At 37.5% G+C, this 69,499-nt stretch overlaps 6 protein-coding genes, 2 long non-coding RNA genes and 1 other non-coding gene across 21 annotated transcripts; 4 read left to right on the plus strand and 5 right to left on the minus strand.

The window, feature by feature from the left end:
• The first annotated feature begins 3,092 nt into the window (after positions 1–3,092).
• Positions 3,093–5,244, plus strand: LOC103433717 (CASP-like protein 4B1). The gene is made up of 3 exons (XM_008371988.4): positions 3,093–3,995; positions 4,105–4,240; positions 4,791–5,244. The coding sequence occupies exons 1-3, from the start codon at positions 3,691–3,693 to the stop codon at positions 4,980–4,982; spliced, it is 633 nt and encodes a 210-aa protein (XP_008370210.1). The 5' UTR covers positions 3,093–3,690; the 3' UTR covers positions 4,983–5,244.
• A 196-nt stretch (positions 5,245–5,440) lies between these two features.
• On the minus strand, positions 5,441–7,871 carry WRKY9 (probable WRKY transcription factor 33). The gene is made up of 5 exons (NM_001294127.1): positions 7,586–7,871; positions 7,322–7,501; positions 6,604–7,196; positions 6,333–6,497; positions 5,441–6,237 (listed from the first exon to the last, which is right to left on the minus strand). Exons 1-5 carry the CDS (start codon positions 7,862–7,864, stop codon positions 5,892–5,894), a joined length of 1,563 nt encoding a protein of 520 aa, NP_001281056.1. The 5' UTR covers positions 7,865–7,871; the 3' UTR covers positions 5,441–5,891.
• Positions 7,872–13,409: 5,538 nt separating this feature from the next.
• On the plus strand, positions 13,410–13,480 carry TRNAQ-UUG (transfer RNA glutamine (anticodon UUG)). Its single transcript has one exon. It is a non-coding gene; the product is annotated as a tRNA-Gln (tRNA).
• Positions 13,481–15,606: 2,126 nt separating this feature from the next.
• On the minus strand, positions 15,607–19,526 carry LOC103433720 (F-box/LRR-repeat protein 3). The gene is made up of 8 exons (XM_008371990.4): positions 18,582–19,526; positions 18,204–18,329; positions 17,802–17,909; positions 17,319–17,712; positions 17,113–17,242; positions 16,525–16,819; positions 16,184–16,435; positions 15,607–15,913 (listed from the first exon to the last, which is right to left on the minus strand). Exons 1-8 carry the CDS (start codon positions 19,266–19,268, stop codon positions 15,860–15,862), a joined length of 2,046 nt encoding a protein of 681 aa, XP_008370212.1. The 5' UTR covers positions 19,269–19,526; the 3' UTR covers positions 15,607–15,859.
• A 9,516-nt stretch (positions 19,527–29,042) lies between these two features.
• LOC103433721 (uncharacterized) lies at positions 29,043–30,432 on the plus strand. The gene is made up of 2 exons (XR_011580163.1): positions 29,043–29,740; positions 29,849–30,432. It is a non-coding gene; the product is annotated as an uncharacterized lncRNA (long non-coding RNA).
• Positions 30,433–40,770: 10,338 nt separating this feature from the next.
• LOC103433722 (uncharacterized) lies at positions 40,771–43,228 on the minus strand. 8 transcript variants are annotated; one of them, XM_008371995.4, is made up of 5 exons: positions 42,971–43,228; positions 42,486–42,810; positions 42,104–42,173; positions 41,911–42,002; positions 40,771–40,960 (listed from the first exon to the last, which is right to left on the minus strand). In XM_008371995.4, the coding sequence occupies exons 2-4, from the start codon at positions 42,684–42,686 to the stop codon at positions 41,953–41,955; spliced, it is 321 nt and encodes a 106-aa protein (XP_008370217.1). In that variant the 5' UTR covers positions 42,687–42,810; positions 42,971–43,228; the 3' UTR covers positions 40,771–40,960; positions 41,911–41,952. The 8 variants fall into 8 exon arrangements, with proteins under 8 accessions (XP_008370217.1, XP_070676810.1, XP_070676808.1 ...); XM_070820709.1 differs by having other exon boundaries at positions 40,771–40,950; positions 42,486–42,830; positions 42,971–43,226; XM_070820707.1 differs by having other exon boundaries at positions 42,486–42,830; positions 42,971–43,226.
• Positions 43,229–45,001: 1,773 nt separating this feature from the next.
• On the minus strand, positions 45,002–47,380 carry LOC103434017 (putative pentatricopeptide repeat-containing protein At3g08820). Its single transcript, XM_070820704.1, has one exon. It carries the CDS (start codon positions 47,150–47,152, stop codon positions 45,083–45,085), a length of 2,070 nt encoding a protein of 689 aa, XP_070676805.1. The 5' UTR covers positions 47,153–47,380; the 3' UTR covers positions 45,002–45,082.
• LOC103433723 (protein SCAR2-like) lies at positions 47,228–55,784 on the minus strand. 6 transcript variants are annotated; one of them, XR_011580164.1, is made up of 12 exons: positions 55,294–55,701; positions 54,515–54,678; positions 54,236–54,359; positions 54,007–54,130; positions 53,408–53,484; positions 51,823–53,294; positions 49,331–51,735; positions 49,135–49,221; positions 48,934–49,056; positions 48,750–48,859; positions 48,517–48,664; positions 47,228–47,727 (listed from the first exon to the last, which is right to left on the minus strand). XR_011580164.1 is itself a non-coding variant. In XM_070820703.1 (11 exons), exons 1-11 carry the CDS (start codon positions 55,446–55,448, stop codon positions 48,806–48,808), a joined length of 4,749 nt encoding a protein of 1,582 aa, XP_070676804.1. In that variant the 5' UTR covers positions 55,449–55,697; the 3' UTR covers positions 48,380–48,805. The 6 variants fall into 6 exon arrangements, 3 of the variants coding, with proteins under 3 accessions (XP_070676804.1, XP_028957152.1, XP_008370218.2); XR_011580165.1 differs by lacking the exon at positions 47,228–47,727 and having other exon boundaries at positions 48,380–48,664; positions 53,408–53,481; positions 55,294–55,704; XR_003772720.2 differs by lacking the exon at positions 47,228–47,727 and having other exon boundaries at positions 48,380–48,664.
• Positions 55,785–65,253: 9,469 nt separating this feature from the next.
• LOC139195190 (uncharacterized) lies at positions 65,254–65,712 on the plus strand. Its single transcript, XR_011579825.1, has 2 exons — positions 65,254–65,394; positions 65,492–65,712. It is a non-coding gene; the product is annotated as an uncharacterized lncRNA (long non-coding RNA).
• Positions 65,713–69,499: the final 3,787 nt, after the last annotated feature.

Consider the following 69,499-nt stretch of genomic DNA (forward strand, 5'->3'; position numbering starts at 1 on the left):
TGATCACGATTAAGCCATGTCAACATTTTATATATATATATTTTTTATAAAGATAATAAGACAAAAATGAATAGTAATATAAAATGTTGACGTGGCTTAATCGTAACCACACAAACATGAGGGCACGGGAGGGCATACAATCCTTGTCCAGCTAGCAATGGCAGATGCAGCAGCTTTGCTACCTACAGACATCTTCGGTCTCTTTCCTTGGGATTTATAACCTCATCAATGACTAATCCAAATCAAGCGAATCAGAAAATATGTTGGGATGAGGGACTTTCAAAGTACTTTTTTAGATGTACCATATGACGGTAACGAACTACTCAAACACTACAAATTAAGATGTAAAGGGACTTTGAATCTGACACGTTTAATGATGTCATTTGAAAGTTCTATCAAATGTAGTGCAATTAGTTATTTAAGTCTCTTTGTCTAAATTTTTGAAGTGCATTTTTGACAAATTTAGCTTAAATTTCGTAAAAATCCCTCATCCAAACATAGGGTAGAAGAAGACAAACTTGGGCTCCAATGGATGTATATACAATTTATACTTCTATGCTTGTCTCTTTCGTTGCTTATTACTCAGTTGCACCAAAAATTTTGCTCTAAAAACCTAAAATGAATCTAGAGTTTCAAAACTCCTTGTGATCCATGACTGGTAGGTCATAAACCAAAATTTTGCATGCTGAAAACTGAAGGTTATAAACTGAAAACTGAAAACAAAATGATTATCAAACAGCCCCTAAAGTCTTACATGAGGTCAATCGCAGGCTCTCATGTTTACACGTTTAACATTCTGCAAGTTGTAATTAACGCATGGATTGACCACGTTAAATTTATATTTTGGAGATGAGTCATTTCAGTTCGTCAAATTGTAACAAAAACATGATAACACATAGAACATGTAATATGCTCACTTGAGTGGCCGGTGATTGATGGCCATTGCTTCTATTCAGATTGCCTTTCACGAATAATCATCAATTGGAATTGCCACTAACTACCGTATAATGTTATTTTTCTTCACTTGTAAGTGAGAGGTATTAGGTTCGAATTTCGTGGACGGTGAATTTGATACCAAATTAGGTTACCCATTGTATGGCTTAGCCGAACTCCCCCTCTCCTTAGTGTAAAAATATATCATTGTACTAAAAAAAAAAAACATCAATTGGAATTGGATTACCTTTCAGCCACCTTCAGGTGCGTGGATGAGATGTCTATGACCCACAAATGAGCTGGTGTCTGGATGCTGGTGGACCTGGGCGTTTCACTTTCAACTAGTAAATAATAAGTGTCGGATTCGTATCAGAAATTTTTGGATGCAGCCACAAGGGCACAACACCCCTTCACAGCATACCGAATAACAGGCAGATGTATGCTATGTCTGGTCGGTTGCGCTCGTAAGTGACTTCTGACTGTTGATGCATGTGATAAGCATGTTGACGCTGGTAAAATTTACGGTTTTTGAAATCTTTTTTGTGTATTTATAAGATCGAATTCATACGATTTTTAGAAATGATTACTAATCCTAAGATTACAAATCCATCGTTTGCCTATTAAGCAAACGACGATTTGCAAGCCTTTTTAGAAATCGTATGGATTCGATGTTATACATACGCGAGGAAGACATCAAAATTATTGTCAGAGGGCGCTGAACGACCTACCCTGGGCTCGCCCTAATTTAACGAATACAGTGGCTCATCGCATTAGTCTAAGACAACAAGATTGGGCCTAGCCTAGTAATGCTATAGTGGGCTTTATACACTGTTATGTATTAACCTAAGTCCCTAACAGGTTCCAGTTTTGGTCAGAAAAGGTGAGGCGGTTCAATCATGTCATTTCACTGCTTTTATTACTATTACTTGGGGCACTATGCCCTACTATAAATTTATTTATTTATTTAAATGATCGTACAGTTGACGTGGTCAAACACACCGATCGAAAATTTCCCCCACGTTAAACACGATTATACAAAATTAAGGAGAAAAGACTATATGCTAGAAGATAATGGCAATGTGAACGTGCCTTTTTCTTCTTTCTTTCTTTATGTGGTATTTCCATTGGTTGGATGGAAGAGCTGAATATGTCAACAGATCATGTGCTTACCAATTCCTTTGGTGCTGCTGCGCTGTAGACATTGACAACCATAATATTAATACTTTGAAGCAAAACTTGTAGTTGGATGCCACATTTTATTTACAACTTGCAAGCCAATTCGTTTGTGTATAAATCAGAGTGTTGTAGACATGTAAATTTCGATAAAATAAATATTTATTAAAATATTATAATTTTGATGCGTTAGGGCTTACATTACATGCATCATGTGTCTCACAAATCGTACACATGACATGTTGCCTCATCAAAATCAGACAAGTCATCAATTGTGACACACATCGACACTTGTTGGAAAGTAATTAAGGAATTATCTCAATTAATTCCATTTTAATTGATTTAAAATGCCAAATCAAGGATGAAATGTGATTGATTTATTGATGAAGTGAAAATCACGAATCAAGTCTCAAATCAAGTCTTGGTTCCTAATCAGAGATTGTAACTCTACATTTACATTAATACAAAATTTATTTTGTACAAGTGTTCTTGTTTGATTGTCATATGAATTTCGTGTTTACAAGTTCATTGAATAAATTAGAGGGTTGAAGTTTGAACTAATCAACTAATGGGCATCTATTAGGAATTGAAATTATGATTTCGCTAATTATAAATTGCACCTTTTAATCATTCGATTACAACTGTTTATCACAAGCATTTTTATACATACACGTTTCTCACCTTTTAAACTGGCTTTTGTGGTCAATCATGTTTTACGTATGCATACAAGAAGAAAAATGAGCAACAATTACCTCATATATTTGGTTACTGTTATTGGGGTAATAATGATATTGTCAATAAAAAAATATGTGATAAAAAGTCAAAAACTAAGTAATAGCTACACCGCAAAACCGACAACTGATGCATTAAAATATACTTTAACGTCATTGTATGTGATAAAAGAAAAAAATTAAATAATAAGTACACCACAACGATGACTAATACATTACAATATACTTTAACGTCATTGTTACCCAGCAAAAACACCCAAATAGCCACTATATGGGGTAGTTGTCGTGTCGCTCACTTTTCTTGCAGTGATGTATAGAGGCATCCTCGAGCCACTCGTCGAAGATGAATGACTAATTTCATCGAAAATAAATTGAACTTTGATTCAAATTAATTTAATATGTTAACGACCGTTGTTCAATGTATAGATTGATCACATGGTAATATTTTGCATGCGTCAATGATGAAGGGACAGACTGTCCGTACCTTGGTTTCTACAAAAACAATCATCATCGATCTTGGAATCATCTGGAACCATTGGCCTGCACCAGCAGCAGCTGTAGTCCTTATACACCCTGTCACCAAGGAAGGAAGTTAGTTAGTTACAATCGCCACGCAGTCCACCAACTAATTATATATGTGTACCTGCCGTCCAATCACTCTGCCACGTCCTCCCATTTGCAAAGTTACCCCGATCACTCACGCATTCTATTGGTTCTGTTGGGTGTGCGTGAGCGCAGTGATTCCCACACGGCACGCCAAAACTAAACGCTGCCCTGTCACTCGGCAAAACTCCCAATTCCTCAAAATCCTGTTGTCTTTCCTCCAATTCCAATTCATTCCCCGGCAGAGTCGATGAAGAATCAAGACGATGCACCACCGAAATTCGATGAACAAGAGGTCGGATCACCGCCCCCGGTTGTCCCAACGCGCCCACCGGCCGCTGACGTGGAGAATCAGACCCCGTCCCAGATCAGAACTGCTGGGACGGGGTTTGGGGTCGCGGGGATCCTGCGACGGTGGAAGAGGGAGGACTTGTTGAGGAGAGGGTCTCTGGCTCTGAGGGGACTTGCTCTGGTTTTTTCATTGCTGGCCTTCATCATCATGGCCAGCAACAAACACGGCTATGGGAAGAATTTCGATGAATATGAAGAATACAGGTGGGTGATAATTCAATTAAATTGATCAAATTCGGTGATTATTTTGTTAATCTGAATATTCATTGCGATTAATAATTTGTTAAATCATTTTTGTGATTTAATTTGATAGGTATGTGTTGGCAATAGCGATTCTGGCGACGTTGTACACCGGGGCGCAAGCATTCCGGCATGCCCACGAGCTTTCCACCGGCACAGAAATGTTTCAGCAACGGACGTCGGCGTTGGCTGACTTTATCGGCGATCAGGTAATTTGTTTTTCATATCCTTCATTTTTCAAAAATGCGTTTAGAATAAGCAATTTGTTTAGAATTTTTTTTTTTTTTTTTTGAGTCGAATTTGTTTAGAATTTTAAAAGAAAAGAAAAGAAGCTTCCAATCATGACGATAAAGTATTTAAGAAAAGAAGTTTCTCGTTATAGTCTGTCTATGAAACGGACGTTCGTAGATATATTTCTGATCACGAAAAAAGACCATGACTTTTTTCATATGTGAGTGCCAACTAGGCAAAAAAGCTAAACCACTACTTAGCAAAAATTAGAGATAAACCACAAGGTGTGCGATTGGCAATATGCCACCTTCCCCGGTGCCTTTCTGGCAGTGTTTCGAAAGCTGAGAGCACTTTATGGTCAGAGACAAGTCGAATCTCGAGTGGAGATTAGTCCCACCCTTCGGATGTGGGTACATTCCGTGGTCTTTACTATTTACAATAAAAAACAAAAAACAAAAAACAAAAAACTAGAAATACAAATGAAATAATTGACAAAAATTTGATTTGTGCGTTGATGGTGTGTTGCAGATTATGGCTTATCTACTGATATCATCGTCATCGTCAGCGATTCCATTGACGAATAGCATGAGAAATTATCAAGACAACCTATTCACAGACGCTGCAGCATCTGCCATTAGCATGGCCTTTCTTGCTTTCGTTGCTCTTGCAATATCAGCTCTAATTTCCGGTCACAAATTATCGACTCAATCTTACATTTGATAAATTATTACGGGCTTAATTTCTTCGATTTCAGGATTTATTGTTTGTGTGCGCCATATAGTTTCATTGATGGTCACAAATGTGTTGTAATTAGGAGGCACATTAATTCATCTTTGATTGGAGTTTAGATCATCAGGTGATTGTCTCAGGCATTTTCATTAGGGTTTGTAGTGTGAATAATATGATGAGATATGTGTCTTGTTTAACACATCAGTAGAAAGATGTATACTTTTCTTCTGTCAAATAAGAAAGTTTTAGAAAAGGGATTCTGCCATTCTTTCTTTTTTTTATAATAATCAAAAGTTCTTTCCATTTAAAAGATTTGGGGCTTCTCTACTTATTGACGATTGATTTTGAGTTGAATGCTTGTGTTTTTTGTGAAAGTGATCGACTAACCATGTAATCAGACTACTCTACTGAACTTCTTTGTTAAAAGTGAGGTTGAAAGAAGTGGTGTATTTTGTATATGTAAAGAGTTCTTGAAAAACCAATTAGGAAAAAAGAGAGTTGGAATTACATATTGAGCAATGGGAAGCCTATTAGCGCAGAAACAATTTCACTTTTCCATTATTTGGGCAGCCCTTTAGGTTTGTTTTTGCTTTTTCTAATGAAAAAAAGTGCTTTTGGAACTTGAACAATTCCTAATTCATATCATTCTACCTGTTATTTTCTCTTCAGTTTAGACTTACTATTACAACATGGTGCAAAAAGAATAAACAAATGCAATACTAATTACTCCTTAGACAACTACTTAGGAACTATACAACAACACACTAAAACCCTAATTAATCTTTCAAGCCTCCTGATTTGATCCCAAATGACAAAAATGCGTCGTCCTTCGGTTCCTTGGACCGGAAGACACATCCTCGCGTAACATTGTAACCGATTTGCAGAGCTATCCATTTGCTTTCAGAACTCAGAAAATCCATAACTTCCTTCACTCTGCAACATTTTGAGTGTAAACGGCGGTTGGCTTTCAGTGGTTGATGGCTGCCTTGTGTTCTGAAGAGAGTTGAGGTACCTCAAATTAGAATGGTTGGGCAATGCCAAGGGCCTCACAGCCATGGACACATTGTTGCTGCTATTATCGGCAGCGGGTCTACTTGCATTGCTGTAATTGCCGCTCCCACGAGCTGCGGGAACATCGTGGTTGTGTTTCCCTTCGTACGTGGTGATCACCGCCTTTGTGTCATGCGATGCTCGCTCCACATGCTTCCTCACCGGACAACCCACGGATGTGCATTTGTAGTAGCTCCTGAAGATTGGGAAAACAATTGAAAATGTTAATTAGCAGCTGATTTCGAAAGGGTTTGCTTGTAATTAAAGTAAACGCATTGATAGGGTTTCTACCTCGGATTCGGATTTCCCTTCACTACTTTCTGTCCATACTTCCTCCACCTATACCCGTCATCCAGAATATCGATTTCGCTTGTTGTTTGCACCACAATTCTTGGTTCTTTTACAATTCTACTACCAGAAGATACGTAGGCTTGATCATTTGCATTTTCTCCCTTCCTGCAAAATATAAAAAAATAAGTCAAATAAAATTGAATTTATAAAGTTTTGGCTATGAACACATACAAAATTGGCAAATCCCAATCAGAAATTTTCATGAACTTACCATCTTTTCGCCTCAGGCTCATTTTCGTCTTCAGCTCCTCCTGAATTACTTATTGGAGAGTTTTGTTCAAACTCATCCTCTCCCATTGAGGTTGAAGAATCCTCCTGCAGTGTGATGGACTCAACTTTCGGATTGGATAACGTTGGAACGGATTGATCGGAGATTACATACGAAGAACCTTGAATTGCGTTCGAGCTTGATCTTCTTGTAGACTGAGGCTTAGGATGGTTGTGACTACCCTTGTACACAATTTGAGTAATCTGTCCATCCAATGATCTCTCAACCTTCTTCTTTGTCGGGCAATTCGGAAACGTGCACTTGTAATAACTCCGCGGATTTTCGCTACCCTTCACTTGTTTCTGCCCATACTTCCTCCAATTGAACCCATCATCCGATTTTTGTTCTCGACCATATTGCGAAGATTGAGTAGAATGCAAGTAATCGGACTTGGGAGCACCATTAAGTCCATTACTCTGAGTATTCGCTTCAATTGGCTCGAATTCCGACTTGACTCCTGTCTTCTCAGCTGAGGAATCAGCTTGCCTTGTTGTACTAAAGTCCCACGCTTGCCTTTCTCTTTTGAATGGTTCTTCCTGTTCAAACAAAAACAATCATCAAGCTTCTGATATCGCCTAATCGCGGTTGAAAAAAAGAACAAAAAAAAAGCTTCAAACTTTACAGTTAAGTTGTAAATTTAAACAAAGTAAAGAATTCTTACCACTGAAACCATGCTAGAAGCAGATTGAAGATTAGTTGCAGGCCGCGATTCCGGTTGGAACGAGAAATCGGAGAACATTTTCGGCTCGCTTTCCCTAATTCCTTGCTGGGTGTCCTTACTATTATTCACCCAATCGAAAATCTGACTCGAAAAAGCTCCAGTTGTTGGAGATTCAAGATTCTGCAGAAACAAAAAACCCATCAATAAACATACAAAAAAAAAACCATTGAAATTTTAAGAGCATATGAATTTTGTAAAGCTTACATTTGAGGAGGAGAGGAACATGGGTGAGCTGAAAAAATCGGTGGGACTAAAAGCTGGCGTGGAAGCCAAGTAAGAAGAAGGGGAGACAGGGGGAGGAGAGAGAGGCAGAGAAGGAGGCTGGAGTGATCTGAACTTGGGGATTTCAGTCCCGTTTCTGTCCGTAAACCGGTTCGGATTAGACGAATAGTCCGAGAATTGTCCCCCCCAATTAGTCCTGTCCTGTCCGATCCCGTTGTTCTCCATGTTGCTTGTGAGGAGGTTCGTGAAGGAAGAAGTCATGTTTTTGGCTTCTGGGTGTGAGAGAGAAACGAGAGGGGTGAGGATGGCAATTTAAAGGGTTGAATGGAAGTCACAACCGTAGGAGAGAGAGAGGAGAGAGGGAGGGTATTTTGGTCACTTTGGGATGTTTCTGAGAAGCTCAGGGAAGTTTGACCGTGGAAATTGGGCAAAAGAATTCCGGTCAAAGCTTGTGGGTTTGACTTGACTGCGGAGAGTGCCCACGTAGACGTAATGGTAGGTGGCGGCTCATGATGCACAACCTCTGCAGTTAGAAGAGGCTGCTGGAGATCTTTTTGCTGTATGCGATAATGTATTTAAAATAAAAAACAAAAAATAAAAAGGTATTTTTCTTTTGTCAAAACTTGAAAAATTGAAAGCATGGCAATTGCTGGCACTCATCATAAGGGTTAATTTCACATTTTGCACCCAAACTTTTGGGATGTTTTCGATTTGATCCTTTCGAAATTGATCCATAATCTTCAGAAGTGTGTTTAATAAGGATGTAAACTGACTTCGTTAGCTGAATAACACACGTGACTCCTTTTTCAAATAAGATTTTTGGTAACCCAACTATTTTGATCAAAATGGCCTCAATTATGAATGATTAGTTCAATTTACATGTATTTTTTTTAGATGTGTTCCAATTTGAGTGATTTTGTTTCGAGTTACATTGGTTTGAAAAAACATTTCATCAATCTAGAACCCTTGTCTCCTCTTCTTCTTTTCTCATTTAATTTGCACCCACCAATGTCACACCCCCTTCTCTGTGTTTTTTTTTTTTTTTTTGAAAAAAAGAGACCAGCCGGTGGTTTCTCCATGGTAGACCACCTTTTCAATGACCGAGAAGACTTATAGAGACATTTCAGTCTCCCTTTGCACACCATCATGTGATTCACTAGCTTCAGAAGTCAAACCTAGAATGTGACGTGTCCCACTCTCTATGTATTTCATCTTTCTTTTGTGGTATGTAAATTTGTAACAATTTGGTGTTGGTCCGAAAAAATTTCATGAGCGACATAGTCAACACCAAGGTCCATTCCAACAAAAATTGGCCGAATTGAACTATATCCACCGCTATTTCTGTTGTAACTGCTGACAGTGTTTATCTCATCTACCATATTTTTAGGGGTGTGCTATCCACACACCCTAAATTACTTCTCACACACCCCTTGTTAATTTCTGTTCGTTGATCTTCTTTAATTCATCCGATCCGACGGCCAAAAATTAGAAGGGTGTGTGAGAAGTAAAATGAGGTGTATGGATATCACACCCCTATTTTTAAAGATTAGGATCCAAAGAAAAGACATGAGGGGCTAACGTGGAACAAGCGTAAAATTCAATGAGAAATTACTAAGGAACTCTTAAATATTTGTTTATGTTCTTTTGTTTAGGGGCTAACGTGGAACAAACGTAAAATTCAATGTGAAATTACTAATGAACTCTTATTAAAATATTTGTTTATGTTCTTTTGTTTTTTTGGATATACTTAAAGATGTTTCGTATGGTAATAAAAGTCCCAAATGCTTGCAAATACTACAACGTAGAGATTTTATATCAATAATGTTATTCTTATCATATTTTTGTACCATAATTGTATACTGACACACCCCGACCTAAATCAAGGCATGTTAGCCGTCACATGAGGGTGACGTAGCCATATGCGCTGTGCAGAAGTGAAGGTGATAAGATAATGTGAGTAAATAAAAACCAAACTAACTAATTTACACTAGACTAGTATAAAAGTACGAGTGGAAGTGTTAGAGTGTAGATACACATAATCAGAGCATAGGTACCCAAGTGCAGTCCAGCAAGCTAAATACTAATTATACAAGATATGAAAGAAAAGCCCTACATTGATGGATGTCTGTCAGAACCGCCGTAGAATCATCATGAACCACCAACACGAACCTCTAACTAGATCCTGGAGGGGCGGAAAACAGAAAATGTGAGTGGGCAAAAATAAAACATTTCAAAACCATTTCACTTTCAAAACATATAACCCCTCACCGTAAAACCTGTATAATTTCCCAGAAAATAACAATATATACGTATATAGAAATCAAGTTTGAGAGCAATGAAAACCACAGTATGTGCCATGTCAAGTATCTCAATAATAACTATGTAAGCCAAGTGATGTAAATCAATATAAAATGATATATCAGTCAAAGTCACCTAACGTGACATGTATGGCTGAACCTATAGCTCATAACCAATTCCCACACACGAGTCAGAACCACCTAATGTGGTATGTACGATAGGCTGGGTGTAAACAAATATGCTCAAGTGCTACTATCACGTGAAGGCTGTGTGAAGTATCGCAAGTCACCTACGAGTCGGACCACCTAATGTGGTTTGTAAGACAGGCTGACACCTGCCTTGGATCCAAGGTGAGTGTGTGGTGCGGGAGGTGAACGATCACGTGAAGGCTGACCCTAGCTCGGGGTAGAGCACTAACACCAGGGTGCAGGATAATGAGCACTATATGCATCTAAACATAACTATACACTCTGCAATCATTATCATCAATATGTACTTACCTAAAGCTTACCTGGGCGTCCGCAACACCATGCAATAATATGCATATCTATACTAATGCATATACTAAAATGTAATGCAAATGACATGGCATTTAAAACATAATTTCATTTAAAACAATTTCTGGAAAAATGTAAATCATATATACGTGTATATATATATAACCAAAAGCCCACTCACTGGTATAGAAAACCAAAAGCCCACTCACTTGTCCTCCAGGAACGTCTCACCTATATGTGAAACCACTGATTTAACATTAATTTAAGCACACAATCAAAATCGTATAATAACTTCTTATACATTGCTCAATTGAGGTGTTTGAATATACCATCGTGGCCTACTCAACACCACGAGCATCCCTATATTTTTAGAATAATTTTCCAACGTCCCACACGCCCTCACTTATCGGCCACGCGCAGGCACGTGCCTGGCACATTGGACGGAAAATTTAACGCAATTAGAGAATATTCCATTAAATAATAGAATATTCCGTTAAATATACCTGACGCCTGTAGTATATTCTGTCAAAGTTGACGGAATATTCTCATTTCTTCTCCGGTGGGTCGCCGGATTCTGGAAAAAATTTAAATTCGCTTTTCTCACTCACTTTTCAACCAAAGTCCATAAATCTTATATGGATTTGAAGCCCTCAACAAGGAGAATAAAACCTTACCTATTTGGAGCCCTAAAACTGAAGAGTAGTTGTCGGAAAATTCTTCAATATTCTGGCTAAGTCTGCAACTTAATAAACCTGAGTGTCCCGACGTCCAAAACGCTTCAAAATGACTCCAAAGTGCTAGGGAAACTAGAAGAGTACCTTCTTAAGCCTCAAAACCAATGAAATCTCCCACGATCACATCAGAGCAACAGAACTCCTCGCCGGAGCTCGAAAATTCTCACGATTCCAGCGTCCTTCCCTCAAACAAAGGGTATGGTTAGGCTCGTGAGTTTGCAACGAACTTGAAGGTGGTCTCCAACAGCTCAATTTGTGCTAGATGAGGATGGTTGGGTGTATGGGTGTACGGACGGTACGGACAAGAGAGATTTTAAGAAGGATGAGAAAGGAAGAAAGGTTACGTGTGGGTGTGTGTGTGATTCAGCTATGGGATTGGCCAAAGGAAAATATCAAGGCTCCCTATTGGGCAGCCATGAGAGAGAAGAAGAAAGGAAAACCCAAATGGCCCAACATCTACTTCAACCAAATCCTAATTAGGCTCCAAGAAAACAGGAATGATCTCAATTGGTCTAAATTTTATTTTCCTATTTGATTCAATTGAATTCTAACATTCTTAACTTTTCCGTTACGAGCTTGATTCGGCCCTAACTCGTGTCAATGCTCTTTGGACGTCGAGTACAATTTAATTACGTCAGTGAGAAAATAATTTAAAATTATCTATGTACATCCACGTCACAAGGCCAATGAGGGCAAACTAGTCATTTCCATGCATTCGAGGATAAAATATATAATTATTCGGGACGGGTCGTCACATATACCATCTTAGGTGACATCTGATATGGACAGCCACATCATCTAAATTAATTAGCATTTAATTTCAAACTAGTAATCAATAATTAATAATAATATTGTTAATTAAATGATGATTATGATATACGCTAGTTCTTCTTCCTTCCCCTATCCATTATGCTTCTTCTTCCTTCCCTTTTCTTTTTCACGCTAGTTTTTTTATTGATTTCTGTTGATTTCCATGATTATGGTCAAGCTTTATATACAATCACCATTGATTTCTATCTCCAGACTCATACCCCGTAGCCCCAATCCGCATTCCCCTTCAAGTATTTCTGTCTCCAATCTTCATTGGTACTCCATGGTTGTTCATCTCGTGATCTTTTTTTGTTTTATTTTCAAAATAATTTTTTAGTGGTTTAAAAGAAGGATTTCATCTGATTATTTCATTTAGTAATGCCTATTAGCTTTCATGCGAATTAGGAGTCAAAATCAAATTTGTCTATCAGATTAAGGTTCATACCCAATTAAGTTACTAACGCCAGAGGGAGATCTTGAAGTATGCAATTTTCCTTATTTAAGTGTTTTAATAAACAAGAAACTTGAAATTAAATAATGTAGTTTGTCCAACTCATCTGTCATCTAAAATGGTAAAGAAATGTGGTATAAAATTATGGTAAGAACATCATTACTCGTTTTATATTGCTTTCTTTGGTTTATTTTTTAAATTTTGCACTTTTCTTTGCTAAGTGACAACATCACCAAGTTAAACTTTGATTATTATTGCCTTCATATAGAGGACAAAATCCCTCAAAAGCTAATTATTGTAGGCAAATCGAAAGAAACATTAATATTATTAAAAAAATGATGAATTCAATTTAATAGTAACTAATGATTGATTAGGTCAAAATATGAAATAATCTAAAGGGCAAATTCAGAAAACTGTTAATCTCTTCCAATTTTGTTTAATTTAGCCATAAATTGTGGTCAAATACAATTATTGCACATGACCCACATCCCATTTGTGCTAGTGCCAGAAAATTGTCATTTGTCATCGTCATTGTGGTCGAAATATTTTTCCGATCGCCGGAAAACTTCAAATCATTATTCAACATTAACTAAAAAAATAATATGTACAATTTTTCATCTTCAAATATGTTTTCATGTGAGTTTATTTTTCCTTTACATATATACACAATAAAATTAGAGAACTTATGAGAAAATTCATTACTCAACATGGTTTTTTAAGATCATTGTTGAACAGTATATTGAGACCGGAAAATTTGATCAACTGGTTGTAGAAAAAAGTTGCCTGGTCGAAAACGTGGTAGGATTGAGCAGCAATCAAGCAATTATTTTGAATTATAGTAGTATTTATATAATTATTTTGATTGACTTTTCCATTAGTACCTAAACAAAAACATGGTATTTAAACTAAAATATCTCAGTCGACAATAAAAACACTAAAAGATCCCATAAATATAAATCTGTTTCACTCGAGAAGGGCGGGCAAATTAAATTAATAGGTGCGTCTTGAACGAAAAAGGTTCCGTAGTGTAGTGGTTAGCACTCTGGACTTTGAATCCAGCGACCTGGGTTCGACTCCCGCGGGTCCTTTTGTTTTTTTATCAAAAATTTTTGACAGCAAAAATGCTTCAACAAATTGGTTTCTTTTCACCATACCTTAATTACATGAGCTAAAAGAAATAAAGAATTATTTGGTCATGAGAAACCTTTATGGGAAACAGTTCGCAGTAAATGAATCGTGTTGGTAATGTGTTATAAAAAATAAAGTGAGAACAAACCTTTGTTAGATATTGAACTACAACGAGAGTAATGAATCATTTTATTTATATTTTTTAACGGTATTAGTCGAGAGAAATGGGAGGTGAGGATAAGTATGAGTATTAATTTTTGGTTTTCATCTATGTATTCATCATATGATGCACGTTGAAGAAGTCTACACTCTCCTTCAATGCATGTTGAGAAATTATGCACCAGAATAGTATAAAAAATCATACTTATACTATTTATGCTGTATATTTTTTTGTTGACATTTCTAGTTTCCCACTCTCCATCTTTAGCCATATGTGGGTCATGCACATTATCACAATAATAATAATAAGGATAGTATTTTGGGTAACGTTATGAAAAATCATTTTGTACAAAGACCATATCTCAATGTCATGTCCAAAGTAAATGTCACAAGATGAAGACATCTCAACCTACAAGAAAAGTGAGAAAGCCGATTGCATGGATCTTTGACTGTATTTTCCAACACTCAGGGTTGATAAACAATCACGAATCATGAGAAATTGAGAGAGAAGGAATCTAGGCACAAGAGATAAAAGATGTTGTGCTTTATTTTTCTTAAATAAACAAATGATTACGGAGAGTATTTTATTTTTAATATGTGAAAGAAGTGTAGATTTAGTCCCTGAACTATTATCTCAGTGAAAATTAAGTCCCTGAATTTATTTTTCGGTAAAATAAGTTCATAAATTCATTAAAAATTACTAATTTCATCCATACTATTATATTCAAAGTTATTTTATCCAATTTTTATTCAACTTAAGTCACTTGACACATTTTAGAGTGTAATATTGTCATTTTCTCGCCTATAAACCCTTCACATTTCATATAGGTTGCGAATCTAAAATCTAATTTACCCTCCAAAGTTAACTCCATACACTATTTCTTTATGAAAAACTACCAATCTACCCTCTAATGTGTATCACATGCAAGCAACGTGAGTTAAATTGATGGAAAATTGAATATAGTAGCTTCGAATATAATATTCGAGATGTAATTGGCAGATTTTTATAATTCAAAGACTAATTTTTCTGAAAAAAATAGTTTAAGGACCTAATTTTCACTGAGATGATAATTTAAAGACTAAATTGACAATCCACCCTAATATGTTTCACTTTAAACCGGTTTTATTGAAACTCGTTATTATACGATATGATCACCGATACTTATTTGAATGTGATGTCTGAGGTGTCAATAAGATCGTTGACGAGCGGCGATTACAACAAACATATGAGCATGTTGCTTCAAGAACAGATGCGCCAACATGGAGCAAGTAGGAGAAGAACTGAACATATACAAAAGTGGGTCAAGGCCACCCACCGTGGAAGGGTGGCTTAACGCCCTCAAGAGTTTCTTCGAGGTGTCAATACAGTCGGGGTTCACAAAATACGACACAAAATCTTTGTGACCGAAAAAGAGCGCGAACATGTGCAAAACACTACAATAATATCCTAAAAACTCGCATTGACCAAATGCAACAATTTCCACCAACACATCACCTCAAGAAACAACTCTTGACCTGTGTCGTTAATTCACATTTATTACCGTAAACATTGGCCACATGACTTTTTAATCCCTTTTTCTAACTTAAACACGTCGTCTTCTTGTCTAATATCACATTGCCCCCCTTTTTCTAATTTAAACAAAAATAAGGAAGAAAGATTTTTCAATGTTCCAGAAATACGGGGTGAAGTGGAGTGACACTTGAAAACTAAAATTTTCCTGCACTTACGTAATAATGACACGTAGTGTACTACTTCATAGCACGGGCACACTAAAAATTTCTCAAATAAGGAAAACGTTTTACTCACCACTTTCATACATGAATCTCATAAATCAAACTGGTCCAAAGTCGTGCTCCGAATATCACAGTAACCAAACTCATTAGTTGATAACGTACGTTAGCTATAAGGAAAATGAACATTTAACATTGCATCCAAACCATCCATCCATTAAACTTTTCAACGGATTTGGTAAGATTGGTGGCAGAGTCAAGAGATTACATAGCAAAGCCCCCGTTTCTGGGCTTCGCAACTTCGAAAAACTTGTAAATGCATCCAGTAAGCTGTGACAACTAAAAGAAAAAACCAGTCCTACACATCGAGCAACCCGAGGACTTTTGCCTTCTTCACAACAGAGTCCAAAGAACCTAAACATCTCAACCGAAATTGTCGTGGGAAAACTCATTGCATGATGTCTTCTAACTGTATTTTCCAACATTGAGGGTCCAATTCTGCCTGTCAATCATACAAACTGAAGTCAATAAGATAGTCAAGTACAATCAACAAACAAATCATATAGTCATATATTATGACTTCTTTTGCGGTGATATTGGATCGAAAGCACGAATCTGAGTGCAAAGAACGTGTAACTTGATTATTGTTTGGTATGAAAACACAAAATATTTGCAGTTACGTCCTACATCTTTAATGACATTAGACTAAACAAATTTGTTGGAAAAGTTAGCATCTTCGTGGATTTGATGATTGATAAGTAAAAACACTTACCCTGAAGAATTTATCTCTCCACTGAAACACACAACCGCGCGCTTCTAAATGTTCGAAAAGAGCATGGGGTAGCAATGACTTGAAGGTTGTTTGGAGCTTTACTTTAGTTAGCCCCCCGCAGGCCAATAAGGCAGCTGCCAGTCCATTAGGGCTCAAGCCCTTCAAGTGCAAGATGGTTAAGCTCTGTAGGCAACTGATACTGGCTAAGGATAACAGCCCCACATCTGTAACTGAGCTATATGACAAATTAATCTGCACAAAAATATGAACCGTCTGGTTAAAAACAAGTGTTCTCTATCAAACTGTAGGCTCACATGAAAGCAAGAAATGAGAAAGCGTACTTGTCTAAGGTTCTGAGAAAAGTGAGCAAGTGGGATCATCCCAGCATCATCAATATTTGAACACTTCTTTACGTCCAGCTTGGTCAGTTGCTTGCATCCCATAGCAATTGCTGCTAGACCCAAAGATGTGATAAGAGGACATCCTCGACTTTCAATGGTGTTCAAACTTGAGCATTTTGACAACGAGATTAACGAACTATCAGTAATGTCTTTGCAGTAGGCTATGTTAATCATCTCAAGTCCAGGACAACCTCTAGCAATAGCTGACATGCTTGAGTCTGAAATTCCTGTGCATCTAAACAAAAGAAACACATTCAGATTAATGCCTTGTTCTGTCAGTCTATGAATAGATGTTTACACAAACAAATATTCGAGCACAAACACAGAAGACCTTGTAGAGAAGTTGGGATTTGTTTCCTATATAAATTAGTTAGACTTTTGAAGACATAGATCAGCATGATTCAAAATCAACGAGACCTTAGACTGAGATTAAGCATTCGGTACGTTTCTGTGCACAAGGGGGAAATGAAAAGGAAAAAAAAAATTACAACAAAGGTTCAAGTTTTGCAAGGATCATGAGTTACAAACCTGTATAGATCGAGCTCTAAGAGTTTCATACAGCGCATGCCAATGTTCACGACTCCTTTGTCAGTTATATTCAGGCAAATTCCTAGTTTTAAGCTGGAGAGTTCGGAACATCTAGAGATGGAATTCAGACCTGCACATAGAAGGTATATAAGTATGCAATTCAAATAGCAGTTCTTAGTAACACTGAGGTTGGACGAGGGAAAAACCTTCGTCGTCGACTTCATTATCTGTTATGTCAATCTCCTCAAGAGTTTGGCATCTCTGTCCAATGAGGACAAATGCTTCTCGAGGAACCAGGGTACATGACTCCATCTTAAGAGAAGTGAGTGCCGTACACGACTCAGAAATCTGGGCAATAGAAGCATAAGTTATCTTTCGGCAGCATGTGATGTCTAGCTTCCGCAAATCCTTGTGCTTTTTCAAAATGGAGGACAGACCCTCATCGGTCACCTCCACACATTTACTTAAGCTCAGCTCCCTTAGTGAAACACACCAGTTTCCGATGGATTTTAGTCCAGCGCAGGTAACCAGGCAACCGTCTAATTTGATTGACTGCAACGTTGGAAGCTTTTCCAAACTGTCAGCAAGAGCAAGAGTTACCTGACCACAAGTGCCACCACAGTGCAATGTGTGAGTTAAGAAATCACAATATTAACTATAAAAAGGACTCGAGGAAAGTCAGTACTTACAGGAGAGCCATATGACAACACGAGTTGCTCTAAACATCCTTCACTACAGCTTGCTAGGGCGGACAACCCAACATGACTAATGTTCTGACAGCTAGATATCTCAAGTTTCTGTCAATGGTAATACAACAGCATATGTCAAAATTTGTCGAAACAGTAATGTAAACTTGACAAGTAACTAGCACGAACTGTCTATTATACCGACAAGCATCAAATTTAAATTTCGGCCCAACCAAATAATCTCGTGTAATAAGAAGAAATATAATCAAAAGTCGAATTGTTAAACATTTTAATCTCCCACAAGACTATCCAAATCCAATCGAAGGATTTCATGTTAAACCTCACTTAACAAAAGATGCTCAAGACAACAAGCAATCTCGAACCAGACAAGCTAAGCATAGGTACCTTAAGCGACTTGCACCCATGTTTGAAGGTAGAAAGGCTGTCATCGTCGATGCCGAAGCATCCTTCTAGAACCAAATCTTCAAGATATTGTAACTCGAAGATCGACGGCAAGCATTTATCTGTGATCTGCAAATCACCAAGAAAAAACAAATCACTATGCAGACACAGAAAATCATTAGCATACCAAAGTTCAAATTAAAAGTGTAAAAACAATATTAAATTTGACAATTACAATGCAAAAGCAGGGTGCTTTCAAAAACAAAACAACATTAAACCAAACAAAAACAACAATTACCATTCATGGTACAAAAGCTAACTACAAAATCACAAATCAAATCAACAAAAACATGAAGTAAATTAGTAAAAACAGGAATTTACCGGCAAGTAAGAGAGATCCAAACTTTGAAGATCTTTACACTTAACAGCAAGCAATCCGACCCCCAAGTCGGTAACACGGAGGCACCATTTCAAATTAATCAATCTCAGCTTTTTGCAACCAACTGCAATACACCCAACACCCATATCCGTAATCATCTTACACCTCCCCAGCCACAGCTTCTCCAAGTTCTTCGCCTCCGCCAGAGCCGCCGCCGCGGAGTCTCTGAGCTCGGTGGCGTTCGACAGGTTGATCTCCACCAGATTCTTGCAATTCGCAGTCAAACTCAGCAACCCAGTTCCGGAAAAGCAATTCGACCGCGAAAGATCTATCGAACGGAGGGTGGACCTGCAGGCATTTGAGACGGCGGCGAGGGAGGCGTCCGGGACTCGCGGGCAGAGCGTGAGATCAACGTGGGTGACATTTGGGTACCGGCGGAGGACTCTCGGGAGGTGGTCGGAGCGCAAAGGCTTGAGCTTCTTGCGGTGCTTGGATTCTGCGGCGTGGAAGGACTTGCAGACCAAAGAGAAGGACTTTTTGTCAATTGGGTTTTGCTCGAGGCAGTCGAGGATTATGAATATGATTTCATCGGACAGAACATGGAAGACGTTGTTGTTGCCATTGTTGCTGCCATTGTTGTTGTTCATGTTGTTGGTGTTGTTGGGTGGAATGGTCTTTTGCCTCTTCATGCTCTGAGCTTTTTTTCTGCGATTTGGATGAGGAAATGGGTGTTGGTTTTAGAGGTGGAAGAAGATGGAGAACAATGGTGTTTTTGGGAGAGAAATTTTGGTTTTATAGGTGGAAGAAGACGGAGATAACCATTGGGCAGAGGAATTCTGGTTTTCGGTTTTTGGGTAGGTCGTGGGCAGAGAGAGTCGTTGATGGGGGAGTGAAGATGGTGGAGGAAGGGTTTTTTCTCACCATAATGGCCTTGTGCTACCTCATAGTGGTACTTTCTATTCTTGCTTGTTTCCATATGCAATGACTATTTTATCCTTTGTTTCCTATAAGTATCCTTAAGTGACCCAAATGACTTAAACTAATCTAATCAAATGGGTTTTTCTTATTTGACCTTAAGAAAAGAAAAAAAAAACTAACAAAAATTTCAAAAAAACTTTAGTTTTAATAAAAAATGACAAATAAAGCTGTAGTGAATAATATCAAGGAAAGGTAAAAATGTGATTTTTTGTTAATATTGAACAGTACCATGAGTGTTTCGTTAAAACTCCCAAGAAAAAAGGGGTTTTTCTTAGAATACTGCTATCCACATACTCATTTTTATTTCTCCCACATCATCTCAATTTTCAGCCGTCAGATTGATTGAATTGAAGAAAATCAATTGCCAAAAATTAATAAGGATGTGTGAGAAGTAAAAATAGGGGTGAGAATAACACTATCATTTTCTTATTTGTATGAATTCTCGGATGGTGGATATGAGAAATTCTACTTTGACCAATATAATCATATGATCATTTCTTTTTAGGTATTGAGGAATGAACTAAGCCTCATAATGGACTAGCAATAATGTGGTTCAAATTCGTCTTTGATGAGAATCAAACTTGAGATATCTCACTTATTAGTCAAGAAAAATACTTTTAGATTGTAGTACTAAGTGACGCTTTTGTCTTAGTTTTTAAATTGAATGAATTAAGGGAGAATTAAAGAAATGTGCAAAGTGTGAAAAATCACTTAACAAAAAGAACCCAACGAAAAAGGCCAATTGGTAAAATGGAAAGTATCAAGGACGGGGTAGTTTGGTCATTTAAGATGGAAAAGGAGACTGTGTACGGGGAAGGACGGTAAGGACGGAAGTAATTAAGGGAAAGTAGGCTAGGGTACTTTCGGAATTGAAAAAGTCGTTTTCTTGTAGCAAAAAGTAGCTTATTTGGTGGAGGACCTATGTGAGGAAGGACAGATTCAAGTGCGGACAGTACGAACAACCTGACAAAACAAATATATAAAAATTATATTAAAAAAATAAAAATAAAAATAATTAAAAAATACAGCAAATAGAATTAAGATATTCGGAATTTCGGAGTAGATATTGCCGTACTTATATAGTCCCATTTAAGTAGTACCAACCTTACTCAAGTAGAACGGTTGGAGATACAAAAATCAGAATTATATGAAAATAATTAAATATATAATTAAAAAATAAAAAATAAAAAGTTCCAATTGGACGAGGAGCGTTTTTTCAGTTACTGTTCGGGAAGGTTGCGACTCATACAGGGCTACCTGGGATTCGACATTTGTGTTCCCAAAATGCCCTTTCGAATTTCAAAATTTACCACCATCCCATTCTTCTTGGGGACACCGTTGGTTTTGTGCATGTAAAAGAGCTGTAGCTATTGCTAGTGCAATCACTATTTGACATTATTTTATGGTTAAAATTAAACGATAGGTGTGGTTCACTCCTAGGGTTGGTTTGGTATTGCTGTGCTATGAGAAAAAACTATTTCTGTTATGCTGGGAGAATAAGCTCTTTTTTGTTGCTTCATGTTTTCAGCTTTTTTTTTTTTCACCCAAAACTGTGAAAATAAGCTATTTTTAAGTGTTTACCAAACATCTTTTTAAGCTCAGTTTTTTTTGTACCCACTTTTTATAATAGCACCTCAGTACCAAATCAGTACTTAATCACTCATTATTAGGTATTTGATTTTACAAAAGGTTTCGGTTAATAAGAGTGGAATCATACACTTATATGTCGTATTTTATTTTCTCGATTCCTTGATGTGAGATTTATATTCCACAAACATTTGTTCATTCTGTTTATCATTTAAAAAAAATTACCTCTTAAAAATATTAAATTATTTTAATTGTTTAATCATTCATATGTGTCGAATAAGTCTTAGACAATAATAACAAGTAACGTTGTGAAACGTTAATTTGTTTACTTCACATTGAGTTATTAATATCTTTAAGTGTTTCCAAATCAAATAAAACTTTCGGAATGCAATCTTTATATAAAAAAAATGGTACGGATGATAACGTGAATAAAAAGTCACGATATGCAAGGAAGGTTGCTACTCATGCGGCGTTATGCAGGCATCTTCCAGCTTGTACAATACCTTGTGTTCACAAAAAAACCCCCTCTGTTTATCTGATATTACAATCATGCCATACTTCTAGGAAATGCTGTTAACTTTGGAGCATCTCCAGCAGTCTGCAGTCAGCAGTCACTCAATTGCAAAGAAGAAAATTAATAAAAATGATTTAAAATTTTTGAATTTTAAAGAAAATGATAAAAATATATTTTAAGTGAATAGTATCAGGAGTGACTTTTTAGAGTAAAAATGTAATTTTTCGTTAAAATAAACAGTATCAAAAATATTTTGTTAAAACTTTTATTGCAAGGGCAATTGGGTAACTTCCTTAGCCAAAAAATCATCTCCAATGGGAAAAAAAATGTAAGCAATTGCAAGGACGGGAGGAGCCCTTGTGACTACTCTGCCTCCTGAAGCTGGGACTTGCACTCGCATGAAGCCTATTAGACAATGGGCCCCCCCACGTGAAGCCCAACAAAGATGAATCAGCTAAAATTTGATTCTTTACAGCCGTTGGATTTCTAAAACTCTATTGATCAGGACCGTTGGTTAAAAAAATTGAAAATTTGGCTAATGCATCACGTGGCGCTTTGTGAAACCTCTGATTTTACAAAATTGAAAAATTGACCGTCAAGATTAATCTAACTCTAAAAAATCTAAAAACAATTACCAAAAAAAATTATTGAAAATTTTCAAAAAACTTACAAAGTTCACACTTAAAAATCTTACAAAATTCAACACACTTGCCTTCCACAAACGTGTGAAAATGCTCTTAGAATGGCAGAATTGCAACTGATCTAGTCTTACATTCCTGATCGATTCAGTTATGTTTATTCGGATCATATCTTGCACAACTTGTGTCTGATATGAGAGATCTGAGGAAAGTATTTAAGAAGAAAGAAAAGATACATTGAGGGTGGATTGGAGGAGAAGAAAGTATTATATGAATAAAGAAATAATACAGAATATTATTGTATGCTCTTTCAGATAACAAATAATATTGCAGGATGAATCATCTAGCTAACCTAATAACCCATCCATGTGTTGGTTGAGCTGGTCAAAATTGAATGCATTTGTTTATATTCTTGCCTTTATGAACGTGAAAGTTGATTTCAAAGTAGTTTCTCAAGTGATAGATTGTTTAGGTAATTAAGATTTTTCACTTACGTTTTACGTTCAAACTCACTTCCTTCTTACATTAGTTTATGGGCTCCTTTCTTGAAAAAAAACCAAGGTTGTTATCGGCACTCAAAAAACGTTATTAGGAAGTTTTCCGAAGTAAAAAGCTCAATCGTTTTTCTTATGGAATAAGGAAAATGTGAATACGTAGTTAAGCATAGGGGTGTAACTCGAACAGCCTCAAAGCAATCCGAAATTTTGTAAATGTATGACATGAAAAACACTATGCTTAGAGTACATTGTTGGTACATGAAATGATTATCGTCCGTGACAAGTGCTGGTTGGCAATGTTTTTATCATTATCAATCACTTCACCCATAATATTAATCTAAATTTATGCATTTATAGCAGCTGTGTGTCATTTAGGTATGTCTCTCTCTCCCCACCAGAAGCATAACAAGCTCTACTTGAATTAAACAAAATAATACAGACGAATTAAGAAGGGCAATAGATAATTCAAACTGTTTATGTCATCAATCTAAAAAATTAATTGGGTTGATTTTTGACATATTGATCTTCAAAAGGTGATTTGGAAAATTGACGAATTTCATCACTAAACAAAATGCAGGAGCGTAAAAAAAATGAGAAGGTCCAAACAAGAAAGTTACTAGCATGTCCGCTTAAAATCTACAAATTTACGTACTTTTCTACATTCAGAAATGAATGAATCGTCCAGTTTGTTATGTATTTGAGGCTGTATACTTTTCAAAACCCCTTTCTAATTAAGCTTGTTGCTTATTTGACTCCTAACATGTTCCTGAGCATATAGAACTTATCCTTTAGCAACGCTTTTGTGAATATATCTGCCAATTTCTCCTCATATTTGCAATACATCAAATTAATGATGCTTGACTGCAAAACCTCTATAATGTAGTGATATCTTTTGCAAATGTGTTTTGATCTTTAAGGGTGCGTTTGGTACGCGGGACGGGACGGAACGGGACGAGGCGTTCCGTCCCGCGTTTGGTACGTCAAAAATGGGTGGAACGCGCTATTCCACAGGACAGAACTTGGGTGTTTTTGCGTCCCGCCTCATCCCTCCGGAACGGGTTGTTCCACGTATGTGGAACACAAAAATTCCACTGTCTACCCTCCCTCTCTCTCCTGCAGCCTCCCTCTCCCGTACCTTCGTTACCCTTCCTCTCTCCTGTAGCCTCCTCCTCCACCACAAACCCAGCAACCCAAATGAATTCGAGCTCGATTTCGGGCTTTCCGGGCTGAGTCGGCTCTCTCTTCCTCTTCTCTTCTATTTCTTTCGTCGGCTCTCTCTCTCTTAACTGAACAAAAATGGACAATAAGCTCAGGAGCTTACCTCACGTGCCAAGGAAACATATTTTATAGGAACCCCATCAAGCATGCCTGTAGAAATCAAGCTCCTAACATTCGACGGGAAGCTGAAAGCTTGAAAGCCTGAAAGCAGCAGCTCCACGCCCACCTTCCAATGGCTTCCGTCAACCCCTGTTGCTCCTCAATGGCTCTTTCCCCTTCTCCGTAAGCCCCCACCCCCTCTCTCTCTCTCTGGGTTTAAAATTTGTATTATCCGTTTGTTGATTTGAATAATCACAGTGATCTGAAATGTTAATCCTGAAATTGTGAGAGATAAATCGAGGTTTTTCATGTTTTGGAATTGAGGCATTGTGTGTGTAATGTGTGTTTAATGTTAAATCTTCAAATGGAGGAGGTAAATTGATATTACGCTAAACCAGGTAGTGGATGGAAATTGGGAATCCACATTGACCTCCCTTAGCCTTTTCATATCGTTGGTTTTAAATTGGGGAAAAATAGTTTGATTTACTGGAATTGAAGAGAAAGATAATGAAATGAAGAGAAAGTATGAGTTTGATTTACTGGGTTTGATTTTTACTGGGAGATCTGAGCATGCGGGAGAGAGAGAGAGAGAGTCAAATGGAAGAAGAGAAAGCAGAGAAACGGGAGAGAGAGAGTCAAATAAAAAGGGTAAGTTAGTCATTTAATCCAGTTTCGTTCTGTTCCATCTTGCCAGTACCAAACATGACATGAATCTTTGTTCCGTTCCGTCTCGTTCCGTCCCGTCTGCGTACCAAACGCTACCTAATGGAACTGAATTCCTAGTCATGGCAATTGTAGAAGTATTATCACAATAAAGATAAGTAGCTTCAGCTTGTTCCTCTCAAAAAATTTAGAGATAGCCCACTAGTCCACTCTTAACCACACTGATACTATTTTAATTTATTTGCTCATTAAAAAGTGTTGTCTTGATGGTATTGAAAGTGAAACTGTACACTTGTATTGTATTTTCTCAATTTCTCGACGTGAGATTTATATTCAACAAAAATATTTATTCATTCTCTTTATCATCGTTAAAATACCTCTTAAAAAAATTCATTTATTTTAGTCGTTTAGTCTTATAACCAAAGTGTTTCCAAATAAAAATTTTAAAAAAATTAAAAAAAAAACTTTGAATGCAATCTTTATACGGTAAGGTTGGTAAAGTGAATAAAGAGTTACGATATGTAAGGAAGGCTGCGACTCATACAGCGTTATGTAGGGCATCATCTTCCACTTTGTACAGTACTTTATTGTTCCCAAAATGCCCCTCTATTTTTTCTGATATTACAATCATGCCATTTTTCTAGGAAATGCTTTCATTTTGGATGGCATATTCGTGGCTAATCTGGTTTTAAATTCCTGATCGATTCAGATTATATTTATTCGGATGTACAAACTCTTTCTTATATGACCTGAAAAAAGTATTTAAGAAAAAAAGAAAAGATAAAATTTAGGGTGGGGTGGGGTGGAGTGGAGTGGAGCACAAGAAAGTATTTATGAATTAAGAAATAATACATAATATTATTGTATGCTTTTTCTGGGTAAAATTATATTGCAGGATGATTCATACTGGTTAACCTAATAATCCATTCATGTGTTCAATTCTTAATGTTGATGAATCGCACGACGATGATAAGGAGATTTTTATATGCCTTTGTGAGTTTTCAGCCCCTAAAAGAATGGATTGCCAGGTCAAAACCCTAACTAATCTTTTCTTTTCTTTTTTCAAACTAAAGAATGAACAAATAACCCAACCATGTGTAGGTTGAGCTGGCCAGAACTTAAATTATTGAATTCCATTTGTTTATATTCTTGCCTTTAAATTTTTGGAAAACTAATGAAAATGTTTTGAAAACTTTGAGTTTTAATGATAATGACAAAATAAAGGGTAAAGTGAATAGTTCCATGATTGATTTTTTATTGTAAAAATATGGTTTTTCGTTAAAGTGAACAGTACCAAGAGATTTTCGTTAAAATTCCCTTAAATTTTGGTGAACATGGAAGTATTGGCGGAGGGACCAAGGCTCTAAGACTGCCTAGGTCCATCTTGACATTTTTTAAATAATGAAGTTATTGTCGAGCATCTTAGTTGGTTTTGCTCAAAATCATTTTTTCTCAAACTTCTTTATGTCTGCTTATTATTTTATTTTATTTGGTAAGGCTAGAAAAATTAAATTTGTAGACGAAATTTGCAAATTAAATTATGTGTCACCAATAAAAATGAGCACATCTATCAATGCTTAGGTAAATGTAATGCTAGAGAGACAAAATTTATAGATAAAATTTACAAACTAAATTATTTGTCACCAATAAGAATGAGTACATTTATTAATGTTTAAGTAATAACTCAATCATTAATTTTTATGTCATTTAATTTACAAAATTATGCCCATCCAACAATTATAAAAATATTATTGATATCGCTAATACAAGTTCCAGGAGGATCCTCTCTGAATCCTCTTTGTGAGGATCCTAGGGATCTTCAAATTGTGTCTGTTCACCTTATATCGTGCGGTTGGTTTTCGTCAGACACTATTCATATTTAATTTAAAATAATTTCTGATCGCACGATGTACGATGAACGGACACAATTTGAGAATCTCCATGATCTTCACAAAGAAGATCCGGAGAGGATCCTCATTCATACAAGTTAACAAGGAGTTAGTTTCACATTAAAAAAAAAAGGATAAAAATGAAAAGTCTTGCACGGTGCTTGATGCAGCCAGGTTCAAACCAGAGCTATCTTTCTTGAAATTTTATACATTTTATTATCCAAATTTTCAAATGTTAAAAAATAAAAAACTGCAAAGTCTTGTAAATCTCTTATGTTCTCTATAACTTTTATTGTTTGTTCTCTATCATACATCTTAGTGTTAAAGTTCGTAACTTATATTTTTAGAGAAGCAAATTTTGTTGCTGATGCTATTGCGCATGTCGGCCTTTTTATTGATAACCCTCACTTATGGGACTTCTGTTTGCCCCATGAGGCTTTGACCGTCCTTAGATTAGACACTTGGGCGTCTGGTTGTGCTAGAGGTTTTTGTCTTTAATAAATTATTTGTTTATTAAAAAACAAAAAGATAGGTAATATTATTAAGGGAACTTTAACGAAAACCTTTCGGTACTGTTCACTTTAACGAAAAACCACATTTTTACACTAAAAAGTCAATCCTGGTACTATTCACTTTACCATTTATTTTGTCCTTATCGTTCAAACTCAAAGTTTTCAAGCCATTTTCATTAGTTTTCCTTATTATTATTAATGCATATATTATTTTGGATATATATATATATATAGGGTTGAGGTTATATATATATATATATATATATATATATATATATATATATATATATATCTACACATATTATTGTTTGATTAGTATATAAATGTTGGTTTTTTATTTTTAACATTGTGCAAGGTCCTTCCTAACACTAAATTCTAGCTTTGCAAGTGATAGATTACCCAGGTAATTAAAGTTTCTCTCTTTAGCTCACTATGTTTTGTGTTCAAAACTCTCTTTCTCCTTGCATTTGTTTACGGGCTTCTTTCTGAGAATAAGAAAAATGTGAATACATAGTTTTTACATAAGGATGTAACTCGAACAGGCTCAAAGCAATCAGAAAATTTTAGGGGATATTTTCATTTTCCAATTAAAAAAAAACTGAAAATAATTACAAAAGAAGTTTGTATTTCTCGTTTTTTTTAATCGAAAATTAAAAATTAAAAAGATTATGAATCTTTAATGTGCATGCCATGATGAACCCTAGAGAGTGATAAAAGGCAGGACTTTGGTGAGATGTTCAGTACGGTACCGTTTGGTACGCAGACGGGACGGAACCGGACGGGACGGGACAGGACGGGACGGAACAGAACGAAATGGAGGTTCGTGTTATGTTTGGTATGCATAGGATGAAACGGTTCGGATTTCGTGTTAAATGACTAACTTAGCCTTGTTTGTACACCTTCTTCCCTCCGACCCACCAAACTGTTTCACTCTCTCTCTCCCCAACCTCCCTCTCCAAATCGGGCGACTCCGTCCTAATCCAATGGTCCGGCGCCCTCCTGACTCGACTGGCTCGACATCTACTCGGCCCCTTCCTCCCACCACGACAACTTTATAGACTATAAGTTCCTCTCCTCCACCCCCACATGGAAATCTGGGTTGAGCTCCATTTCCCTCCCTCTGGTCAATCTCCGATTCAACTACTTCTTCCGGATTTTCAGCTGGAAAGAGTCCGAGGTCGACCCCAACCACCTCAACCAGGACCACAACCCCCTCCCCGGCATCGCCCACCTACTCGCCACCTCAGATGACGAGCTTAGCTTCGAATCGGGTCGTGTTCCGGATCAGATCCACCTCGCTTACACGGACGGAGATGACGAGATGCGGGTCATGTTTGTGACGCCAGACAGCGCCGGAGAAGAAGAGGGTTTGCTATGGTGACGTCGTCGTCGTCGGATGGGTTTTCTGGGATTGGGTTAGCAGTTGGGTTACTGGGTTTGTGGTGGAGGAAGAAGAGGGCTACGGGAGAGACAAGGGTAGAAGAGAGGGAGGTTACGGGAGAGAAAGTGAGGTAGACAATGTAATTAATGAAAAATAAGAGGGGTATTGTTGTCCAAAAAAATATAATTTTGTGTCCCACGGGATGGAAAAACCTGTTCCAGGGAGGGGAGGGGGAACCAAAATCTAACCCATTTTCATTCTGTGGGACACGCGTTCCACATAATTTTAGCGCACCAACACGTCCGTCCCACTCTGTTCCGTCCTATCCCACGTACCAAATGCACCCTACAGTACATTGTCGGTACATGAAATGATTATCGTCCGTGACGAATGCTGGTTGACAATGTTATTATCACTATCAGTCACTTCCCATTAGTACCCCATAATAATTAATCTAAATTTATGGTTAGCAATTGTGTGAGATCATTTAGGTATGTGTCTTTTTCTCCACCAGAAGCATAACAAGCTCAACCTGAACCAAACAAAATAATAATGACCCGACGTTGAAGGACAAATTGGTGTGGCCTTTCGTGAAAAAAGAGAATTTATTCGGTCAAGTCTGAATATCATTGGGCTTAACCAGGACTCGGCAACAAAGAAATGGTCACCCTCATAGGTCTGCCTTCATCCCAAAACATTTATGGAAGTGTGTATGGAAGCTTAAGGTACCGCAAAAAATAAGATGCTTTATGTGGAAGACCTTACAGGAGGCAGTGGCAAATAAGGCTAATTTGTTTAAGCGCCGATCTTCTCCTTCACCAATCTGCCCTTTTTGCAACTCGAAGGAAGAATCAATGATACATCTTTTTCTTCAATGCCCGTGGGTGGAGAAGGTGTGGCACGGGAGAATGTTGACAAGAGGCTTACGCAGGGGGGAGGTTACATCTTGGGCGAATTGGTTGGGTGTTATTCCTGATTCGGTAAATGGACAGACTAGTGCAAGGAGCAGCTTGCTTTCATATGTTGCTATCACTTGTTGGCACATATGGAAGGCAAGATGCAACTTCCTCTTCAATCAACAATCCATCTTTCCACGGCAGATTATTGCAGCTATCACCCATTCGGTGGTTGCTTTTAAGGAAACTAATCAGACCCTGTCCATTAGCTTGTCGATCTTTGTCCCAGGTACAGTTTCTGATGTCCTTTGGTCTCCACCTTGTACGGGATTCATTAAAATTAATATGGATGCCAGCTGATTATGGAGCTGGGGTTCGGGTTTTGTGGGTGTGGTAGCTCATGATGAAGTGGGCAGGTTTGTGGCAGCGGTCAGATATAAGGTGACAACCTCTACTGCGGCGGCGGAAGCATTGGCTGTGCTACATGGGTGTGAGTTAGGAAGAAATATGGGATGGAATTATGTCATCGTGGAATCTGACTTTCTGAAATCTATTTCCTGTCTTCTAGATTTGGCTACGATGGGCAGTTGGGAAGCTTTCCCAATTCTAGCGCGGAGCAAAGGAATGGGGGAGGCTTTTAATGACTGCCGCTGGTGTTCAGTTTCAAGATCGGTCAATATGGCTGCAGATCTTTTGGCGTCGCGGCAAAGTAGGGAGGTATGTGATAATGTTTGTGATAATGTTTGGGTTTATAGACCCTCATGCTCCCTTGTGTATGTTTTGTGTAATGATGGTCTTCATTGTCCCCCTTAATCTCTTCTTGGTAGTACAAGGAGTGACACTTTTAGCATTAGATGCAGTGTCGTTTGTACCTCCTTGTACTACTTCTCTCTAGTTGCTGTTATTTGCTTTTGCCTCGGGGTAGGCTTCTTTGTATCTTTGGCATTTTTGCCTGAATAATATATTATCTCGTTCGCCAAAGCATCTTTGCCTTGATAATATATTATCTCATTCGCCAAAAAAAAAAACAAAATAATAATGATAGATGATTCAAACTGTTTATTTTCTGGGTCGGCTTTTAAATATCATTTATGTAAAAACTTAATTACATATGAAATCATTTTATCATCTGACAATTTTCAATAAATAAATGAATCCATGTTATTTAATTAAACACTAAAAACTCATACTGTTGAAGAACTTCTATGTAATTTGATTGATTTTTTACATGATTGATCTTCAAAAGGCAGTTTGGAAAATGGACGAACTCGATTACTAAACAAGATGCAGGAGGTTAAAAAGATGCAGGAGCGTAAAAATGAAATGAGAAGGTCCAAACAAGAAAGTTACTAACATCTCCGCTTAAAATATGCAAATTTGTCAGTACAGTACTACGACATAGTGATATTCATCTTTACTTTAGTAAGAGTCTTAGGTTTGATTATCGCCAAAGACGAATTTGAACCATATTACTGTTAGCCCATTGTGAGGCTAAGCACATCTATTTCTCTTAGTGTAGATAATATCGATTGTTCAAAAAAAAAAATCTGTAAATTTACATACTTATCTACACTCAAAAATGAAAGAATCCTTATTTAATTGGAAGTTTTAACGAAACATTCTTGATATTATTTACTTTTAACAAAAAAATCATATTTTTACATTTCCGTGGTACTATTCACTACATCTTCATTTGTCTTTTTTCATTAAAACTAAATTTTTTTTTAAATTTTTCGTTAGTTTTCCTTATTTAATTAGCTTACCTAGAGAAAACGTGCGTTTTATCTCTCTACAAGTCTTTAACATTGATTTTGTTGGTGAAATATTCAATGTCACTTTCCAAGCTATGCTTTTTTCTTTTTTTTTTCTTTATTATTATTATTATTATTTATGGACTTTCCATGCTATGCTAACAATGAATATATGCAAGTCCAAGCTTTCGGCGGAGAGAGGGGAAAAAGCGAACATCCCGTATGCTATCCCTTTCTCTCAGTTCTCGCTGTCCCTCCTCTCTTCCTCCCGTCCCCCGTATCATCATTTCCCACATCCTTTGCTACAACATCCCAGCCCCTCTCATTTATTCTTTTTTTTTTTTGGCCTTGGACAACAAGTTCCGTCCATGCTTTTTTTAAATGCGAATTTTTCAGAAGAGAATTTTGAACTTCAGTTCGGGTCCTCGTACTGCCACCTTCCATCGCAATTGTTCCGCTGGTTACTGACTTTATCGGCATCAGAGCTCCATCCTGAAGCTCTTCGGGTGACGGCTATTTGATCAGACTTATGGTGTTCATCATGAAGGCTAGGGTTTTGAGAGAAATCTTTGGAGTCGGTTGTGGTATCTCATGTTTTCGTGTTCAAGGTCTGAAGCTCCCGTGGATTTGCAATTCTAGTGATGGTTTTGGCGACCTTGGTGTTGGCTGCTGGTTTCCAAACCGCATGTCTTTAATCTTAATCTTTTTAAACAAAAGTAAAAATCGTAGTCCGATATAGCTAGCAAGGTATCTTCTCCACGTCGATTTGTACTTCTGTGATACAGTCAGAGGCTTAGGGTCACAAAATCCATATATTTAATTAATTAAATCAAACGAAGATATATGGTTTGAAATTGCTTTCAGTATAATTTAATTAATTAAATCAAATGAAGATATATAGTTTGAATTGCTGACCAATTCGCTTTCAATATAATATTTCACCAGTTGAGAATGGAAAGCATACATTGAATGGAAACAACTGGAACAAACATTTCCAAATGAATCAACATATCATTAGCTACATGATTAGAAAATTTTAGAGATGATAGACTTGAATAAGATTATTCACTAACGGCATTAAGGAAAATGGATGAAAACTTCCTTATTTTGTTCAAATCGAAGGCTACTAATGAATAAAATATATCCTATTAATCCGTCTAAAGGGACAACTTTTCTTGGACAAAATAAGAAAATTGTCGTTCATTTTGTACTTCATAATACCTTTAATATAGCAAATAACCATACCCAAGTCAATTCTCTCTTATAAACGAAGCCATGAATACATTTCACCACCTATAATTCGTTAAGTATAATAAGGGGTTCATTACGAAAAACTTCAGTGCCATTAGAATAAAACTGTCACTATATATTGTGTATTCTTGAACAGATATATCTCCCCTGCCTCTATCGCACTATCCATTTGACATAAATTATTACGCAATAACCAAGAAGTGAGATAAGGACATGCATAGGTGTTTTTATTTGGCGATCAAAGAGGAAGACTTGGTTATATTGATTCCAATATATGAGATTTTATATGGAGATTAGGATTCAAAAGTGTTAAATACAAGTTTTTTTAAAATAGAAACATAGCATGAAGCGCGCAAAAAAAAAAAATCAGTAAATAACTTAGCCATTTGCTCAAACACTTGTGTTAATAGCTATCGAAATATGTTGAAGCCATCTGATGAGTGATAAAGAGAATTTGTAGAGTATTGTCGATGCAACCTGTCGAGATATGTCTAGCATACATTACATCAAACACTTGGTAGGTACAAAAGAGACCTACCAAATATTCGGAGATTCCTTAAAAAGACCTTTACATGTATATTTCCCAAAACTTTGGATGATCCTGAGACCACCTTGATCCCAATGTCCATCCACTCCAGATAAAAAGTTGGTTGTGTATGTACTCAATGTCATACACGACGTGATTGAATTGTTTTGGAAAAGTCTAGTTTACCATCAATTTCATATCCTTGAGCGTGAATCCATCAAATACTTTCAACTTTAGGGTTTAGGCTTTAAGGTTTGGGTCCAATGTTATACAAAAAAATTAATATAAGTTACGTGAACAATTCAGACATGCATCCATGCATGTTAATCATGCTTTGCGAAAAGGTCTGCTCTTCACTCCTTATTTCAGATGATTAAAATGGTTTTATTCTTTTATGTTAACTATTAGTCAAGCAACCTTTTTCCTTAAACTTTGAAGCCTCAAAGAAAAACGGTAAGGGTAGAAAATTCTCCTACAAAGAATATGATCATTTGTCAACGGTCACTTGCACTCGATAATTCTTTCTATTTTCCTTGAGGAAGTTCATTGCATGCTCAAACCCTAGTTTTTGTGGTGTCGTCCAAATAAATGTTTATTATGTGTTTAAAAAGTACAATATATCTATTTAACAGATGATCTACATGTGATTAAATTGTGTATGAAGAGAATTTCTCATTTTCAAGAAAGAAAACAATTTACATGACACAATTTCACGGTCATATGGTGTAAGAAAATGACATTTAAACCAAAATTTACACATCTTTATTTTATTGGCACAACCACCGTACGATGTATCTATGTGTTTGGACCCAAATTTACACCATCGGCCCGTGCAATCAAGGCCGTTGAGTGAGCATAGCTCTCAATCGTTGGATGACAAAGTGAAGATAATTTTTATCATTATTAAAGGATAATATTATGATTTTAATCATGATGTTATCTCTTAATAATATATTAAATTATTATTTGATTATATCTCAATTGCCTTTGGATGAGATGTTGGTTTTGGCCACGTGATTATGTTTTTTGGGATTAGACTCTATCTTATTTTGCGTGCATAGCTGCACTTGGAAGCAAAGTGGTGGACATAAAGTTCTAATTGGACTAGGAGATAGTCCACGGTTTCTTTTGAGGCATGCAAAGGTGTTTGGGCCCAAAATATTAATTTGGGCCGAGGGTAGGATCACTCTCGGCCCGGGAGGCCGATCGGCTAGTGGGCTTCCCAGCCTAGGGCGGTTAGGTCAGAACGCCAGCTGAGTCCTAGTACAATGAGGAGTCTCGACGAGATCAATAATCCAGAAGACAAATCCGGCTCAGTTAAGGACTAGATTCATAGTCCTAGTAAAGATAGGACTGGTCGAGGTGACGTTGATCCGGAGAGGAAAACCTAGTCCGAATAGGATTCTAACTCAGACTTAAGGACCAGTGCTATAAATAGGGGAAGCTGTGCACCAGGAGAAGCCCCTGGAAATCAATACAAAATTGCCCTGCGCAAATTCTTACAACTTGTGATTTTTCTTTTTTCCTTTTTCGCTGACACATCTTCCGTTGGCATCAACATCACTGTGAAAGCAACCGGTGATATCTTAAGTCGGCATAGATAGCTCTGTCACCGTAGAGTCAGTCGGTCTCGCAGTATCTTCCGTTGGCATCAACAGCACTGCGGCGAGAACGATTGATTACCTATCCAAGTCTCGGTCGAGAAGGGTTTCTAAATCCTTGTTGGTCGAGGTCATCTCATCAGCCTTCTCGGCGAAGTAAGGTGTTACAGTTATTACATTCGGCACATGGAAAGCCGAATTTGATATTGAACTTCGTAAGAATAGTAACCTTGTCTTCAGGTTCGAGAGCCCAAGAGGCCGAGACGTGTTCCTTTCTCAGCCGCAATCGCAAGACGCAGAAGTCAGTAGCGCGACCCAACGCAACATCAACAAATTTACTCCTCAGCCGAGCTCGGCCGACGAGTTGGCACGCCCCGCAATCACCGAAGGACGTAGTTAGCTTATAGAATACTCGGCATGCGCGCCACGTAGGCTTGGTAGTTTCTAGGGTCAACACTATGCCATATAAGTTTATCCACAGTCAAATTGTACGGACAAAACCCCTGCATTTCCAAGTTTTGGCCAATACTGCATTTCCAAGTTTTGACCAATGCTGCATTTCCAAGTTTTGACCAATACCATGATAACCCAGCTACTGCAAATTGAAGCAGACTAGTTATATTCATAACCCAAAAGATGGACCAAAAGGGCAAAATGAGAAGTTAGTTGTCATTATAATATATGGCATTTGAATATCTTTCGTACGGAAATTGGAATTAAGTTGAGAATTTTGGTGTTCAATGTGGAGTGACTAACTTCTTACAATATTTTTCACATGAGTAGAATTTGAGTCGCGTCGTATTCAAATTGTATCATTTCGCATGCATGATGATCCAAAATATCCTTATTAAAAGCAGGTATAGCAAAAGGTCCCTTCATCATTTTTCCATCGCAGTTTGGGAAATTGTTGAGTGCAATCGGATGCATTTCATGTTAGGGTCATTCTGTGTCTGATCAGGTGAGTGGGACGTTCGCATAAAAATATATTCGGTAACATGATAAAATCTCTCCGCAAATAGGAATCATGACTCTGAAAAGATCGCTTTCCACAAATAATACTAGCTTCACTCGGTATTTGAATTTCTAAAACTAATTTACGATTTTAGTAGCATAAATGTGCTTTGTACAAAGATATTTGGGAAAATAGAATTGAGTTAAGTCACACAGTAAGTCTGTCATGATTAGGTAGTGGACTTGTCATCCAAATGTAAGTCGAGTGTCAGACCTCCATTTTATAAATGAATAAAAATATCATTAGATCGCAGTACCGATGACGAATGCCTATGAAGAAAATAAGAGGGAATTGTAGAAATGATTTCTCAACTAAAAATCCATAATTATTGGTCCCTTAACTTTGCAAATATGGTCCTTTTTGTCAACTTCATTAGATTTCCGTCAAAATAAGTCACGTGCCACACACATAAGGCTAAATCCAGAGGCAAATATAGAAAAACAAATGAGAAAAATTGTAGAAATGATTCCTCAACTTTAACCAAATTGTAGCAATGGTCCTTCTGACATGACTCATTTTGACGGAATTCTGACGGAGTTAATGAAAAGGAATAGTCGCACGTTTTGATGAGTTAAAGATTTTTAGTTGAGAGATCATTGCTCCAATTGAATTAAAGTTAAGGGAACATTGCTATAATTTTCTCATAAAATAATATATATATATATAATGAAAGGTAGCGAGTTTTTACCAAGAATTAAGCAATGCGTACGTGTACGTGTAATTGTGTAGGTTTCAGATGCCGGAGACGTCGATGCCAAAGGACGCGGAGTTGTTTCAGATTAAGATTAGATTCTTAGGATACAATATCTATCGGTCAGCTACCATAGTCGTGTTCTTACATTCCATAAAAGCAATCTGTTCTGGCAGCCATGTATACAAAGTTGTAGACCGTACCTATTTCCAAGATCAACTAGGCTACGCTATCATTAGAACATAGAGTTGCAATCTGTATTTTGTTTGTCTGATTTGTGAACTTCATGAGTAGATTATTTAGATCTAATTCAATGACCAGCACTCTCTAGATCCACTTTAGGATAGCAGGTCCTTCATCGATCATCATTGAGTACTTTTACTTTATCAACATCATTATTATTCAAGCAGTATACCATTCATGATAGTTAACTTACTTTCATCAACAGGGAAACTGAACAGACAAAATACAATCTCAGGGAAATAAGTTTCACACACCTCAATGTGCTCTTAAAACAAATACCACGTTAATAAATATATTTTGACAAACATGTGCTTTAGGTATTTCATATTTTAATTGCATTAGTGATTGGTTAGCAGCATCAAGTCTTCTCTTTTTAAAAATTATAGCACATTGTTTTGGCTAGGTAATATTTTAAAAAGAAATAATAAGAAGAGCAACACTTTTTTGAGTCATTTTATCAAACAGTTGGAGGACATGTCCCGTTACTTGATCTCTGAATGTTTTTCTTTTTGCGATTTTTGGTGTATGCGATCTCAAAGCATATACAAACAAGTTTGACGGTTGGATCCTTGAAATTAGTTTCGTAGACTCAAACTTGGAGCACAAACCGACCAGCAGCGCCACCGAAGGAAGAGCTTATAAAACTTTCTTTAATGCGAAACCCAAAAATTTGCAAATGTTCAAAATTTGCATTCTTCACAAAAATTGTGAGCTATAAGTCACGATTCGAGATCACTTTTGCTAATTTCTAAATTAATGAAATTAAGCCTTATTTCATGCCATTTTCGTCGACTGATAAGCTTCTCAATCATTTATGCAGGGCAATTTACTCCTTACACCAATAACACTCGAATTAATGTATGACGTAATGAAATAGCCCTTGTAGTATTAATTTCTTGCTTGTTTTGACTGATGGAGTAATAAATTTTTGGATCACTTTGAAGTCTGCCTTTTGGCACCGCAAACAACACATTGTTAAACTTCCTTATATAAGGGAATTTAATGAATAAAAAATCCCAACTAAGGCTAGATCTATCCAAATGAGTCAAGAAGTCAAGGAATTCTGCAAAACAGAAATCCAAGAACTTCTTAATAAGGGAATTATTCAGTAAATCCAGTGACCAAAAGGTCGACAATTTGTGTTTGGCTAAGATTATGACCGGTGATATAGCTATTCCTTATCCTGGGAAGTATAGAATCTTGAGGAGAGCTCAGGAAGACATGGTAATGATGCCAACACCAAGATAAAGCCTGGAACCAATATGTTTTGGCTCATTGGGCCAAACTGCCCTGGAATTATTAAGCCTGGTGAATGCAAAATTGGAAAGACGTCAGAACTAGTCAAGGTCTTCAAGGTCGTTGGAAAAAACTCAATGCATCCTTTACTTGATATATATATATATATATATATATATATATATATATATATATATATATATATATAGATAGATAGATAGAGACCCAACTTTAGAAGTTTAATATGAACAATTGCAGATTGTGATGATGTTGTAAAACATTTAACAAAGGCAGGCAACTTCTCAAAATCAATGAGGCGTTTTCTGATGCGAGTATAGAGCAATGCAGCCAATGTCAACGAGAGCAGAACACAGCAAAAGTTAACTTCCAAAAGTCCTAAACAATATATAACAAATGCAATTAAACAAACAGCCAGATGAAGTTGAACTAGAAGAAACTGGCAAAAGTTGACTTTTAGGCTTTTGGTTTATAGCTTGACTGATATAAACTAATGATATTGTGCCGATCAAACTAGGGATGCAACTCTGAGAAAAATTTAAACGCAAACTAGTTGTATATTATTTTGTGTCTATTATCATTTTGGTATATCATTCTGCTAATGTAACACAATCACGTAAGAATGTAAGAAGAAAGTAATATAAAATGATATATTCTCGATTGCACCTTAAATTTTTCTGCAGGTAAGTCATGTGTCCACCTAACTCAAATTCATACTTGACAATTTGAGTTTTAAATTTAATTTTCATTTTCTGACAGGTTAAAAGCCGAGTAGGGTTTTGTCGGATTTGGATTGACTTCAACTAAGTTGCACCCCTCGCACCCCTACCAAGAACTCATCAAGCCATAAAGTAAAATATGATTACCTGTGGGTTAGAGATGATTATTCCCATGACATAATCCATCAAATCCAACGATCCGATTTAGGAACTTGAACCTGTCCAAAATATGGATACATATTAATTGTAGGCATCAAACAAATAAACCCCGGGAGATGATTATAAATTAAGTGCAGGTTTGATATTGCTATGCTTTGAAGAAAAAAAATTTCTGCTATACTGTGAGAATAAGCAGCAGAGTGTTTGGTAAACTTTTTTGTAAAAGTGCTTTTGAAAAAAAAAATAGTATTATAATGTTTGATAAAATTTTATGTAAAACAGATGTGAAAAAAAGCTGGTTTTTCAAAGCTGGGTTTTGCAGCTTTGTGTTTTTGGCTTTTTTCACCCAAAACTGTGAAAAAAAGCTGAAGCTGAATGTTTACCAAACATAAAAAAGCTCGATAGCCACTTTTTTCAGAATCACATTAGTACCAAACTAGGGCTTAGTAAAAAGATAAAAGTTCTGCTTTACCTGTGTTTGTTGGATTACTGCTAAATCAAACATCCACAATCTCCAACTGCTAAATCAAACATCCACAATCCAAGCCTAGAAGCAGCCACTTCTGCCATCAGCATATTGAAGCAACAAACAAAAAGGAGGAAGGTCCACTGCATTAAGCAAATGAAAAGGGATTGACATTTGAAATTGTCACTTGGAGAAAATGAAATTCCAATTTAATTGAAATGGTCCAGTTTAGGCTGAGCCATCAATCGAGCCTGAAGTTTTTATCTGAGATCATATGGACCAGAGTCCAGTTCAGAGTGTTAGAATATGAGATTGACGATAGGGTATTGCTACATCAATTCCAATTGCAGTACTAAGCCACGTGTTATTCCAATGGTGTGTGTAGTGATGAATGGCTGGCCCTGAGATTCCCAAAGCTTTACGAGCCATTGAAAACGGGTCCTTTATTTTTTGGGAACTTTAACGAAAAGCACCCGGTACTGTTCACTTTAACGAAAAACCACATTTTTACACTAAAAAGTCAATCCTGGTACTATTCACTTTACTCTTTATTTTGTCCTTATCATTAAAACGCAAAGTTTTCAAGCCCTTTTCATTAGTTTTCCTTTATTTTTTAGGACCTTCAATGCGTTTTACATTCAAGTAGTTTTTTTTCTTTGAAATTAGACTATTAAAATCATTGGGAGCATTTTTGCTCACCATCATAAACTCTCACTATACAACTTATCATCTGCCACTTGTTCTTTCACTTAAGCATGGTTAACTTTCACAATAAAATGCTTATTTTTATATTTCAAAAAAAATTTAACTATGATTAGGTGAAAGGACACGTGGCAGATGATGAGGTGTACGGTGAGCATATACCATAGTTATGGTGATGAGTAAAAATGCACCTAAAGCCATCGCCTCTGTTTTGTGGGAGTCGGCGAAATACTCGCCTAGCCTTTGTGGGGCACGCCTGAGGCGTCCATTTTTCTTTTTAAGCTGCAGAAATCTAGAATTTTTTTAGTTGCAAAGTCTGCCTAGCAAAGAAAATGAAGATAGCTAGTTTTTTTTTTTTTTTTTTCAATACTTTTTATTACCCACTTTGCTAACATTTATTACCTCATTTTGCTAATATTTATTATCCCACTAATTTATTATCTCAAAGATTAAGGACCACTCAGAAGAGTTTGTCTAAAGCTATCCCTACTAATCCCCTTGAAAACGATGGGATTCCGAATTAGAAGACAACATCCATTTATTCTTCCGTGACTGCACCTCAACGGTAAATTTTTGGGAGTTTTAACGAAAAGCCCACGGTACTGTTCACTTTAACGAAAAACCACATTTTTACACTAAAAAGTCAAACCTGCTACTATTCACTTTACCATTTATTTATCCTTATCGTTAAAACTCAAAGTTTTCAAACCATTTTCATTAGTTTTCCTTAAATTTTAACGGAGCAAAGCAAAGTGAGGAGAATTGAGTTTCAGACAACGACGTAGGTGAGTCAAGCCTTTTCTTAAATTGGAAAAGTTTGGCCCAAATAATCTATTAACCTACACTTTGGGCCGGAGCCTGGACTGAGCTAAGGCAGAGATGAACATATCTCCTCCAAAGTATTAGGTCAAACCTGCGTGGTTATGTTGTACACATTGTCCATATAACTCAAAACGAAATTTTTGACATGAAATTGCAATTAACAAATGATTGTCTTCCCATGAAAATAAAGGCTTAGGTACATTGATACGTCCGGAAAATAAACAAAATTAACTGAAGAAAGTATAAATCTTGTTACAGGCACATCCATGATGGGCGAGGGTCAGCACGATTCCAAGCACAGCCTACGACATCCTACCACAAGAAACAAGACATTAGAGATCAATTTAGCCGGATATGCGCAATTGAAGAAGGAAAGCATCAATTATCTGGCAGAGGATACAGTTATTTGTTGATCACTACTTGGCTGCCACCATTACGTATCACAATATTGCTTACTATTCGGTTTCATATACCCAGTCTCGTACTGGAGAAAAACGAACAGCCATAAGGAACAAATATATGCACAATGCTGAATCTATTTTATGTTTCTTCTATGCAGCGACATATGCTAAACTATTCATCAGTAAAAAGGCACAACGAAAGATGAGTTGAAATCCTCTGGGATATGGCTGACACAGCAATCAACACAAACAGATATTAGCACTCAGAGCTTGAAAGATCAAGCTTAAGGAATAGTTATAACTTTTTTCTCTTCAGATTTCAATTTGACCATATTACCTCAAAATTCTTTTACCAGACACATATAATGAAAATCTTAACAAAAGATAAGGATGGAGAAGTGGAAGGATGTAAAGGGTAAATCACGAACGATAATGGGAAGGAAATATGTTACATACTGTTGCTCCGTCCTCTTGCCTTAGTAGAAGGGAAGGAAATTGGGGAGGAGGGAGCAAATTCTAAGCTTGAAAATCTAGGAGAAACAAGCAATATTCTGTAAATTGGTTTGCGTCAACAGTATAAATGAAGATAAACAAAAACGAAAGCATGTCAATGTCAGTCAATTGAGGATCAAGTACACGCACACACAAAATGCAGTTACCCCACCAAGCAAAAACAAAGAAAGCATGTAAATTGATAACCAGTTAAAGAACACAAATCCAACTTCTTCGGATTTCATATGATCATAAACTTTTGAGAATGGATAACATATTCATTGTTCACTCATTTTGCATGCTATGTTATTCTAAACATTGCAGGATGAAGAAGAACAAGCACAAGAAGGCCAAGAACAATAGCGATACCAGCTCAAAATTTGATCGGACACGAAGGACAACTTCGTCGTGCTAAGAATCACCCTTCAGTTCATCTGAATCTGAGTCACTTGCATTATAACCTGCCACAGGTCCAGAAAACCAAACAGTGGCACATTTAGTTATGGTGAGGATGATTAGCACAATGACAATGATTACATGAATTTCAAAGACAGAAGTCAACCTGGCTGCTTATCACTAACTTTCCAAACCGAAGATCGAGTCCTCGAGGCTCTTGTAATCCATACTCTTCCCTGTAAAATCCCGAAAACCGAAAAGCATTAGCACAAGCAAGAATCATAACACAATCACAACCAGAGCTCTAATTATGTACTAATCCTAACATTTAATCTACAATTTGCAGTGCCAAACACAAAGCTTGCAACTTTAGCTAATAAAATTGATCAAACAACAAGTTTAGCCACTTAATCTAAACTAATTAGGATTAGAACACGAAAACAAGATCATAAAACAAAAAGCTCAGAACTTGAACCCTAAAACCCAAAACCCAAATGAAAAACCCCCCAAAAACCCAGAAATCAAACCAAACCTAGAAAGGCAATTACCATGTGGTCATCTCTGGGGACGCCATAGCCGTTGTAATACATCTGTCCCACCAAAACCTGCATGTTAATATCGCCAGCTTTGGCCTCCTTGAGCGTGTCCTTGAACCACCGCTTTATGCAGTCCGACACGACGGCGGAGAGCGGCACGCGATGTTCGTTGCTGCTGCTGCTCGCCTTCACTGAGCTGCTCTCAGTCTCCATCTCCTTCCTCTTCGACAACCGCGGCCGCTTCGACGATTTCTGGGTTGTCGGCGAGGTGGGCCTCGTTTGCTTTGGAGGAGAGGTCACCAGGTTCTGCGACGTCGTTTTGGCCACCTGGTACAGCCTGGCGGTGGAGCGAAGCGACTTTCCCATTTATTAAAAAATCGCAAAAGAAATAAAAAAGACTTGAAATTTCTGAATTTAAAAAATATTGGAAGAGATTCAAAAACGAGAAAACAGTTTTCAAGTTTGGATTTTTTTGGGTTTTTCAATTTTTCGCTTACCTTTTTGTGTTGTTTGGGTGCAAAAATGGGATTCGAAAACAGTTTTTGAGAAGTGGGGAGAGCGGAAATTACATCGCTGCCATGTCTACTGGCCGTAGGACGTCGTGTTCGTGGTCGACTTGGTGGTCTTCTTTCCTCAACTCTTCGTTTGCTTTGATGTCTGTATTTTTCGTTCTGTTTTTTTTTTTTTTTTTTTTTTGGAATTTTTCTATTATTTATTTATTTATTTATTCCTTTATAAATGGCGGTAATTGGCGCTATTGGACGAGGCTACTTTCTAATATTTATCACAATCGTCCGGATAATGCTTGGTAAATAGTAATATCAGCAGCTTTCCATGTCATTGTGGGCCCTCAGCTACAACTTTCCAGCAAGCTTATGTACTCCATGACGTGTGTGATGACTAATGATATACTAGGCTCAGCTCAAGCGACCATCTAATTAGTCTGATAAACAATGCTAGATAGATTAAATTTATAGATTAAATATGTAAATTAAATGATGTGTCATTAATCAAAATAAGTACATTAATCAACGCTTAAGTAATAATTCAACCATCAACTTTCATGTCATTGGTTTACAAGATTTAGTCTACAAATTTAGTCTCTCTAGCATTACCTTAGTCTGATTGTTGACCATTGATGCAAGAGAAACTCACAAGGCGTGCTCATGATTTTCATCTGTTGATCCAAGGAGACCTTACCAGGCTCGAGTGATTGTTGATGGTTGATGCTAGTAAGTTTGATGGTCATTTGTCGATTTAGGTGAAACTCATTTAACACGCACGAATAACTGTCACGCGTTTATACTAGTAAATTTGATTGTCTTTCCCGTGGTACAATTGGATGTATCTCTGCCCACAAATCACGGCACCTGACCATTTGGCCCTTTCGAATCGACAAACTGTTCCTCTCCTCTGTGAGAGTTTCTTTATCTCTGCTGTGAGAGTGCTTCTGTGAGACTTTCTTCCAGACTCTTCGGTGGCACCGACCTTAGCTTCGGTTGGGGTCGGGTGATGCGTCCTCTTCTCCCCTTTCTCATTCTTTTCTCCCTGCATCTACTGTTGGTTCTCCCCCAATTTTCAATTTGGCCTATCTAATTCCTTCAACTTTGTGGGTTTTCTTCTTCCTGATTCTTCCTTACTTCGTTTTTCAACCATATCCTCTGTCGAGTTCGTGTGTAGAGTTCCGGTGCTTGCACCGGCTCAGGTGTTTTCCACACCACCACGTTCTCCTTTATGTCTGCCGCTTGCGGTAGTGTTGCTCGGGACTTGTTTTGAGCTTCCACATGGTGATTGGCCTCTTTCGCTTGGATGCTGATTACCCCTAACTTATGGCTGTGCGCAGGAGATGTCAGTGAAGGAGATGATCGACGGTGGTTGAAGAAACGGCTGGCTGGCAGTTCCTTGGACCATTGGTGGAGAAAGCAGTGGGTGCTTCTCGGATGTTCTTTGGTTTTGGGCTTTTGAGCTCATTCTCTGTTTCTGTTGTTTTTTCTTTTTGTTTAGGCCCTTTTTGGTTGTTTATAAGTGTTGTTGGGTCTTTGTCTACTTGTATGTTTGTGTTTTGGTTGGAATAAAATATTCCCCTTGACCTAAAAAATAAAAAATAAAAAAAACCATTTGGCCCTTTCTTTGTCTCACAAGCATCGTTTGTATATAAGCAAAATGGATAAAGAAAGCCTCCTCAAGTGTTGTCATCAAAGGGACTGCTATGAAAAAATTGTATAAAATTAAGACATTTTAACCAAAATGATTTTTGAGATTTGCAGATCTTTCCACATCGATCCATAAGATTTGAAATCAATAGAAGTGGTATCTGAGTTTGTCCACTATCATTCATTTTGGTCATTCGTTGAAAAATCTCTATTACATAAGGATAAAATGACAAAAATACCCTCAATTTTTGTCAAATCATTTTGGCTCATTGTTTATTAAATTGAAAGTATTTTTGTCATTTGATTCTTAATTAACATAATTATTCAAGAAATGATCAAAATGATTAATGGTAGATAAACTCAGGACCACTCATGTTGATTTCAAATCTCAGGACCAAAGTGATGAGTTATGCAAATCTCAAGGAACATTTTAACTAAAAAGCCTAAAATGATATATTACCAATAATCTTTACATGAACATGAACCATCAATGAAACAATGAAATCGGTTATTGTCCCGAACGATGATCTCTCTCCCTGAAATCTTCGAGATGAGCTTTATCGCCTCATGACAATCACCGCACACACGAAGGTTCTTCACAACTCGGATAGTATCTGTAGGTGCAGTGCTGATCAGACCAAATGCAACGGCCAGCTTCTCGCTATGACAGCCAAGGAAATGCTCCTTTTCTTCCTCTTCTATGTCAAACAACACAAAATCTGTGGTCGGAACATAACCTGCTGCTTTCAATTCCTTAGCCAACTCGTGAAGTTTTGCGTATATCTTATCTGACAATGTGTGGGACTTGTCTCCGACAAGGAATTCGTGAACAGCCCCATTTACTTCGATCCAACTGCAACCCGGGATTTTCTTCATCCCTTGCTGACTCATTTGTGATCTGGTATCTGCTGCCTCATTCCATTTATGACTTGCAGAGTAAATATTTGACAGGAGAACATAGTGTGCTGAGTTCCACGGTTCTAGCCCTATGAGTTGTTTCAGTACAAGTTCAGCCAATTGGGTATTCCTATGTAGCCGGCATCCACCCAACAGTGCTCCCCAAATGATGGAATTCGCCTCCATTGGCATACTTTTTATTAACTCGTAAGCTTCATCCAACAAACCTGCACGGCCAAGAAGATCCACCATACATCCATAATGCTCAATTGTCGGAGTCAAGGAAAAGACACTCTTCATGTTATTAAAATACCTCCGGCCCTCATCAACTAGACCAGCATGACAGCATCCACAAAGCAGGCCCATGAAAGTGTTTCCATCAGGTCGAATTCCAATTTTTCCCACTTGTCCAAATAGTCCAAACACAGCTTTGACATGTCCATTCATAGCAAGCCCAGACATTGCAGCATTCCAAACAACATGGTCTTTTTTCTTCATCCCCTTAAAGACTTCCCAAGCAAGGACCATGTTCCCACATTTCGCATACATGTCAATTAGAGCTGTACCAAGAACTGGGTTAGTGAAAAATTCATCTTTATCCACCAAATTGCTAGCCCAGTCCCCTAATTCAAGCGCTCCTAATCTTGCACAAGCAGAAAGTACGCCGACCATGGCATAGCAATCGGGTTTCAAATTCTCCTTCTGCATTTGAAAGAAGAGGTCTATGGCTTCTTTAGGAAGCCCATTTGATGCATATCCCTGAATCATGCTGCTCCAAGAAACTATATCCTTCTCGGGCATCACATCAAAGACACGACGAGCTTTCTCCATATTTCCGCACTTGATAAACATATCAACTAAAGAGGTAGCAACAAACACATTCCTCCCCATACCAATCTCCGTTATGTATCCATCAATCCATTCCCCACTGCCTATATCCCCTAACCTCCCACAAGCAGATAAAACCCTAACAAGGCTAAAACTATCAGGCCTCAAACCCATCTCCAACAACCCGCGAAATGTATCAATAGCTTCTCTGTACCGGCGAGCTTCAATGTACCCACAAATCACGGCAGTCCAAGAAACAACATTTTTCTCCGGCATTTCATCAAATACCTGATGTGCATGTTCCAAATACCCACATTTCGCATATAAGCAGAGCAAACTGGTTTTAACATAAACATCGAAATCGAACCCAGTTTTCACCACAAGGGTATGAATGTTCAGCCCCAATTGGAAGTCCGATTGCCTTGCACACGCTTTCAGAACAAAAGGGTAAGTAAAGCTATTCGGTAAGAATCCATCTTTCCGCATCGAGCCGTAGAATTGGATCGCGTCGTCGAAGCAATCGTTGGAAACCAAGCCGCGGATCATGGTGTTCCAGAGGAAGATGTTGGGCTGCGCGGTTTGGCGGAAGACGTGGCGGGAGTAAGCGGTGTGACCGAAATCGAAGCCGGAGCGGAGGACCAGGTTGAGAAGATAGTTGTCTTGGTCGAGGCCGAGGCGGAGGAGCCGGGCGTGGGCGTGTTTGAGGTGGTTGAAGGAGGTGAAGCCTTGAAGGAGACACTGCTTGGTTTCTAAGGCTTTGGAAAATGCAGGGGAGGAGGCTCTGTTGGCTATGGCTGTCATAACCTGTTTGAGACTGGGCGAATTTTGGAGGCCAATGACTCAACGGTCGTTTTATATTGCTCATTTTCCCACCAATTTTAAAATTTTAATATCTTTTATGTTTTGTGCAAATTTTCTTTCGTTCTATGTACAGCTGAATGATCCAAAAATCAACGGTTAGATCTTGAATAGAGTGATTTAATGGATCTTTGTAACGATTAAATCTTACATAAAATTTGTACCACTAAGACATAACATTATAGCCGAATCTTGTTTTGTGTGCCACTTCAGCCCTAATGTTTCTTGCCAAAAATTTCTTCAAAACTGTTGATGTGGCTCGAAAACTTAGAGGGTTCGCTTAGGAGTCATGTCGACGATTTTGATGGAGTTGCTGGATTTGGGGATGATGAAAGTCCTCGGTCTAGACACCACAACATATAGTCCGGTTGTTTAGCCTAGACTGAATGAGTGGGACTAGAATAGAACGATGTAACCGTGCCATATAAGTCATTGTCGTGGTTGGGACCCAGGTCTCCTGAAATCAAAACTGCAGACCAGAATTTGCTAGGAATAGATAAACACCTATGACCAATACGCTGCGGAACAGGGGCGGAGCCACCAAGGGACTAGGGTAGTCCCTGGCCCATCCTGACTTCATATGAGGTGTGAACCTCATAGAAGAAAATGAAGCAAACGACGTCGTTAAGTTTTGATTTTAAATTTTTTTCGGCTGTCTAATGAAACAATAAGTTTGGCATGGGAGTTTTAAAAGAAATGTGCAATTTTAAATGGAAAAAGCAACACCACTTCTGGTTCGATTCTCTCACCTAACAGTAATATACACCCTATAATTTTCTAAAGCAACTCACCTTCTTTATTTGCAGACCTCTCCCCCTTGTCCTTTTTCTACTTCTTTGTATTTTCTTTAGCCTTCCACAACCTACCTCTTACTTGGTTGTCTGGGTTTTTACATTTTTTTCTTCTTAGTATTGAATTTAAGAGAATTTTTTCAGTTTTGTGAGGATTACACAAATTGCATATGTCAACATGTTATGAATTCAACTTTTTACACACTCATATATATATATATATATACATACACATATTTGTGAAAGGCCTCTCCTCATTTAGAATTCTGGCTTCGCCACTGCTGCAGAAGAAAAGAAAAGGTGAATTTAAGAATCTGTAGTCTTGAATAAGATCCACACATCGACATTATATGAACACAACAACAATGGCCGCTAAATATGAGCCAGAAATAGAGTAAAAGTATATAAAGGGATACGTATATGCACCGTAACATTTCAATTACATACAGGATTACAAAATTTCATTCTCGGTACGCTACGTACTACATTTATATCACTCAAACAATATACACCTACCAAGATCTTAAAAATGAGTATATTGGAACCGTGCTTGCGCGCAGAGCTGTAGCTGTCGTTCTTGTATAAAGCAGTTTGCCTCACACTAGATTCCCGCGGATAGAGCTGAGCGACATTTCAACAAGTAGATTTTGAGGCGAGAGGGGAGCTGTATAATACAAGAATTTTGAGTAAGGAGAAAGAATACACCAAACTACAGAAACGTCCAGCCTTCTGTAAGAAAGAGAAGTGACCAGCCATTTCAAGCCAAGAACAGCACTGGTTAAGAGGTTTATTAGAATAAACCCCTTTAGTTATCACTCCAACCATCATCATCGTCATCTTCATCACTTCCTGCACATGCCTGTAACAAAATTCTTCTCGTATTATTATATTAACTAACAAAGAAATACTGGTAGCAGAGGGAGATAGAGTAACCTGGCGAATTGCACTCGCTCTCTCTAAGATAGCAGCAACCCTCAAGTTTCTTGCCGGGCCCTGAATGCTGGGTCTTGTCACCGTTGAAGATCTTGTCACCATTGCAGGCTTCAAGTTGAAGGACTAAGACAACAAAAGTTGGTTCAGTCTTTAACTTAGAAAATAGAGAGCCCAATTACAGCAAAAATAGACATATCTGACCTTAGTTCTTATCTGTTGCAGCAATGAATCTCTTTCATCTACCTCAGGTTCAACCTGAGGCCGAACTCGTTCGGTTACCTTTCTCAACTGCAAAATGTCAAAACGTTAGAAAGGTACTTTGTAAAGCATAAATATCAAGAAGAGAATATCCAGATAAAAAAAAAAAAACAGATGCCATAAATGGATTATCATTTACCTTGCTTTGACCATGAGCAGCAACAGCATCGATGAGGGGATTTCTAGGACGAGGGAGCTTAGTAACTGGAACTCCATTAGACCTTCCAACTTCATAGTCTGACATTACAGCAGAATTATTGTATGACCATGATATTTCTCCCTCTGATGTTGGTAAGCAATGCTGAGGCTGCTCTACCATTGTTGGAGCTGTCGCGGATGTGGAAAGAGGTTCTTGTTCCGATTCTGAATTTTTCAGTGAATGTTGAAGCACCTTAGGCTCGATACCTGTCTCCGGTGTTATCTGCTGTACAGGCTGGATAATAGATCCATGAGAAGATTCAGGGTCATGTGTAGAAGTTGTACATTCAGAGCTTGGTCCAGTGAATGGATTTGAACCAGTCTGAATTTTTTCTCCCACTGAAGCAAAGTGATTAATTCCAGGCCTGTCATCAGAAACCTCTGGTAACGACAAAAATGGGTTTGAGAATTGTGTTCCCCCTAAGTCAGGGAAATTATATTGAAGATTAGCATCATTAACCATGGCTGGTAACTGCAATGAATACGGGGCAGGATGCACCATATTGCCAATTAAAGGTTCAGAAACATGTTGGAACTTCTCGCCTTCTTCAGACGTGGGAGGCAAAAATGGGTTCTGGGGCGGCAGCACACCTCTCTGTGGTGCTGGCATATCAAATTGAGCTTTCTCATCAGGTACCGACGGCTGTATTGGCAGTAAAGAATCCTGGCTAACTCCAACCGATTCTCTCTGTGAAAAAAGGGAAGAGTGTTGTTTTCCCATCCTCCATTGCATTGGTGGTAAAGGTGGCAATGGTGGCATGTCTTCCAGATTGACCACAGTACCTTCAGGGGGCAGGACTGATCTAGGAAGGGTAAATGGTTCCAATGCTTGCTTCGTAACATCAAGTTCCAGGCCTGATGATTCTGGTAAGAACTCTGATGTTAAAGCTTGGCTTGGGAGATATTCAGAATAAGATTCCAGGGAAGCATCCAAGTATACTTCCTGATTGATGTGCTCCGTAGATGGTAACTGGTTGGATTTCTCCGAATCCATGTGGTTTTGAGACCCTGCCTGTGCAGATTGAAGACTTGATAAGTTGATGCTTGCTTGATCTTCATCCGAACTTTCCACATCAAACTCATCAGATTGAACCTCCAGAGAATGCTTTAAGTCAGCTTCTGGCTGATCCCTTGCTCCATCTCTTGGCAAATATCCGATATCAACTTGGTTTGCTTGCAAATCCACTGAATTGTCCAAACTAGTTTCAGGCTCTGGGAGGTAGCAGGTAGGTGAAGACACAACTTCCGTATTTTCTAAAGTTGCTGACGTTATGGTCACATCACCAACAGCCAAACTGCTTTCAGTTTGTTCATCCAGAGAGAAATTATGACCATAATCAGATACTTTTGAACCAGAATGTTCATAAGTAGTTGATTCGCTTGGTTTTGATTCTGCAGGGACATCATGCACAGCCAAACTGTTCTCAGTCTGTTCATCCTGAGAGAAATTATGACCATCATCAGATGCTTTTGAACTGGAATGGTCATGAGTAACTGCTTGACTTGAGTTAGATTCTGAATCCGGAGAAACATCTTGTTTACTTGCTTCCATTTGCACTTCTGAGTCTATGACAGATTCTGGAGAAACTTCATTCAGTTCCGATTCATTCTCGTGGAAATCCCCAAATCCAGGAAGAGATTCATGCAAATTTATAAAGTTCCTTGGTGGAGAAGAAATTGCATTTGGAGATGAATAACTAACATCATTGACGTCATTATCAGGTTGGGCAACAGCAGCAGAGGGCACAGCTGCAGTTTCTACATTTAGTGTTTCAGGTACCAGATCATCTGAATTCACATGATCTTCATGGCCTATGAAAGTTGGACAATTAGATGGAAGTTCCACAGAAACGGTATCACCTCCTACATCAGCATCGCTTGTGAATAATTGTAATTCATCATCATCCACGGTACTAAATCTCTCTTCTACATTGAATTTTTCTTCATAATGCGGAATACCCGCTTCTGCTTTGACGGATTCAAGTTGGGGAACATACTCATTTAAATCAGATAATTCATCGTCATCCACGGCACTAAATCTCTCTTCTACATTGAATTTTTCTTCATAATGTGGAATACCCGCTTCTTCTTTGACGGATTCAAGTTGGGGAACATCCTCATCTAAATCAGATAATTGCTGCTCTATTAGGCCATGCATCTGGGGAGCATCCTGCTGCTCTGTTAGGCCACGTCTATGTGGAGCATCCTGCTGCTCTGTTAGACCATGTGCCTGCCAAGCATCCTGCTGATCTATTAGGCCATGTGTCTGTGGAGCACCCACTACAGGCTCTTCTGAGATATGACTCCGTGCAGCATCCACCACAAACGGTACAACTTCAGAGTTGACTGCAGTTGGTGTAACAGGATTATCAAGTCTGGAAGCCATGTTATCAAGATTTATAACATCTCTATAATAAGGCAGTAATGTATTACCTGAAGATATTTGTTCTTCTGGCAGGGCTGAGGAAAGCTGCTCTTCAGTGGATGAAATACTTAAGCGTGGTGAATCAATCTTTCTGGCAAAGCTTTCTAGAGAATCTTCATCTGCACATTGTATCTGAAGTATTTTATTCACATCATTATTTCTACTTTGATCTTCAGAAGCAGGCTCTTCAACGTTTGACAAATGTGGCGAAGCATCAGAACTGAAACCTAAATCTTCCATGTCTGGCTCATCAATGGGATGGCTTGGTGAAGCATCATTAGTCTGGGAGTCACGGACAACAGGCAGAGAATTATCCAGATTTGTCTCATTTTCGTCAATGTCTAATGGTTTACAATCAACTTTAATTTCGTCAGAGGTATTATCATCTAACACAGGTCCGGCCAATGATACCACTGGCGAGTTTGCTCCAGGGTCTGAGTGTAGCGTAGGACTCATATCCCTAACAAATGCACTGTAAGATGTATCTCCAGAATCAGGGATTATGTCTTCCACAATGCATGCATTATGAGACACCACCCGCTCCTTTGTTGTGGCTTCTAGAGACTCCACGAATTCAGATTTCTGGTTGGATGACATCTCAAAAATCTCAGCTCCACAGGTTTCAGTGGAAGGGAATTCTTTAGCTGCTCCATCACACTCTGATGGTGAATTCTCAACCAAATTGCTTAGACTATCAGAGTGCGAAAAACTGGCTGTATCTTTTTCAAATGAATTCTTCCCATCATCCGATGTAGAGGAGTTTCCAATTGATTGAGAATCCGAAAATCGAGTTTGAAGCTCCAGATGTTCCTCCTCATTTGCATCAGAATCCGTCCCGTATGTTTCCACGTTCTGGAAGCGTAGATTGTTCTTAGGTTTAAATTCATTGTCAGTTTCCATTTCTGATTCCAAAGTTGCAAGAGCATCCATGTAATTGTCTACCTCACTGGTCCTATCATCAGAACTGGAGGGGGTGGACCCCTCCATGCTGCCTTCAGTTTTATGTTCTCCACCAACTGCTAATTGTTTATCAGCTGTCACCTGATGAAGGTTGGAATCATTTTCATTTGTCTCAACATCAGAGTTTGGTTCAGACCCCTCTGGAATTTCTCTATCGAAACCCCCCCTATTAAATCCATCCACGGATGGTTTAAATATATCTTCATGGACGTCAGGTGAAGAGCTAGCACTTTTCCTTTCTGGGGACATTTCAGCAGGACTTACCGTAGTGATGTCAAGTATTCTAAGGTCTGGCTCACTACTATCATCTAAGGTCAATCTCAAGAGTGGTGGACCAACAGAAGTTTCGCAAATAAGTTTGCGTTCTGGTGAAAGAGTCTCCAGAAATGTCTTCATGTAACTTTTCCCAGTTTTTGAGTCAGCTGCTGATCCATTCAAATGCCTTTTCTTCAATTTCACACGATGTGCAGGATCACTAGAACGATTCTCAATACGCTCCTCCAGGAACAACTCATGCAGTCTGCATTGTTTGAAAAAACAATAAGTAGCCACTCAACCAGCTGTTCTTTAAACATGAACATTTACAATAGCGTGAATGAGAATAGTGTGGTAATATGAAAAAAGAGCTCTTACTTGGCATTTGACTTGGCATGTGATGTCATTGAAACTTCTGGGGTTTCCCCATTCCTCCAGCGGGATCCTTTCTTCTGCTACACATAGAAGACCATAGTAAATATTGTAATGACATAAGGTGTATAGTATAGCAATGACTTGCCAACAGAAAAAGGAGAACCAAATTTGCAAATTCTTAGTAAAAAAAAGTAGCATTCCCCTGTTTCCACATAGGCCTGCATGCTGGCTCACACTCCAAATCAAGATTAGGAGATGCCTAGCACATGCAGTCAGTCAGAAGGAGTGACATAAACAGAACTTAATCAAGGTCCATGCTTAAAATTAAATCTCAAAGAGAAGAACTAAACATCGATTGGGTGGCATCTGTGTAAGAAATATCTTGCTCATACTGAACTAGGCAGCACAAGACCAAGGAAAACAATCATGGTCGCCGCCCATGGGTGGCAGCGCTCCTCCCAGAGGAGCAATGCCATGTGTTTTTCCTTTTCTTTTCATGTTTATACCTTTTAAGTAATTTTGTGAGAGCTCAAATAGTAAATAAATTTGCAAGTAACTAAAGAATACGCAGTTAATGAGAAATGCTCATTCCATCGCAATACCTTCACTTTACGGGTTTTCTTTTCTCTCTGCATCTCTACTGTTATTGAAGATGTTGATGCAACTTTAAAGAATGACGGATCAGTGTACCGCTTCAAACATGCCCCAGCTCCAGCAACATCAAACCTGTTAGAATTGGATAAACATAATTATTTTAAAATTTTCCATAATCTTTTCATTTTACCATATAGGTTAAAGTAGCATAAGTGAACACGAATTGGGTCATCATACTTGTCCAAAAGGAACAGCTGAGGAGGACCACGGCATTCTTCATAAGAATCCATTACAAAGCGAGGTAAGTCTCCACGAGCGATCATATTCTGTTCAGAATGCAGATTAGGATGCCAGTCAACCCCTGCAATAGAATTGTGCACTTGCATAAATATGCTGTAATTAATTTCTATTATCAACATGGCCAAAAGGGAAGTGTTTTTACTAATGCATCAGATTTTTATAGCTTTAACAACGTGCACAAGTTACGAATAAAAATTACATAACATGTAGTCAAACCTGGATTGGAAAAGAAGGAAGAATGATTGGTTTGAGATAGAAGCGCCTTCTCAATTGGGGGAAAGTCCGCTTCAAGCTGTTGGACACGAACCACTAGACCATGGCCTCGTGTAGCGGTTGCCATTACTTCTTCGTGCAAGTCATGAAATATTTCAGCGGCAAACCTATAAGCAAAAATTGGCAACAAAATGCATTTCTCGTGAGTCCATTACCAACTAACTTAAAACCTACCACATAAACAATTTAAAATGCCATGATAAAAAATTCAGTTATGTAGTCGTATCAACCGGAAAACCCAAATTACATGTCAGCTGAAAAGGCTTTAAACATCAATTCTTGGACAGAGAAGTACTTATTTATCCATGCCACATTTGCATTAACCAAGTTAAATCCAAATTCTAGACCATTTGGATTTCTGTATGATCCTATAACCAAATTTTTAGTCCAACAGATTCATTTCCAAAAAATATTCCCAATTACGCGCACTTCAAACGCCCTGATCAAATGGTAATCTCCAAAAATCGCATATTCAATCACCAGCATAGTTCAGTACCGGTGTCAACTAAGTCAACAGATTTCACTCGCCGTTAATCCAGTAATAAAGTCTAAATGTACACCAAAATTCCCAAAATAGTAATTATATCACATTAATCGAATTATCAACTCCAAGAGTCCAAATTTCAAGCCCTAAAGTCTCAGAATTTCTGGTAAAAGCAACAACTTTCAACAATTCGAATGAAAACCCACATAAAGTAAAACCAGTGGCAAAAGATACTCACTCAGCAAGGTCGCCGAGCTGCCGCAAAACACCGACGAGGCCGGCCATGGCGACGCCTTCCAGTAGAGCCTCCGGATCATCCCTATCGGCTGCTCTGTACAATTCCGGATCGGCCAAGCCGTACTCGTTCCTTATCTGGTACCTTGTCAACGGCATTCTTCAGGTCTCCACTCCGATAAACCCTAATCGCTCAGAAACTGCAAATTGTATATGTAACTCTGCTCTTCGATTTTACATTTCCAGGACAGAGAGAGAGAGAGAGAGAGAGAGAGAGAATATGCGGTGGTGGTCAGAGGGAGAGACAGACGTGAAGGGAGTGAGACAGAGAGAGACAGAAGGGAGGAGAAGTAATTAATGATATTTTTTTTAGTTTTTAACTGAGAATTTTGGAATGTAAGCAACGATGAAGAAAGGGAGCTCGGTGCCCAACTTGCCGCTTATATTGCGCCCGTTGTATTGGATCATGGTACGTATGATGTAACTGGCCCGGATACTTTTTTTGCACGATTTGTTAATCTATTAACTAGTCGAGTAGTTATTGTGTCATTCGTTAACGAGTTAGATTATTTTTAGCTTATCTATTAAGAACCCGTTAACGAGTCGAGTCGTTACTCGTGTCATTTGTTAGAAACCCGATAAGATATTGTTTGTCAGATCTAGACATTAGACAAGACAATTTCTTGAATAACCCGGCAATCTGACACGAAACGGCACAACCCGTTAACTAATCAAATCGTTTTTGGGTCAACTGTTAAGAACAAGTAAGATTACAAGTTTGACACTATAAGAAATGACTCATTAAGATAACAAGTATGACATAAAAACGACTCGAATACGACTCGTTTTCCGACCTACATGTAATATAAAACATAAATAATTTTCAAATGTTTTTTTTCATACACCAATGATTTTCACACGCTCCTTTTTAATTTTTTACTTATGAATATCCTTTTGTACAAATAATAGTTTGAAAATAGAAAAAAACAAGTGTGCAGAAATCTTTATTTAATACGGTGTCTTGATGTGTTTGAGTTGGAATCGCTTGCCTTGAAGACTACAAGGTATTGGTGCTTAAAAACAATCCAAAGTTGAAAAGGAGGGGTAATGATGAAACAATTGGCTTGGAAATTACTCTTAGTACTAATTGGATTATTAGTTTATGTAGTAATATTGTAGTCGGAATATAGCTTCTGTAGTAAAAAAAAAAAAAGAATTAAAAACCTTTAGTGAAGTCTGTTATGATTTATGTCTAAAATTAATAGTTTTATCAACTATTCATTCATTGTTAACACGTGAGCCACACATGTGAGGTTAAAACATAACTATCAGTTAATTGTTAGCACATGAGGCTCACATGTCACATGTGTGGCTAACTTTACATTTTTAGCTCACGTGCTCACAATTAACAGAAAATCGACAAAACTTCTAATTTTGTACCTAAATCCTAAGGACTTTACCACAAAAGTTTAAATCTTAATTTTTACCACAGAGCTATCTTTTGACTACCATATCATCATGGAAATTGTTGATCCAATTAAGCCTTACTCTTTTTAGTTTTTGGGTGACTAGGTTGTTCAATATCTGATACTGAATTGGAATACCTATGAAGCATTTTATATACCGATCAAGTCAATCACATTCTTTCTTAAATAGTTAAAAATGTTTGCTAACAACCGTAAACGCTTTCAATAAAAACACTTCTAGTATTAGTGTTTATGAGCAAAAATATTTGCTACAAAAACAGTTGCAAATAAGTCCTAAATCCAATCCCTAAAAATCAAATTAAAAGATTAACTAATGCAATGGCAACTCGAAGTCATTCGTGAGATCGTACCCAATTAATAATGAGATTCACCAACACGATGGAAGACAACGACACAATTCTTATATAAAAACTACATGAAACCAATGTTTTTAACTATAACATTTCTTCGGTTTAAATCACATAAATACAAAGATAATATTGTAAGCATAATGAGTTCAATATTAATCGTTGTAGTGTATTGGTGCATTGTCACATTTGTAAATTGGTTGTCAAAAGAAAAATACAAGCTAATATGATAAAATCTATATGTTAATTTGAAACTACTTTATTGGAAACCGTTTGAGTAATAAAATACATCAAGAACTTGTGTTTATCATGATGGTTTTTGTTGCTTAGTGCTTGCCAAACAAGTAGACCCTCATGTCCATTTGAGAAAAAGTGCAAGAGATATTGTCATCATATTATAGATCCCATCTGCGTCAATTAGACTCCAAGACATGATTAACAAAGAATGAACCCTAATTAGTTCTCACCAAGTCAAGGAGCTATGAATATTGTATATTGTCTATTTGATTCCTTTCACGAACATGTAAGATTATTAAATGTTCGAGAATAGAGTCTCACATCGAAGATATAGTAAAGTAATATGTAGTTTATATGCAACATGTTAACTACTAGTATCGTTAATATCTTTTGTGATAAAACCCTATACAGTCGGGACTATTGACTACAATATCGACATTGTTAATAGTTGGACATACTAGGCCTAATAACTAGATCATTAAATACCAATTGACAAATATGTTATCCGTTTTTTTCTTTGTTCGTCGACAGATGCAGTTCCGGGTTTCATATGTGAAAAGGAAACCCAAAAATAATAAAAAGGAAAGGGAAAAATCTGGGGTTTTAGGTAAAAGCAGTTGGCCATCCGTTGATCGTATCATACCATGTTGACCGTTGAGCCAAATACAAACATCAAGGTAGGGTAAGGTCCAACAGAATGAGACCTACTGTTGTAGATGGGGATCGTTTCGTAAACACCTTGTTGAAAACATCTTGAAACTTATATTGAAAAAATAAACACTTTCTGAAAAAAACACAAGATAATGATTTAAGTAGTCTTCGAAGCTAATTCATGGTAATATAATGATCAAAACCAAGACCGTATTTTATTCCATTGTAAGTTTTTGATTTTCCTAACATTACTTTTCTTAAAAAGTTTGTTGAGTTTCCTCAAAAACAATTCACGATTGATTATAATTTTTCTATCAAAAATTATCATAAGCGTTTTCTCTTCCTTCTAAACCGCTTTTTAACGAGACTTTGAAGTTAAAGGTATGAATGATAGATAGATATCCACTGGTTACTGGAGCCCAGGAAAGTCAGGACATTAATGCCAAATCACCATGGAATCAGAGTAACCAGAAAATCTAAATGCATGATGTGATAAAATGGCTGTCATTGATGTGACTCCCGGATTCCATTACTTTTGGATGCACCTAAATTTTTGGGTTGCTTTTTTACCAGTGTGAAATCTGAACGGGAATATGGAAGCTTCGTTGAGCCTTTTTTATTTATGACTTCGTACAGAGGGTGAAAAGAAGAGAAAGGGTTGGTGGTGTGCAAGTGACTTTAGTGGGAGTAAAGGGGGTGTCTTTTTCAAGGTGTCCTTGCTTTCTGGCAACTCCTTTTACCATTTTTCCATGGAACGTAGTTGTACCAGATACCAGTAGTTGTCACCTTTTGCTTTCTATGGTTCTGTTTTGCCCTTTTGGTCTTCTTCTTGGGACTTGCTCGTGTAACTCTCTTTATGTTTAGCTTCAAGTATATGCAATGTACGCAATTTTTTAGTATGTATTTGTATTGTATGTTATGTAGTTGAATTCTTATTTATTGAATCTTTCATTGCATAACGAATTATTTATTGTTCTAGTGCACGTCATTTCGATTGTTAAATTCTTGTCCATTGAATCTTTGATTGTATAATGAATCATTCATTACTCTAGTAAAATCATGTATCAAAGAATAATAATTTTTTTGCATATAGTGAGCATTTATTTCTTTAAATTATATATGTTAACGCTCAAAACTGAGAGGTTAACAAAAACTAGTATAGTCTTGAAGTGGCTATACCTCCACTCTCGGCCACAAGATACAAAGTTTAGCTCCACCAAAGTCTAGCTCCACCAAAAGACAAAGTCTAGCTCCGTCACTAGCTATGGGATTTACCTCTTCAAAATGTAATAAAAGTGTAAATCTAACCAAAATTTAACACATCTAACCAAATATTATATGTACACCTTATTTGATCTTCCTTATTGAAGCACGAACAACGACAAATATGGCTAAAAACGGTGATAACTTCTCGTTTACGCATCAATGAAGATGCTCATTTCACTGTAAAAACCATACATACATTCATATTTTGATGATGCAACATACTTAAATCTTGCATAATTAACAACTTAGTATAGTAGGCGAGAGTAGCTATAGCTTCAAACAATCAAGTAAGCTTTGCTTAAAAGCTTTGACTCCTTAGTAGTGGAACGCATATGCTTCCAACTGTGTATATAATATATATGGTGTGTTGTGTAGCCGCAATTGAATTGGTTTTCCGGTTGCCAACAACTTCTTCTCCAACGACTGTATGGTATGTCCACCTTCTTTGTTAATGCCAATGCGAAAAGTAACTGCATTTTATGAAGGGGGAGACTGGAGAGTCCACCATTTTCTTACACAGCAAACTTTGTCAATCCTTTTGGGTTATTTCCTCATAAATACTACTTGTTAAATTAGTGGTTGTTGTTATGGGGTACTTGAATCTTGACCCACCAAACCCTAGCTTATTTGTTACCTTAGTTATGTCTCATTATGGTAAAATACACATGATTCTTCTTATTCATTTATGGGAAAATAACATAGCAACCACAAGTTTTAGTGTAAACTTTTTGACTTGCCCAACAAATGATGGTGTCTTTAGCCATTCCGTTTCCAAAAAAGATGAATACCCGAATCCTATAGCTTTGGATTCGCTACTCCGATCATGGTACCCCTAAGAGGAAATGCCCTTCCCCTTTTTTGTTGGTCGTGTGCAATGAGAGAGTGTACCCTCGACACCCTCGTTCGTGAGAGGTTCTTGGGTACGGCGCCCATTTTCGGGGTACCGGGGTTAGCATGGCAAAGCAAGGAGAGTGGGATATGAGAAGGTTTTTGTGCCTGTGTCCATAGGAATGATCTGGTCCGTTTTGCGGACCTTAGAATTTCTCCTAGTTCGCAGCTATGCGTTCGAATCTTTTGAGCGGGAAACTCCCCGTAGTCTTCTTCATTATTTGATCTGGTGGATATATTCTTTTTCTCTGAAAATTTTGCAGTATATGTTATGTGATTACATAAAGAGAATCAAAATCTGAACCTATATTAATCACTTAAGTTATTAATCCCCCTCAATAATCACTTGAGCTAATCTCAACCGGCTGTTTTGCGGTATATCTATACCGTTCTTGCCTCTTAGAAAGGCCGTACAAAGTTTGGCCCAAAGTTGTGTGGGGGCCTGTACCCAAACTCTTCGAGCAATTCATAGTCCAGTCCATTTTTATTTGGGCATTAAGGGCACGTTTGTTTGACAGGATTAGCAAGGCTTGGACTGGACTAGACTATAGTCCTGTGTTTGGTGTGCAACCGGATTAGCTTTAATGAGCTTAACCCGGACTCGCTTGGACTAAGGACCTCCTTAGGTGGTCTTCGTGAGCAACCCCAAAACCCAGCGGATTCGTAAGCCAGAGCAAACCGAGAGAGTTTCTGCCTTCCCTTCGTCCTGTCTTCCCTTCGTCCCTTCGTCCTGTCTTCCCTTCGTCCTCATCTCTACGTTCCCTCTCATCTTCGTTGCCGTGCTCTCTCATCTTCGTCCTCCTCACCCTCATCTGAGCGTCTTCCTGTCTCTGCATCTGCTCGCCTCATCTGAGTTGTACGGTAAACTTCGATTCTTCTATTAATTGCATGTATTTGTGTTGCAGATGGTAATTTTACTGAGTTTTTATGTGATTTGATTGTTTTGGGTTTGATAATTTTTGAATCATAGAGATCTGCATTTGAATAAATTAGGGTTTTGATATTTAGGTGAAATTGAAATTAGGATTTGGGCTTTTCATAAGATGAGATGGAACTTGGGAATTTAGGATGTCAATGTTGTAAAACTTGGAAGTCCTACCCACATGTTGTTTTCGATTTTTAAAAATTGGGGTTTCAACAATGGGAGTACTCTGTGCGTGTGTGTGTGTGTCTGCGTGTGTGTGTGTGTGTTTCTGTGTGTGTGTCTCTGTGTGTGTGTCTCTGTGTGTGTGTATAATTTATGTGTATGTCATTACCAAAAATCCTCGTCTCCAAGCATACTCTCTCCAAGCACCTGTTTCACTGTATGTTTCTATCTACAAAATTAGGATGAATTGATGAGTTAGTACAGAAGAGTTTCATCTTCTCGATTTTGTGTGTTTGTGTATGTAAGTTCTCCGTGTGTGTGTGAGTGTGTGAGTGTGTACTGTGTGTGTGTAAGTGTACTGTGTGTGTGTGTGTGTGTGTTTGTGTACTGTGTGTGTGTGTGTGTGTTTGTGTACTCATTAACGTGGGGGGGGTGTGTGTGTGTGTGTTTGTGTACTCTGTGTGTGTGTGTGTGTGTATGCAGTGTGTGTGCAGTGTGTGTGTATGCAGTATGTATGCAGTGTGTGTATGCAGTGTATGCAGTGTGTATGCAGTGTGTATGCAGTGTGTGTGTGCAGTGTGTGTGTGTGTGCAGTTTGTGTGTGCAGTGTGTATGCAGTATGTATGCAGTATGTATGCAGTATGTATGCAGTATGTATGCAGTGTGTGTGTGTGCAGTGTGTATGCAGTATGTATGCTGTGTGTGTGCAGTGTGTGTGTGTGTGTGTGTGTATGCAGTGTGTGTATGTGTGTATGCAATGTGTGTGTGTGTATGTATGTATGCAGTGTGTGTGTGTGTGTGTATGCAGTGTGTGTATGTATGTATGCAGTGTGTGTATGTATGTATGCAGTGTGTATGCAGTGTGTGTGTGTGTATGTATGTATGCAGTGTGTGTGTGTGTGTATGCAGTGTATGCAGTGTGTGTATGTATGTATGCAGTGTGTGTGTGTGTGTGTATGTATGCAGTGTGTGTGTGTGTGTGTATGCAGTGTGTGTGCAATGTGTGTGTGTATGCAGTATGTATGCAGTGTGAGTGTATGCAGTGTATGCAGTGTGTGTGTATGCAGTATGTATGCAGTGTGTGTATGCAGTGTATGCAGTGTGTGTGTGCAGTGTGTGTGTGTGTGCAGTGTGTATGCAGTAAGTATGCAGTATGTATGCAGTGTGTGTGTGTGCAGTGTGTGTGTGTGTGTGTGTATGTATGCAATGTGTGTGTGTGTGTGTGTGTATGCAGTGTGTGTGCAGTGTGTGTGTATGCAGTATGTATGCAGTGTGTGTATGCAGTGTATGCAGTACGTATGCAGTGTGTGTGCAGTGTGTGTGTGCAGTGTGTGTGTGTGTGTGTGTGTATGTATGCAATGTGTGTGTGTGTGTGTATGCAGTGTGTGTGCAGTGTGTGTGTATGCAGTATGTATGCAGTGTGTGTATGCAGTGTGTGTGTGTGTGCAGTGTGTATGCAGTATGTATGCAGTATGTGTGTGTGCAGTGTGTATGCAGTGTGTGTGCAGTGTGTGTGTGTGTGTGTATGCAGTGTATGCAGTGTGTGTATGTATGTATGCAGTGTGTGTGTGTGTGTGTATGCAGTGTGTGTGTGTGTGTGTGTGTATGTATGTATGCAGTGTGTGTGTGTGTATGCAGTGTGTGTATGCATGTATGCAGTGTGTGTGTGTGTATGTATGTATGCAGTGTGTGTGTGTGTGTACTTGGTTTATAATCATGATATTACAATGTGAATGTTTTGTATTGTGTGGGGTTGATGCTGAATTGTAATTTTTTGTGGTTGTTGGTTGCAGAGAAGAAGAGCATAAACGGAAGGCTAAGGCTAAGGCTACTGCATTACAGGTGTCCTTTAATTTCCCTCTTCACATGCAATGCCTAGCAATGATAGCAATCCTCATACTAGTGTTCTTAGACACATGTTTATAGATGTATAAGGGTAGAACATTTTGAATATGATGCCTCGGGTTAATGATAACTTTTTTTTTTCAACGCCACCTGTATATTTGTTGCCTCGGGTTAATGATAGCTTTTTTTTTTTCAACGCCACCTGTATATTTGATGCCTCGGATTGTGACTTCGCTAGTTACTTTGATCTAGTTCATTTCGTATCATAATCACTTCATTTCCATCACCATTAATAACAGTAAATATTACATATATAATGATCTAGTTAATTTGTTTTTTGTTTTTTTTTGTTTGGATAGATATGGATCGAAGGAAGCTTTTATTGATCTTATTGTTAGAGATGTCTTATTTGGGGACAATTTGCATTTGTACGATTCTTGTGTTGATGATGCTACGTGGCAAACAGAGACATGTTGAACGACCCACATTGACTAACCGTTCACTTATTAGACGAGATATTAGTTTGTGTTATCTGAATGGTATAATAGGGAATCCTGATACTGAATGTGTCAACGAATTGAGAATGGATAGAAGGACTTTTGGCATATTATGTGACTTACTTCGTCAAGATGGGAGGGTAAAAACTGATGGTTTGGTGTCTGTAGAGGAGCAGGTGTGTATGACTTTACAAATATTAGCACATCATACTAAGAATCGTAGTGTTGGCGGTAGATTTTATAGGTCGGGAGAGACTATAAGTAGGTATTTCAATAGCGTATTGCAAGGAATTTTGCGATTACAAGGTATCCTACTAAAAGTCCCTCAGCCTGTGCCTATTGATTCTACAGATCCTAGGTGGCGATGTTTTAAGGTATGATGAGAATTTTTTTTTCATTTTCCCTAATCTTTAACTTTTCATTCCCTTTGTATAAATTAACAAAAACTTTTTTTTTTTTTTTAAGAATTGCTTGGGAGCATTGGATGGAACACACATTGATGTGCATGTACCTGAAATTGACAAACCAAGATACCGAACAAGAAAGGGTCGAGTCGCAACTAATGTGTTAGGTGTGTGTTCAGGAGATATGCAGTTCATATATGTGTTTCCGGGGTGGGAGGGTTCCGCATCAGACTCTAGAGTGCTACATGATGCAATTACTAGGCCTAATGGTTTTAAGGTACCAGCGGGTAAGACTATTACTTAGTCTCAACTTTGTAAGTTAGGTCTAGTTCTGTTTGTCAACTACAAAACACTAATAAGGTCTGTTTTTTTTTTCATTAGGTTATTATTACCTTGTAGATGATGGTTATACAAATGGTGAAGGATTCTTTGCACCCTATAGAGGAATACCTTATCATTTATCTGAATGGGAGGGACGAACACCTTCTAATAAGGAAGAATATTTTAACATGAAGCATTCTAAGGCAAGGAATGTAATTGAACGTTGTTTTGGCTTGCTAAAAGGAAGGTGGTCGATACTAAGGAGTCCATCTTTCTATCCGATAAGGACACAAGGTCGAATAATTACCGCTTGTTGCCTACTACACAATCTTATTAGGCAAGAGATGTCTGTAGATCTAATGGAGAATTTGCCAATAATAGAAGATGGACAAAATACAGAAGAAGGTGAATATGTTGGTAGTGTTCAAACATCTGACCAGTGGACTGCAATGAGGAATGACATAGCTCAGGAAATGTATAATGAGTGGAGAGCAATTAGGAACCAGCAACCGAACTAGCTATATGTGTTAATGATAACATTTTATTTTAGTATTCCTTTTTATCATGCATTTGTTAGATATTAGTACAATGATTGGATGGTATGCAAATTAATTGGATATTATGCAAGTTGATTGGATATTATGCAAGTTGATTGGATATTATGCAAATTGATTATTTGTATGGCATTTTCCTTCATTAAAATATTTTTTGTTTAGGTATGGATAACGAAAATATTTTGAATGCTACTCAAGAGCCAAAAGGAAGAAGACGTAAATGGGAAGCATTTGAGGAAGAAGTATTACTAGGAGTTCTTGAGGATTTTGTTGCTCGGAAGCAACGGTGTGACACCGGTGCTTTCAAACAAGGTACTTTGGTTGAAATAGCAAAAGCTGTCAATGTTTTATGTCCTCATTCAAATATAAAGGCAAATCCACATATTGAGTCCAAGTTGAAGAAATGGAAAAAAACATATAGTATGGTCGTTGACATGATAAACACAAGTGGATTTGCATGGAATGATGTCAAAAAGTGCGTTGAAGTTGACAGTGATGACGCATGGCAAACTTATGTGCAGGTTCATATCCTATTTTATTTATACATTAGTTATATTGTTGCTGCTATATTTGTTACGCATGCTAAATTTTAGTTTTGCTATGTTGATATAATCTTAGAGAAATAAAGAAGCCGATGGATGGAGAAGCAAACCTTTTCCACTGTTTGATAGATTTGCATATATATTTGGAAAAGATCGGGCTACGGGTAATGTAGCCGAAACCCCTGCTCAAATGGTGGAGGAACAAAGTCATGATCATGTTGGTGAAAGTGATATTGGAGGTGAAAATTTTGTTTCTTCAATGAACCAACAAAGCCAACAAAGCACCCCATCTGAAAATAGCCAAAGAAAGAGGAAAAGAGCTGTGGGAAGTTCAAGTGATGGAACCGAGGCAATTATCAGTGGACTGAAAGATTTTTATGTTGAAAGTGGGAATAGGATGCAAATGGTAACTGAAGCTTTAGTTCAAGGTACTGCAGATCATACTGACATAGCTAATGAACTTGAAGCAATGGGTCTCTCTCCTATGGATCAAATTGATGCATTGTTTCTTATTTTGGATAAACCAAAAAATGTGGGAGTGTTCAGGGCAATCAAACCGGAACTCAAGAAAGTGTTCGTCCAAAGGCTTTTAAGCGACAACGCAAGCGGATGAGGATTTTGGCTAATGTTAACATTGATGTATTTTATTAATGTTAACATGGATGTATTTTATTAATCATACAATCTTATGTTATGGCTTATAACTTAGCTTTGCACTAGTATTTTGGCTTATGTTAACTAGCCATTTTGTAAATTATGGAGATCTATTTTGGCTAATGTTAACTAATGTTAACTAGGATTTTCTAAATTATGGAGATCTTCTTATGTACTTGTATTTGTTGAAGTTGCATGTATTGGGCACTATTATTTTTCTTCTGTTGGGTGATAGAGTTTAAACCAAGCTACATTTGCAAATTAAACCCAATTCTATTAGCAGGTAATAGAAACAAAACAATTGTCAATTCTTTTTAAGATTCATAATATACATGGCAAAAATATGCTCCAATTAACCCATATCATGAGATTTGTAGCATTACTCTATTACACAATGACAAAAATTTGTAGTCCTAGTCTAAGCAAACACAAATCTGGTGAACAGTACTATTTTTCTTATCCTGCTTCTTAGTCCGACATTACACCAAACGCTTCACTAAGTTAGTCCAGCTTAGTCCAGTCTAAGCCAGTCCAGCTTAGTCCCGGCAGCTAGTCCAGTCCGAGACAGTCCGGCGCAACAAACGCACCCTAAGTAGACTCAGCCAGTTAATCTTATTTGGGCTTGAAATCTCCAAGATAATCAGAGAGAAATAAAATTAACTTATTGGATTGCTAATGCGTAATTATTAAGACCCATTTAGTTTGACTTGACCATAGCACCAACATCACTATTGCCAATTTCACCAGCATAGTATAGTGAAACCAAACTAAGTGGGTTTTGATGATTACACATTAATAACTCAATAGGTTGATTTGTCCATCCAAATAAAAGCTTGTGCAGAGGTTTTAGCTCCTCTCTCGTGCACTTAGAATTGTAGTAAAAGACATACAAAAAGGAACATTAATGTTATGTTGTTTTAATAGGATAGTGCTATTTTCACACTCATTTTTATCTCCCACATACTCTTGTTAATATTTGACAATTGATTTTCTTCAATTCATTTGATCTGAATGTCAGAAATAGAGAGGGGTATGTGAACAGTAAAATGGGTGTATGTATAACACTTCCCATACTAATATACAAATCATCATGCCTAAGAGTAAACAAATAAAAGAATTCTATAGTTGGTTAATATAATTAATAATAACGTGGAATTAAAAAAAAAACATAACATTTCAAATGGAGTCAATGGTCCCCTTGCTCTTTTTTCCTTTTGGTTTTATGGGAACATGTACAAATCATGAATGGTGGTCTATTAGTTGAAAAGTATATCATTAGGAGCAATTACTCGTAAAGTATTGCTCAAAGTACCCAACTAATCATGTACATTGTACATAATGCATACTCCTTCAAGATTTGATGCATTAATTAGAAAAAGAAATAGCAATAAGAACGATCATCGACGTTAGTCTTGTATATAAAAAATACAGAGTCAGGGCCGACCCTCAAGAGAACGCAAATAAAAAATCATCGGGTGTGGTCTTGTATATAAAAATTGTAATACTAGGGCTGGCCTGACCTTAAAGAGAACGCAAATAAGAGATCATCGACTTTGGTTTTGTATATAAAAATACAGTGTTTGAATCAACTGGACTTTGAAAAGAACGCAAATAAGAGAGGCTACCCGCAGCATCTTATCTTGCTCTATTTATTTGCTACAGAAGTTCCATAAGTAAATGACGACCCACAACGTAATCATAATTAGGAATAACTATTCATTTGCGAATATGGTTTGTTTAATCCCTTGCTTTGGCTGCAAAACCATCATGGGAGTTTTCAGTATAATATGTATCAGGAGAAATGTAAGGAGGTCAAATCTTTAATCTCCGCCACAAACTTTAATCTCAGGAGAAATATATAATTGGATTTGATATCCACACATTCCTTTTTATTTCTCTCACACTTTTTTAATTTTTGGCCATCGGATTGGATAAATTGAAGAAGATCAAAAGATATAAATTAATAAAGGTATGAGAGAAGTAAAAAGAGGTGTGTGAATAACACATTCCTATATAATATGTAACTTCATAGAATATAGAAGAAAATAATTTCATACGCTCATTGCATGAAACACGTGAAACTTTTTGTTTATATTTGTTATTTCAAATTTTTTATGGATCTTGTTAATTAATGGATTGTGAAGAGAGAGAAAATTTTAATTGTGATGGGAACACAAGTGGTACATCACGTGTTTTAAAAATTTTATTTTTTAATTATTAAATTTTTAGCACACATATCCCATAATTTGTATAGTGACACATAATGTATCATCCCGTGTACCACTCCGTGTACTGTTTACATTGAAAAATTCCTCGTGAAGAGAAAACACAAACAAGAACACATAATTCGTATGTTTTTGGTAAATGTGCCTCTCAACTCTCTGAAAATTTAAATAGAATTCAATAACTTCTTTGGACGGTAAGAAAACCTCTTTTGTTTAAACTTAAGATTACCACTCAAAGTATTTCCTTTGTAAGTGTTGTTTTGGTTCTAAAATTTTTAAAGTCCTTAAAATTTATATTGCAAAAGATAGACTTATTACTGTTTTGACATACTTCTACGTTACAGTATTGACAATTATTGAATTACGTAATCGATCAATAATCACCTCTTTAAATTCAAGTCAAACATGCGAATTCAAACCAATTTCAACGGAAGTATTTTTCATTTTTTCAATTTCTAACGTTTGACTTCAAGTTGTCTTGAATTGATCCAAAATCTCATGCATCTCGATATGGTATGGTGACTACTTACTGACTAGGTAGCATAGAAGCCATCAGTCAGACCTGCAATTGGACCCGGATCTATATATTTAAGTTTACGTAAACAATGATATGCAACATACGTACACGGACATAATTAAGGTTAATTTATCCAAATTAATTAAATACTAATTTAGTTGATCACTTTTGTTTTTTTTTCTTTCTGGTCAAAATTGATGACTTCTACCTTGAAAAAAGCTAGCTGCAGTCTTTGGTCATAAACTTGAGGCCTCTTCCGTGGTTACAAAATGTCATCGTGGCCACCACTTTTCAAATAATATAGTATTTGGGGTTGTTGGATTAAATACCCCATTTTCTAATGGAAGCGAGGAAAGCACTTGGACGTAAAAAAATGGATCAGATTAGGCACCCAAACCGAAAGAGGAGCTTATTGGTTCTCTTCTCTTGTTAAAACTTGCAAATTTTGGTAGCTACATTACACGTACGTCATTATATTTTCAAATATTCCAAGGACTAAAAGTTAAAAAGCCTAGAGTACAGTCTGTATGGCATGGCTTTTTCATAAAAATACCAATTAGACCATTTCCAACCTAAGGGTCCAGAGAATCAAAGGGTCGAAAATAGCCTGAAAAAATTGTTGAGTGGTCGACTCTGGTACCGGTAGAATCTAAATCTTATTACTTAAATCATGAAATCTTCTCGGTTT

The sequence above is a fragment of the Malus domestica genome, chromosome 04 (assembly GCF_042453785.1).
Source record: "Malus domestica chromosome 04, GDT2T_hap1".
NCBI lineage: Eukaryota > Viridiplantae > Streptophyta > Magnoliopsida > Rosales > Rosaceae > Malus > Malus domestica.

What these genes read in the sequence shown, in the direction of transcription:
- LOC103434017 (XM_070820704.1), bottom strand. Translation starts at nt 47,152, where the DNA reads ATGACAGCCATAGCCAACAGAGCCTCCTCCCCTGCATTTTCCAAAGCC.
- WRKY9 (NM_001294127.1), bottom strand. Translation starts at nt 7,864, where the DNA reads ATGACTTCTTCCTTCACGAACCTCCTCACAAGCAACATGGAGAACAAC. An exon ending in CTTCTAGCATGGTTTCAGTG is followed by an intron (nt 7,197 to 7,321) that starts GTAAGAATTCTT and finishes TTGTTTGAACAG; the next exon opens with GAAGAACCATTCAAAAGAGA. An exon ending in AAGGGAAATCCGAATCCGAG is followed by an intron (nt 6,238 to 6,332) that starts GTAGAAACCCTA and finishes CCCAATCTTCAG; the next exon opens with GAGCTACTACAAATGCACAT.
- LOC103433717 (XM_008371988.4), top strand. Translation starts at nt 3,691, where the DNA reads ATGAAGAATCAAGACGATGCACCACCGAAATTCGATGAACAAGAGGTC. An exon ending in GATGAATATGAAGAATACAG is followed by an intron (nt 3,996 to 4,104) that starts GTGGGTGATAAT and finishes TTAATTTGATAG; the next exon opens with GTATGTGTTGGCAATAGCGA. An exon ending in CTGACTTTATCGGCGATCAG is followed by an intron (nt 4,241 to 4,790) that starts GTAATTTGTTTT and finishes GGTGTGTTGCAG; the next exon opens with ATTATGGCTTATCTACTGAT.
- LOC103433722 (XM_029101318.2), bottom strand. Translation starts at nt 42,839, where the DNA reads ATGGGAAAGTCGCTTCGCTCCACCGCCAGGCTGTACCAGGTGGCCAAA. An exon ending in TCCCCAGAGATGACCACATG is followed by an intron (nt 42,174 to 42,485) that starts GTAATTGCCTTT and finishes GGGATTTTACAG; the next exon opens with GGAAGAGTATGGATTACAAG. An exon ending in AGTTAGTGATAAGCAGCCAG is followed by an intron (nt 42,003 to 42,103) that starts GTTGACTTCTGT and finishes GACCTGTGGCAG; the next exon opens with GTTATAATGCAAGTGACTCA.
- LOC103433720 (XM_008371990.4), bottom strand. Translation starts at nt 19,268, where the DNA reads ATGAAGAGGCAAAAGACCATTCCACCCAACAACACCAACAACATGAAC. An exon ending in TAATGAAGTCGACGACGAAG is followed by an intron (nt 17,243 to 17,318) that starts GTTTTTCCCTCG and finishes TTCTATGTGCAG; the next exon opens with GTCTGAATTCCATCTCTAGA. An exon ending in TTTCTCAGAACCTTAGACAA is followed by an intron (nt 16,436 to 16,524) that starts GTACGCTTTCTC and finishes ATTTTTGTGCAG; the next exon opens with ATTAATTTGTCATATAGCTC.
- LOC103433723 (XM_029101319.2), bottom strand. Translation starts at nt 55,448, where the DNA reads ATGCCGTTGACAAGGTACCAGATAAGGAACGAGTACGGCTTGGCCGAT. An exon ending in CAGCTCGGCGACCTTGCTGA is followed by an intron (nt 54,679 to 55,293) that starts GTGAGTATCTTT and finishes TTTTGCTTATAG; the next exon opens with GTTTGCCGCTGAAATATTTC. An exon ending in TGCAACAGATAAGAACTAAG is followed by an intron (nt 49,057 to 49,134) that starts GTCAGATATGTC and finishes TTGTTGTCTTAG; the next exon opens with TCCTTCAACTTGAAGCCTGC.